Source organism: Panthera onca, chromosome X (genome assembly GCF_046562875.1).
Source record: "Panthera onca isolate mPanOnc1 chromosome X, mPanOnc1 haplotype 2, whole genome shotgun sequence".
Classification (NCBI taxonomy): Eukaryota; Metazoa; Chordata; class Mammalia; order Carnivora; family Felidae; genus Panthera; species Panthera onca.
The window spans coordinates 63,911,617-63,983,705 of record NC_138357.1 but is presented as its reverse complement, the minus strand read 5'-3'; the positions used below and the strand labels follow the sequence as shown (position 1 = coordinate 63,983,705).

At 37.9% G+C, this 72,089-nt stretch overlaps 1 protein-coding gene across 1 annotated transcript; it reads right to left on the bottom strand.

Annotated features, from left to right (window-relative positions):
• Positions 1 to 42,065: 42,065 nt before the first annotated feature.
• LOC145713616 (charged multivesicular body protein 1B2-like) lies at positions 42,066 to 71,279 on the bottom strand. Its single transcript, XM_081792498.1, has 5 exons — positions 71,131 to 71,279; positions 63,533 to 63,679; positions 63,096 to 63,164; positions 62,930 to 63,018; positions 42,066 to 42,615 (listed from the first exon to the last, which is right to left on the bottom strand). The coding sequence occupies exons 2-5, from the start codon at positions 63,590 to 63,592 to the stop codon at positions 42,579 to 42,581; spliced, it is 255 nt and encodes an 84-aa protein (XP_081648624.1). The 5' UTR covers positions 63,593 to 63,679; positions 71,131 to 71,279; the 3' UTR covers positions 42,066 to 42,578.
• Positions 71,280 to 72,089: the final 810 nt, after the last annotated feature.

The following is a 72,089-nucleotide window of genomic DNA, read 5'->3' as shown; positions in this document are numbered from 1 at the left end:
CCCTGACAAGAATCATTGTTTTCAATATCTTAAAGAAAGTGATAAGAACTCATAACCTCTTATAGCTATATGGTCTAGTTCAGCTTACAAATTGATACATATATATGTTTTTATCTTAGCAATAGCCTTCTGAGATAGGTAGAGTGTGTATGTTTATCTTCAGCAAACACATGAAATAACTGAGGCTCAGAGGTTTGCTAACACTTATTGGTCACTTACTCTTGTCAATGTGTTAAAAATCATGTTACATGGATCATTATCTTTAGTCCTCTATGACCTTTTGCAGAATTTTGTGGTAGGCAATACAATTATTAACATTTTACACATGAAGACACTGAGGCACAAAGACCTTCAATGACTTGCCCATGGTTGCTTAGGTAGCAAGTCTGGTTTCAGAGCCTTGCACTTAACAATTATATATTGCCTCTTTTGTAAGAGCACAAATGGAGTCTTATCTTTGGGAATAGGAGATAAGGAAAGGAGAAGAAACACCCAGAATTAGGGAAAGGGTGGGTGGGTTATAAACCTGCTTTAAGGCAGACAGAATCTTGGCAAAATTGTGAATACACTTTGCCTATGTAAACTCCTGACATCTCCCTCTCCCAGCACCAATAAAGGTTCATTTCCAGGGGCGCCTGGGTGGCTCAGTCAGTTGAACATCCTACTGTTGGTTTCAGTTCAGGTCATGATGTCATAGCTCGTGGGTTTGAGCCCCATGTCTGGGTCTGTGCTAGCAGAGCAGAGGTTGCTTGGGATTCTATCTGCCCCTCCCCTGCTTATGTTGTCTCTGTCTCTTTCAAAATAAATAAATAAACTTAATTTTTTTTCCTAAAAAAAAGACTCATTTCCATAGGCTCTATGGCCTAAAGCTCAAGGAGGTAGCAAAGCAGTTTCTACAACAGGGTTTCTCAATCCTCATTGGCTAGGTGGGACTCTTTCAGCAGCCTCACCTCGGATAATTAGATTCAATTGGTAAAATGTAGATTCAATTTTAAGCTTTCCAGGTGATTCTAATAACCAGTCATGGTTCAGAACAAATGTTCTCAATCTTGGCTGCACATTTAAATCATCTACAGAGCTTTAAAGTGCTACCAAAACTGGTGAGTCGGTGGCTCATTCAGTTAAGTGTCTGACTTCAGCTTGGATCATGATCTCACAGTTGATGAGTTCGAGCACCATGTTGAGCTCTGTGCTGACAGTTCAGAGCCTGGAGGCCACTTCAAATTCTGTGTCTCCCTCTCTCTCTGCCCACTCCCCACCCGTGCTGTGTCTCTCAAAAATGAATAAATGTCAAAAAAAAAGTAAAGTTATCCACCTCCAGAAATTCTGAAGTAATTGATATGAAATGTGACACTGATTTGGGGATTTTTATAAGCTAAGTGATATCAATTTTGAGACAGAGTAGAAAATCACACATGTAGAGTCAGAAGGCCTGAGGTCTGTTATAGACTCTATCACTTAATAGCTTGAGACAGTAACTTAATCTCACTGACAGTCATTTCATCTTGAAAATAGAGAAAATAATACTTTTATGTTTATTATGAGAATTAAATGAGATATGCCTAATTGGCCAAGATCTGGCATGTAGTAAGAGCTAAAACCAACTATAATGAGAAGATACTATGCAGGATAAAAAGGATCTGATAAACTAAATCCTACTAAAGCAACGGTCCTCAAACTTTAGCATGCATCAGAATCACCTGTAGGCTTGTTAAAACACAGATTATCTCTCTCTATCCATTTTTTAGGTCTGGGATGAGACCAACAATTTGCATTTGTAACAAGTTTCCAGGAGATGCTGCTGCTGGTGATTTTAGCATTACACTTTGAATAATACTGTTTGAGCTTTAGCACTTTAAGTTTCCCCCCTGAAAAATTATTGACATTTTAATACACCCCAAGGATATTATTAAGGTGGAACGTAAGATAGTTCATAGACAGTGGGAAGATATTCTGGGACAGGAAATATCTTTGTAGGAAGATGACTATTCCATTTATTTATTTTTTTTATTTTTATTTTTTAAGAGAGACTGTGAGTGGGGAAGGGACAGAGGGAGAGAGAATCTTAAGCAGGCTCCACTCTAAGCATGGAGTCAGATGGTGGGCTTAATCCCACCACCCTGGGATCATGACCTGAGCACAAATCAAGAGTCACTTAAATGACTGAGCCACCCAGGTGCCCCTATTCCATTTAATATTAAGGTGAGTTTTTGTCAGCTGCTCTGTGCTGTTTTCCAAAGCAGTGGACAGATCAGAGGCTGCTCTGAATGGAATTTTTGTAACAGAATAGAGGGAGCTTTGGGAGATTTTTTTTTCCTTTCCAGCACTATATTATGAACTGCCCTTTCCACTCCTTCCACTCCAATTTGGAAAAGATGTGATTAAAGTGGAATGTATTTATAGAAGGATTTAATTTATGTATAAACATATGTTGAGGCTTGTAAAACACATCAAGATGGCTGGGATCTGATTATTTCCTACTGAAAAGTGTTAGAGAAATGAAGATATTTTCCTGTGTGACTGGGGAGGTGATGACAAATAGACCGAGGCTGGAAATTTTGTGCTCCCCTCCAGACAGCTACTGAAGTCATCATTTCTGGAAGGAATGATACTCTGAGCCCAATGAGGAGGTTGGTAATGCTTGTCTACAGCACATTCTTACTAATTCTCCTTTTAATGCCTCTGCCAGGTACTCCACTCACATTGCCAGCTCTGGCTTCCCAATTCACCAACACTATTTCCGGGCAGTGAGCATTATTCATGTTAAACTTCACCCCAGTCAAAATCTATTTTGACTTGATTTCTATCTCTCTGATATCTGGCTAGGGATAGGCAGTTGACTTGCTGAATTTCGATACAGGAATTCATACTGGATGTGTGAATGGTTGATTCTGTTTAATGGGATATTTCAAATAATTTGCATGACAAGAAGCATGCAAACAAATGAGTCAAATCGTGGAAAACAGACATTTTGGCTAACAGCAGACAATTTTGTTTTTTAATTTGTTTTTGTTTTTAATATGTGTGTGACTTGGTAGGGATGGGGGACTTTGAACCATTTCACATATCATATCCTCTCCATCTTCAGGAGCTGATGATTTGCTCCCTAGATGGTATTTGGGCAATAAGTGCCAATATTGTCAAATAGAGAAAGTGGGGAGACTCCTAGAAGCTAGCCCACAAGTGGTTAGGTTTGACCTTGGAGATATCACTCAATATCTTCACCTCTAGATATTCATCTATAAAATGAGGTTAATAATATTCTGCCCTGTGTTGCTCTGTATGTAGGGTTGTGAAAATGAATCTTCAGGGCACATGTGAAAGCATCCTATAAATTAGTAGATGTTAGATAAATTCAAGTTTTTGAATAATTGAACAATTATGATGGTGAAAATAAATCCTTTCCATATGGGTTTCAACAAACAGCATATCAACATATTGGGGGGAACAGAGACACAAGTTGAATTTAGTAAATTTTTTCACTCCAAAAAAGTTGTACTATTAAAAAGTGCTCTTTTAGGGGCACCTGGGTGGCTCACTTGGTTAAGTGTCCAACCCTTGGTTTCAGCTCAGGTCATGATCTCATAGTTCATGAGTTCGATCCCCACGTCAGGCTCTGCACTGACAGCACGGAGCCTGGTTGGGATTATCTCTCCCTCTCTCTCTTCCCTGCTCTCTCTCTCTCTCTCAAAAATAAATAAATTAATTAATTAAAAAACTATTTTAAAAAAAGCTTTCTTTTGATACAAATTAATTTTAATGTTACCATTCCTCATATCTTAGAGCCAAGAAAACTCACTGATTTGATATGGATATAGCATATTTACTAGGCATGTCCTTCTCTGGGTCTCAATGTCCCTATCTGTTCCACGAGGGAATAGGAGGCCTGGACTTTCATGGATAGCATGGTTTTCTGGGTATTCATAGGGAGGAAAGAAGCAGAGGTGAAGCTGGATGGCCCCACATCCTCCTTTCTCCTCCAGAAGAGTAGCCCTAGGGCCAGAGAAGAAACAGCAACCCTTTGTAGGGGTCTGTACTCTGGAGGCAACTTTAAGAACCCCTAGTAGCCCCCTGCTGCTCCCTCCTGGTAAACCACTTTCAGTGAAAGATTTGCAAGTAGTAAAGACACTGTAGGTTAGTGAAATTCTGGTCCACAATGGCTCTTAGCTCTAGGCAATAAGTATGAAGTAACTGCTCATTTGAAATGATCCAGGATCACTTATTTTTAAATCATTCTACTAGGTAAAAGCAGCAGCTAACTTACTGGAGAGACTTACTGTATTTATCCTGGTATCTGCAATTCTCAGCCTCCAACTCCCAGTACTGAATTAAATGAGCAGGGACTATTCATGCAGAGAATGCTGAAGATGATGAAACTCTGTGTTCAACCCCATATCCTCAGAAAAGCAGTGACTCCTAGCTAGTCAGATTCAGCTTCCATGGTAATCCAGCACAACTTGCTCCAGGAGAAAAACAAACAACAACAACAACAACAACAACAAAAACCAAAGGGCTGCAAAGAGGGGGTGATCATCTCTGCATAAGGTAAGCATCAAGAGTTGTTTTATTGTTGGAGCACCAGGGTGGCTCAGTTGGTTAAGAATCTGACTCTTGATTTTGCCTCAGGTCATGATCTCATGGTTGAGGAGTTCCAGCCTCTCATCAGGATCTGCTCTGATATTGCAGAACCTGCTTGGAATTCTCTCTCTCCTAACCCCCTCTCTCTGCCCCTACCCTGCTCTCTCACTCTCGCTCGCTCTCTCTCAAGTAAATAAACTTAAAAATTTTTTTAAAAAGAGTTTTCTATTGTTGTACTGGTACTTAATTTAGGGGACAGGGTTGGGCAAGCAGGTAACAGAGGGCATGATTCTAAAATGTTGATCTCCACATAAGCAAGAAGAAGGATGCTCCAGACAAGGATAACCTTATAGATGTATTCTAATTTCCCACTTAAAAAGTAAATCTCTTGTAAGCCTTGCAATTATGCCTGAAATTCTACTTTTCAGTGCTTGTCTTAAGCATTGCCCTCTTCCTAAGGCCTTAAAATGGGAAGCAGTGTATCCAGTGATTAAGAGCCAACATTCTAGTTGGGACTCGGCCATTTACTAACACTTCTTCCTAGGCAAATTGCATTATTTCTCTAAGTTCAGTTTCCACATCTGTAAAATATGGTAAAGAATGGTACCTTCCTTGATAGGGCTGTTATGATGACTAAAAAGATAACATTAAGTGCTTAGCACAATGTTTGGCATGTAGGAAATGTTTTTTTTCTTTTTAAATGGTAGCTATGATTATTACCCAAAATCCAAATTCTCTTTCAGGATATTTCCCCAAATCTCCATGAGTGTTTGGCAGATGCATGCTTTTCAGAGACAGTTTGGCAGAATATAAACACCATGGACTTTGGATTCAAACAGACTGGGGATTAAATCCAGGTTCTCTCATCACAGCTCTGAGACTATGACTAAGCCACTTCAACTCTCTGAGCCTCAGGCCCAGCCTATTGAAAAATGGGGATAACATTTCACTTTATGGGACCATTGTGAGAATTACAAATGATGTTTTTGACATGCCTGGTACACAGTAAGCATTCAATGTATTGATTCCTTCTCAGAAAAGCAATGGGCTCTGACACATGATGAGAAGGAGGGTACTGAAAATAGGGCGATAGATGTAGAAAGGAAAGCTGGGACACTGGAGATGAATTTATGCCTTGTGGGCTTGATTTGGGATTTGAGTACTCTACTATCAAGATAATGAAAAGATGCAAGGACCTAGTGTCATAAAAATGTTAGTATACCATAATAAAAAAGAGGTTACATGGTGTAACCATATATGAGAATAGGTGTCAATGCACAGGACAGGGCATTTAAATTGTTTCCCATGCTCACTGCAACCTTCTGAGAACTTCCTTATTCTCAGATGACCATCCCACCCTGGCAGCATACAATGGGCTTTTCAGTTGGCTATAAGACAGTCTAGCATGAGAATTTTACTTAGGAGTGGGTCTAGTGGAATGATGAATGGCTGAGCCCATCAGATCCTCTCTTGAATTTGATGTTGAGGGAGGGAGATTAGGGCCATGAAAAATAGAAAAAAAGATTGGTTATAGCAATAATGGGTGCTGATTGGATCAGTAGAAGCAGAATAAGTTGATACTGGTGATCATTATATCACCACAATGCTGTAAGATTAGACGCAAGAGAAATAGCAATTTCTGAGGGGAACTTTTATTAGAGGTATTGATAATCTATATCTTTTGCCACACTGCTAGAGCTATTGCTCTATCCTGAATATGTAATTATTCCAGTTATCTGAGGCCTGGCTGTGTGGTTATCAAAACAGTGCCCTGATCTCTGTATTTCTCTATATATCTTTATAATAAATCTTCTCTAACAGACATGATCTGAGATTATCTGGGTTGCTTGCAAGTGGAAAGAACTTAGAACATTTTGTTGTGAATTTCAGCCTTGCCACTTATTTTTTCATCTGTAAATTGGAAGTTGTGAGGATAAAAATAGTTAATACAATTTGTTGAGGCTTGGTTTGTGACCTAACATGTGATCTATTCTGTAGAATATTCCATGTGCACTTAAAAAGAATGTGCATTCTGCCTTTCTAGGATGGAATGTTTTCAATGTATTTGTTATATCCATCTGGTTCACGTGTCAGTCAAAGCCATCGTTTCCTTGATTTTCTGTTTGGATGATCTATCCATTGATGTAAGTGGAGTGTTAAAGTCCCCTACTATTATCGTATTAGTATTGATGACTTTGTGTCTGTTATTAACTGCTTTATGTATTTGGGTTCTCCCATGTTAGGCAAATAAATATTTATAATTGTTATATCTTCTTGTTGGAATGTTTCCTCTATGATTATAAAATACTGTCCTTATTTGCCTCTTGTTATGGTCTTTGTTTTAAAGTCTATTTTCTAATATAAGTATTGCTACCCTGGTTTTCCTTTCATATCCTTTCATATCATTTGCATGATAAATGCTTTACCATCTTTTCACTTTCAATCTGCATGTGTCCTTAGGTCTGAAATGAGTTTCATGTAGATATCATAGGGTTGGATCTGTCTGTTTTCATCCACTGTGTCACCCCATCTCTTTTAATTAGATCATTTAGTCCATTTACATTCATAGTAATTATTGATAGGTATGTCCTTATTGCTCTTTTGTTACTTATTTTATGGTTGTTTTTGTAGTGCTTCTCTGTTCCTTTCTTTTCTTGCCTCGTTCTGTCCTGGTTTGCTGGTTTTCTTTAGTGATAAACTTGGATTTCTTCCTCTTAGTTTTTTACATATCTATTACTATTTTTTTTATTTGTGGTTACCACTCAGTTTATATATAACATGCATATAGCAGTCTATATTAAGTTCATGGTCACTTAAGTTTGAACACCTTACTTAGTTCCTCCCCTCACCCCACATTTTAGGTATATGGTGTCATACTTTACATTCCTTTATTTTGTTAATGCCTTGGCTGATTTTTGTAGGTATACTTAATTTTACTGGTTTGGTGCTTCCTAATTTTAATTCTACTTAGTCTTTCCTTTGCACCAAAAAGTTTCCTTTAAGGAGGTATTTAGGTAGCTTGGAAAGATGGCAGTGTAGGAGGACACTCAGATCTCTGATACCATGTTTACAAGTAGATACCATCCACATCCAAGTCAATAAACCAACTCATCATCATGTGCAGTGCTCAGCCTCACATCCCCAGCTGCCACAGTACTTCTGGGGATCCTGTACTGAATTAGTGACCCATTGCACATTTTTGTTATACTGCCACACCACTCCCAAGTTCCCCTTCAGGCATGCCCCTAAGAGCTGGCTTGCCTGGGTCCCACCAGCACCACAGAGAGCAAGAACACCCCACAATAGGCAGAAAGTCAGTGCACAATACTGCACTGAAAGTAAAAGTGACTCAAATACAACAGCAAGGCATAAACAACACATAGGATTCTCTCCTGAAGTGCCCAGTTCTAGTGAACAGGGAACACCAACTGCAGGGCTCTCTAGGCCATCTTCATAAAGTCGGTACATTCAAGAGCAGAAGACATAGCTGACTTTCTTAACAGAAAGATACAGAAAGATAAAATGAGAAACAGAGAAATTTATTCCAAAGGAAAGAAAAGGACAAGGTCACATCCAGAGATCTAAGCAAAACAGATGTAAGTATGCCTGAGAGAGAATTCAAAGCACTGATCATATGGATACTCACTGGACTTGAGAAAAGAGTGCAAGACATAAGTGAGAAACATAACACAGAGATAAGGAATAACATAGCAGAGAGAAAGGGCTCAATAAACAAAATGAGAAACACGCTTGATGGAATGGACAGAAAGCTGGGAGACACAGAGGAATGACTAAATGACCTAGAAGACATAGTAATGAAAGTAATCAAGCTGAACAAAAGAGAAGAAAATAATCATACAAAATGAGTACAGACTTAGTGAACTCAGTGACTCCATGAAACATAATAACATTTATATTATAGGAATCCTGGAAGAAGATAGTGAAAGGGGGCAGAAAATTGATTTGAAGATATAATAGCTGAAAACTTCCCTAATTGGGGGAAGGAAACAGATATCCAGGTCCAGGAGGCACAGAAAACTCCCATCAAAATAAACAAAAGCAAAGTGACACCCAGACATATTGAAATTAAATTGGCGAGTGCCTGGGTGGCTCAGTTGGTTAGGCATCCAATTCTTGATTTTGGCTCCGGTCATGATCTCACAGTTCATGGGTTCAAGCCCTATGGGATCCTTGGGATCCTCTCTCTGCCCCTTGTCTGCTTGTGCTCTTTCTCTCTCAAAATAAAAAAACTAAAAAAAAAAGAAATTAAGTTGGCAAAATATGATGGTAAAGAAAAAAAATATTAAAAGCAGCAAGACAAAAGAAGTCAGTAACTTACAAGGTAAAACCCATAAGGTTAGCAGGAGATTTTTCAAAAGAAACATTGCAAGCCAGAACAGAGTGGTATGATACATACAAAGTACTGCATGGGAAAAATCTGCAGCCCAAAATACTCTATCCAGCAAGGCTATCATTCAGAGTAGGAGATAAAGAGTTTCTCTGACAAACAAAAACTACAGGAGTTCATGACAACTACACCAGCCAGGCAAGAAATATTAAAGGGTACATTTTGAGCAGAAGGAAGAAACGAAAAGTGACAGTATAAAGGTGGAAACACAAAATCAGTAAAAATTAATATTTCTGTAAGAATTAGGGAACTCACTAAAAAACCTAATGTAAAATATAACAACATATACCTAAAGTGTGGTCAGAAGAAGAACAAAGAATGGGCTTAAATGTGAACAATCATCAACTTAATAGAGACTGCTCTATGTAGAAGAGGTTGTATACAAACCTAATAATAATCATATACTGAAAACCACTAATAAATATACAAATAAAGCAAAAGAAATCCAAATGTATCACTAAAGAAAATCAGCAAACCATGAAAGAAAGACAAGAAAGAATGAGAGAAAATCTTTACAAACAACCACAAACCAAGAAATAAAATAGCAATAAATACATATATAGCAATAATTGCTTTGAATGTAAGTGGAATAAACATTTCAAGCAAAAGACGCACGGTGTCAAAGGAAAGCCAGGATAACAATACATATATCAGAGAAAACAGACTTTAAAACAAAGAATGTAACAAGAGACAAAGAAGGACACCAGTTAATAAAGGGGACAATCCAACAAGAAGATATAACAATTGTAAATATATATGCAGCCAACAAAGAAGCACAAAAATACATAAAATAGTTAATAACAAACACAAAGAAACTGATAATAAGGCAATAACAGTAGGGGACTTAAATACCCCACTTACATCAAAGGGAAGATTATCTAAGAAAATCAATGATGAAACAATAGCTTTGAATGACACACTGTAACATATGTATTCAACAAATAGATGCAGAACATTCCATTCCAAAACAGAAGAATATACACTCTTTTCAAGTGCACATGGAACATTCTCCAGAATAGATCATATATATTAGTCCACAAAAGCAGCATCAACACATTCAAGAAGATAAAAGTCATACCATGAAAATTTTCTGACCACATTATGAAACTAGAAGTCAATCAAGAAAAAAATCAGGAAGGGACAAAAATAGGTGGAAATTAAACAACATGCTACTGAACAATGACTGGGTCAGCCAGGAAATAAAGGAAGAAATGAAAACTACATGGAAACAAATGAAATTGAAACACAACAGTCCAAAACCTCTGGAATGCAGAAAAAGCAGTTCTTACAGAAAAGTTTATAGTCATACAGGACTACCTCAAGTAGGAAGAAAAATCTCAAATAAACAACCTAACCTTAAACCTAAAGGAGCTAGAAAAACAACAACAAACCTAAAACTGGAAGAAAGAGGGAAAATAAAGATTACAGCAGACTAAATGATTTAGAATATAAAACAGATTAGATCAATGAAACCAGAATCAGTCTTTAAAAATAGTCAATAAAATTGATAAACCTCTAGCCAGACTTATCAGTAAAAAAGAGAAAGTATTCAAATAAATAAAATCACAAATCAGAGAGGAGAGATAACAAGTAAAACCACACAAATACCATTATGAGAATATTATTAAAAGCTATCTGCCAAAAAATTGTACAACATAGAAGAAATTTATAAATTCCTAGAAACATACAAAGTACCAAACTGAACAAGAAAAAATAGAAAATTTGAATACACTGATAACCAGCAAAGAAATTTAATCAGTAATCAAACAACTCCCAACAAACAAAAGTCCAGGATCAGTTGGTTCATAGGCAAATTCTACCAAACACTTAAAGAAGAGTTAATACCTATTCTTCTCAAACATTCCAAAAAACAGAAAAGGAAGGAAAATGTCAAGCTTATTCAATGAGGCCAGCATTATCCTCATACCAAAACTGGATAAAGATAGAACTTAAAAAAGAGAACTACAGGCCAATATCTGTGATGAACGTGGATGCAAATATCCTCAAAAAAAAAAAAAAAGCTACCAAAATGAATTTAAAAATACATTTAAAATCATTCACCATGACCTAGTGAGATTTGTTCCTAGGTTGCATGCATGGTTCAATATTTGCAAATCAATCAATGGGATACAGCACATCAATAAGGGAAAGGATAAGAACAATATAATTAAATAGATGCATAAAAAGCATCTGACAAAATACAGCATCCTTGATAAAAACCCTTAACAAAGTAAGTTTAGAAGAACATACCTCAACATAATGAAGGCCATATATGAATACCTCATAGCTAACATCATCTTTAATGGGTAAAACAGAAAGCTTTCCCCTAAGGTCACAAACAGTACAAGGATGTCCACTCTCACAACTTGTATTCAATATATGACTGGAAAGTCCTAGCCACAGATATCAGACAACAAAAAGAAATATAAGGCATCCCAACTGGCAAGAAAGAAGTAAAACTGTTATTTATTGAAGATGACGTGTTCATATATATAGAAAACCTGAAAGACTCCACCAAAAATCTACTATAACTAATAAACAAATTCAGTTAAGTCACAGGATACAAAATCAATTTATAGAAATCTTTTGCATTTCTATACATCAATAATGAAGAAGCAGAAACAGAAATTAAGAAAAATAGCACATGTTCAGTTGCACCAAAAGCAATAAGATACCTGGGAATGAACATAACCAAAGAAGCAAAAGACCTGTACTCTGAAAATTATACAGCACTGCTGAAAAAAAAAAAATGAAGATGACATTAAGCAGTGGAAAGACATTACATTCTCATGGAGGGAAGAAAAACATCATTAAAATATCTAAACCTTCCAAACCAATCTACACATTTAATGCAATCCTTATCAAAATACCAACAGCATTTTCCACAGGGTAGAACAAACAATCCTAAAATTTGAATGGAGCTACAAAAGACTTCAAATAGCCAAAGCAATCTTTGAAAAGCAAAGCTGGAGGTATTACACTATGGTCTTCAAGTTATATTAGAAAGCTGTGGTCAAGGCAGTATGATACTGGCACAAAAGTAGACACATAGATCAATGGGACAGAATAGAAAAGACAGAAATAAATCCACAAATATATGGTCAGTTAATCTTTCACAAAGCAGAGAAGAATATCCAACAGGATAAGGACAGTATCTTCAACAAACGGTATTGGGTAACCTGGACAGCAATACACAAAAGAACAAAAGCATAACACTTTCTTACACCATGCACTAAAATAAATTCAAAATTGAACAAATACCTAAATATGAGACCTGGAACCATAAAAACCCTTGAAGAGAATACACGGAGTAACCTCTATGATATCTGCCCTAGCAACTTGTTTCTAGATATGTCTCCTGAGGGAAGGGAAACAAAAGCAAAAATAAAATATTGGGATACATCAAAATAAAGCACTTCTGGACAGTAAACAAAACAATTAACAAAACTAAAAGGCAACCTACAGAATAGGAGAATATATTTGCAAATGGCATATCTGTTAAGGTGTTAGTATCTACAATATATAAAGAACGTATAAAACTCAACACCCAAAAAACAAATAATCTAATTTAAAATGGGCAGAAGACATGAACATTCCTCCAAAGAAGACACAGAGGTGGATAATAGACACATGAAAAGATATTCATGTTCACTTACAATCAGACAAATGCAAATCAAAACTACAATGAGGGCGCCTGGGTGGCTCAGTCAGTTAAGTGCCCAACTTTGGCTCAGGTAATGATCTCATGCACGGTTCATGGGTTCAAGCCCCACATTGGGCTCTGTGCTGACAGCTTGGAGCCTAAGCCTGCTTCAGATTCTGTGTCTCCCTGTCTCTCTGCCCCTCCCCTGCTCGTACTCTGTCTCTATCTCTCTCAAAAATAAACATTAAAATTTTTAAAAAACTACACCTCACACCTATAGAAAAGGCTAAAATCAACAACACAAGGAAAAAACAGGTATTGGTGAGGATATGAAGAAAAAGGAACCCTTGGGACACCTGGGTGGCTTGGTTAAGTTCCAACTCTTGATTTCAGCTCAGGTCATGATCTCACAGTTCCTGAGTTTGAGCCCACCATCGGGCTCTGCGTGGACAGTGTGGAGCCTGCTTGGTATTCTCTCTTGCCCTCTCTCTCTGCCCCTGCCCCCCCCTCCTCTCTCAAAAATAAATACATATTTTTTTAAAGGAACACTTGTGAACTGTTGGTGGGAATGCAATCTGGGTCAGTCACTCTGGAAAACAGTATGGAGGCTCCTCAGAATGTTAAAAATAGAATTACCCTATGATTCAGCAATTGCCCTACTGGGTATTTACCCAAAGAATACAACAACACTAAGTCAAAGGGATACATGCACCCCTATGTTTATAGCAGCATTATTTACAATAGCCAAATTATGGAAGCAGCCTAAGTGTCCAGCAATTGATGAATAAAGAAAAAAAATGGTTTATATATACAATGAAATATTATTGAACCACTGAAAAGAATGAAATCTTGCCATTTGCAACAACATGGGTGGAGCTAGAGAGTATTATGTTAAGCCAAATAGAGAAAGAAAGATACCATGTGATTTCACTTATATGTGGAATTTAAGCAAGAAAACTATCAATTAAGGGGAAAAGGAGAGAGAGAGAGAGAAAGAGAGAGAGAGAGAGAGAGAGAGAGAAAGAGAGAATGAGATATATATATAGAGAGAAGCCAAAAAACAGCTTTATGTATAGAGAACACACACTGATGGTTATCAGAAGGGAGGTGGGTGGGGGGGTGGGTTAAATAGGTGGTGGGAATTAAGGACTGCACTGATGTGCATTGGGTGATGTATGTGATTGTTGAATTACTATGTTGTATGCTTGATACAAACACAATACTGCATGTTAACTAACTGGAATTAAAATAAAAACTTAAAAGTTTCCTTTAACATTTCTTGACAGGCTGGTTTTGTGGCCATTAATTACTTTAACTTTTGTTTTCTGGGAAATTCTTTAATTCCTTGTATTCTAAATGATAGCTTGTTGTAGAGTCCCCCATCCCCAGTACTTTCTTTATATATCATGCCACTCCTTTCTGGTCTGCAAAGTTTCTCCTGAAAAATAAGCTTATAGATTTATGGGGTTTCCCTTGTTTGTAACTTATTTTTTCTTTTAAAATTCTCCCTTTATCACTACTTTTTTTTCCATCTTAATTAATATGTGTCTTGGTGTGGACCTCTTTGGGTTGGTGTCATTTGGGGCCTTCTGTGCATCATGGATCTGGCTATCTGTTTCCTTCCCCAGATGCAGAATTTTTCAGATATTATTATGTCAAATAAAATTTCTTCCCCATTTTCTTTCTCTTTTCCTTCTGGGATTCTTGTAATGCAAATAGTATTATACTTGATGGTGTCATATCAGACACAGCTGATAAAAAAGATATTACTGCCTATGTTTTCGTCTAGTAATTGTATGGCTTCAGGTCTCAGAATTATGTCTTTATTCTGTTTATGTTTGTGTATGATGTAAGAAAATGGCCCCAATTCATTCTTTTACATGTAGATAATTTATCCAACACTATTTATTGAAGAAACTGTCTTTTCCCCCACTGTATATTCTTGTGGCCTTTCTCATAGATTAAGTGACCATGTGAGCATGGGTTTTCTTCTAGACTCTATCTTTTCCATTGATCTATGTGTCTACTTTTATGCCAGTACCATACTGTTTTGATTACTAAACTTTATAATACATATTGAAAACAGGGACTCTGATACATCCAGCTTTGTTCTTTTTTCTTTCAAGATTGCTTTGGTTATTGGGGTATTTTGCAGTTCTATACAAATTTCAAGATTTTTTGTTATAATTCTGTAAAAATGTTGGTGTTTCGATAGATTACATTACATTTGCAGAATGTTTTGGTAGCATGGACAAAACATGCAAATTCATTAGTGTATAGCAATGCAACAGATTTCTGGATAATAATGTTGTATCCTGCATCTTTAGTTAATTCATTCATTGGTTCTAGATTTTGGGGGAGAATCCTTAGGCATTTCTAAAAAGAGTATCATCTCATCTGTAAATGGTGAAAGTTTTACCTCTTCCTCACCAACTAGGATCCTTTTCTTTTTCTTTTCTGATTGTTATGGCTAAGACTTCCAATATTATATTGAATAAAAGTGATGAGGAAACTAAAAAAGATCCAGAAGAAGATGGCGGCATAGGAGGGCGCTGGGCTCACCTCGTCCTGCTGATCACTTAGATTCCACCCACACCTGCCTAAATAAACCAGAAGACTGCCATAAGACTAGCAAAACAGAATCTCTGGAGCCAAGTGTAGACAAGAGGCCCAGGGAATAGGATCAACACCAGCTAATATGCCAGATCCCATCAAAACATCACCACAAGCCTGGCAGTGTGCAAGTAGCCCAGACAGGGGCCACACCAATCCACAGTGAGTCCTGCCCCTGGGAGAGGGGAAGATAAGATACACATTAGTCTGACTATGGCACCAGCGGTGGGCTGGGGACAGACATCTGGGCTGACTGTGGCCCCTCCCACCAACACAAGTGACTCCAGACAGCACAGGGGAAGTGCCCTGCAGTTCAGCGCCACCCCAGGGACTACCCAAAATGGCGACACAGAACTCTCTTCAAAAGAAACCCCAGGAAGTAGCAACAGCTAAAGGATTGACAAAAACGATTTAAGCAATATAATGGAACAAGAATTTAGAATAGTCATAAAATTAATTGTTGGGCTTGAAAAAAGTATAGAGGACAGCAGAGAATCTATTGCTACAGAGATCAAGGGACTAAGAAATAGTCATCAGGAGTAAAAAAATGCTATAAATGAAGTGCAAAACAAAATGGAGGCGACCACAGCTCAGATTGAAGAGACAGAGGAGAGAATAGGTGAATTACAAGATAAAATTATGGAAAAAGAGGAAGCTGAGAAAAAGAGAGAGAAAAAAACTAGGAAAATGAGGGGAGAATTAGAGAACCAAGTGATGCAATCAAGCGCAACAATATCTGTATAATAGGAATTCCAGAAGAGGAAGAGAGAGAGAGAAAGGGGCTGAAGGAGTACTTGAATAAATAATAGCTGAGAACTTTCCTGATCTGGGGAAGTAAAAAGGCATTGAAATCCAAGGGGAACAGAGAACTCCCTTCAGACTTAACTTGAATCAACCTTCTGCACGACATATCATAGTGAAAATGGCAAAATACAAGGATAAAGAGAAAATTCTGAAAGCAGCTAGGGATAAACGGGCTCCAACTTACAATGGGAGACCCATGAGTCTAGTGGCAGATCTATCTACTGAAACTTGGCAGGCCAGAAAGGAATGGCAGGAAATCTTCCATGTGATGAGCAGAAAAAATATGCAGCCAAGAATCCTTTATCCAGCAAGTCTGTCATTCAGAATAGAAGGAGAGATAAAGGTCTTCCCAAACAAACAAAAACTGAAGGAATTTATCACCACTAAACGAAGCCTACAAGAGATCCTAAGGGGGATTCTGTGAGTGAAATGTTGCAAGGAGCACAAAGTACCACAGACATCACTACAAGCAGGAAACCTACAGACATCACAATGACTCTAAACCCATATCTTTCTATAATAACACTGAATGTAAATAGACTAAATGCTCCAACCAAAAGACACAGGGTATCATAATGGATAAAAAAAAAAAAAAGACCCGTCTATTTGTTGTCTACAAGAGACTCATTTTAGACCTAAGGACACCTTCAGATTGAAAGTGAGGGGATGGAGAACTATCTATCATGCTACTGAAAGTCAAAAGAAAGCTGGACTAGCCATACTTATAGCAGACAAACTAGACTTTAAGTTAAAGGCTATATGTAACAAGAGATGAAAAAGGGTATTATATAATAATTACAGGGTCTATCCATCAGGAAGCGTTAACAATTATATATGTCTATGCGCCAAATATTGGAGCCCCCAAATATATAAAACAATTAATCACAAATATAAGCAACCTTATTGAGAAGAATGTGGTAAGTGCAGGGGACTTGAATAATCCACTTACAACAAGGGATAGATCATCTAGAAACAGGATCAATAAAGAACAAGGGCCCTGAATGACACATTGGATCAGATGGACTTGACATATATATTTAGAACTCTGCATCCCAAAGCAACAGAATATACTTTCTTCTCAAGTGCACATGGAATGTTCTACAAGATAGATCACACACTGGGTCACAAAACAACTCTTCATAAGTATAAAAGAATTGAGATCATACCATGCATACTTTCAAACCACAATGCAATTAAACTTGAAATCAAACACAGGAAAAAGTCTGGAAAAACTCCAAAAGCATGGAGGTTAAAGAACACCCTCCCTCAACCAGGCAATTAGAGGAGAAATTTAAAAATATATGAAAACAAATGAAGATGAAAATACAACAATCCAAACGTTTTGGGATGCAGCGAAGGCAGTCCTGAGAGGAAAATACATTGCAATCCAGGCCTATCTCAAGAAACAAGAAAAATCCCAAATACAAAATCTAACAGCACACCAAAAGGAAATAGAAGCAGAACAACAAAGACACACCAAACCCAGCAGAAGAAGAGAAATATTAAAGATCAGAGCAGAAATAAACAATATAGAATCTAAAAAATCTGTAGAGCAGATCAACGAAACCAGAGTTGTTTTTTTTCAAAAAATAAGCAAAATTGATAAACCTCTAGCCAGGCTTCTCAAAAAGAAAAGGGAGATGACCGAAATAGATAAAATCATGAATGAAAATGGAATTATGACAACCATCCCTCAGAAATACAAGCAATTATCAGGGAATACTATGAAAATTTATATGCCAACAAACTGGACAACCTGGAAGAAATGGACAAATTCCTAAACACCCACACACTTCCAAAAATCAAACAGGAAGAAACAGAAAAATTGAAAAGACCCATAACCAGTGAAGAAATTGAATCAGTTACCAAAAATCTCCCAACAAATAAGAGTCCAGGACCAGATGACTTCCCTGGGGAATTCTACCGACATTTAAAGCAGAGATCTGTTCCAAAAAATAGAAAGGGAAGTAACTTCCATATTCATACTATTAAGCCAGCATTACTTTGATTCCTAAACCATACAGAGACCCAGCAATAAAAGAGAACCACAGGCCACTATCCCTGATGAATATGGATGCAAAAATTCCCAACAAGATACTAGCAAATCGAATTCAACAGCATATAAAAACAATTATACACCATGAACAAGGGGGATTCATTCCTGGGATGCAGGGATGGTTCAACATTTGCAAATCAATGTGATACATCACATTAATAAAAGAAAAGGTAACCATATGATCCTGTCAATTGATGAGGAAAAGCATTTGACAAAATTCAGCATCCTTTCTTAATAAAAACCCTCGAGAAAGTCGGGATAGAAGGAACATACTTAAAGATCATAAAAGCCATTCATGAAAAGCCCACAGCTAACATCATCCTCAATGGGGAAAAACTGAGAGCTTTTTCCCTGAGATCAGGAACATGACAGGAATGTCCACTCTCACCACTGTTGTTTAACATAGTGTTGGAAGTGCTAGCATCAGCAATCAGACAACAAAAGAAAATCAAAGGCATCAAAATTTTCAATGATGATGTCAAGCTTTCACTTTTTGCAGATGACATGGTATTACACATGGAAAATCCGAAAGACTCCACCAAAAGTCTGCTAGATCTGATACATGAATTCAGCAAAGTCGCAGGATACAAAATCAATGTACAAAAATCAGTTGCATTCTTATACACTAATAATGAAGCAACAGAAAGACAAAGAAACTGATCCCATTCACAATTGCACCAAGAAGCATAAAATACCTAGGAATAACTAACCAAAGATATAAAAGATCTATATGCTGAAAAGTATAGAAAGCTTATGAAGGAAACTGAAGAAGATATAAAGAAATGGGAAAACATTCTGTGCTCATGGATTGGAAGAATAAATATTGTCAAAATGTCAATACTACCCAAAGCTATCTACACATTCAATGCAATCCCAATCAAAATTGCATCAGCATTCTTCTCAAAGCTAGAACAAGCAATCCTAACAGAAACCCATGGGGGAGGGGAAGGAAAAAAAAAAAAAAAAAAAAAAGAGGTTAGAGTGGGAGAGAGCCAAAGCATAAGAGACTGTTAAAAACTGAGAACAAACTGAGGGTTGATGGGGGGTGGGAGGGAGGGCAGGGTGGGAGGGAGGGGAGGGTGGGTGATGGGTATTGAGGAGGGCACCTTTTGGGATGAGCACTGGGTGTTGTATGGAAACCAATTCGACAGTAAATTTCATATATTAAAAAAGAAAAAAAAAAAGAAATGTGGTTTATATACACAATGGAATACTACGTGGCAATGAGAAAGAATGAAATATGGCCCTTTGTAGCAACGTGGATGGAACTGGAGAGTGTTATGATAAATGAAATAAGTCATACAGAGAAAGACAGATACCATATATTTTCACTCCTAAGTGGATCCTGAGAAACTTAACAGAAGACCTTGGCGGAAGGAAAGGAAAAAAAAAGGTTAGAGAGGGAGGGAGCCAAAACATAAGAGACTCTTCAAAACTGGGAACAAACTGAGGGCTGATGGGGGGTGGGAAGGAGAGGAGGATGGGTGATGGGTATTGAGGAGGGCACCTGCTAGGATGAGCACTGGGTGTTGTATGGAAACCAATTTGACAATAAATTTCATTTAAAAAAAAAGAAAAGTGATGAGAGTTGACATCCTTCTCTAGTTCCTGATCTTAACGCTTCCAGTTCTTCACCATTGAGTAGGCTGTGTGTTTTTCATATATGGGCTTTATTATATTGTTTCTTCTAAACATACTTTGTTGAGATGTTTTATCACGAATGGTAGTTATACTTTGTCAAATGGTTTTTCTGCATCTATTGAAATGATCATTTTTTTTAATCCTTTCGTTTGTTGATATATCACATTGACTTGTGAATATTGAACCATTTTTGCATCCAGGAATAAATTTCACTTGATCATGCTAAATGATTTTTAATGTACTATTGGATTTGGGTGTTGTTTGTTTTACATGTACGTTTATATTTACTGGCCTGTGGTTTCTTACACTGTAGTGTTATTATGTAGCTTTGGTATAAGATTAATGCTAGTTTCATAGAATGAATTTGGAAGCTCTCCTTCCTCTTCTATTTTTTTTGGAATTGGTATTAACTCTTCTTTAAATGTCTGGTAGAATTCACCTGTGAAGCATTCTAGCCCTGGACTTTTGTTTATGGGAGTTTTTGATTACTGATTCAATTTTGATTACTGATTCAATGATTACTTCTAGTAATCATTCTGTTCAAATTTTCAATTTCTTCCTGATTCAGTTTTGTAAGTTTATGTTTCTAGGAATTTGTTCATTTCTTCCTCTAGGTTCTCCAATTTGTTTATATATAATTTTCCATATTATCTGATAACCCTTTGAATTTGTGTTATCAGTTGTTATTTCTCCATTTCTGATTTTATTAGAGTCTTCATTTTTTTATGAATCTGGTTGAAGTTTTATCAATTTTGTCGTTTTTTTCAAGGAACTGGCTCCTGGTTTCATTGATCTCTTCTATTGTTTTTCAATCTCTATTTATTTCTGTTCTAATTTTTATTATTTCCTTTTAGTGCTGTCTCTGGGCTTTGTTCATGTTTGTTTTTTCTAGTTCTTTCTAGGTTCATGTTTGTGAGGTTAGTTTGAAATTTTTTTTTCCCTTTTTAGGGAGATCTGTGTTGTTGTAATCTTCCCTCTTAGAATAGCTTTTGCTGGATCCCAAAGATTTTGGACCATTGTATTTTCATTTTCAATTGTCTCCGTGTATTTTTTGATTTCCTCTTCAATTTCCTGGTTGACCCATTCATTTTTTTTTCTTTTAGTAACATATACTTAGCCTCCATGCATTTGTGTTTTTTCCAGATTTTTTCTTGTGGTTTATTTCTAGCGCCATACTGTTGTGATCAGAAAAGGCACATGATATGAATATTTTGAATTCATCGAGACTATTTTTGTGGCCTAACATGATCTATTCTGAATAATATTCCATGTGAACTTGAAAAGAATGTGTATTCCACTTCTGAATGGAATGTTATGAATATATGTGTTAGATCCATCTGGTGCAACTGTCAAAGTTGCTGTTTTCTTCTTGTTTGTTTGTATGATCTATCCATTCATATAAGTGGTGCTAGAATCCCCTACTATTATTGAAATACTGCGAATTTCTCCCCGTATATCTCTTAATAGTAGATTTATGTTTTTGGTGTCCCCATTATGGGAGCATAAATATTTAAAAAGCTTATATCCTCTTCTTGGATTATTCCTTTTATCATTATGCAGTGCCTTTGTTTTTCACTTGTTAGACTCTTCGTTTTAAAGTCTATTTTGTCTGATATAAGAATTGCTACCCCAGCATTATTTTCACTCGCATTTGCATGGTATATAGTTTTCAATTTCTTCACGTTCAATCTGCAGATGTTTTCAGGTCTGAGATAGGCAGCATTCATTTGGGTCTTGCTTTGTTATTCAGTCTCCCCGTGTCTTTTGATTGCCACATTTAATCCATTTATATTCAAAATTGATAGGTATATACTTACTGCCATCTTGTCACTTGTTTTACAGTTGGCTTTATAGTTCTTCACTATTCCTTTCTTCTCTTGCTGTCTTCCCCTGTGGTTTGATGGCTTAAGTGATATACTTGCATTCCGTTTCTCTTCATTTTTTGCACATGTATTACAGGTTTTGATTGAGGTTACCATTAGGTTTATATATAACATCTTATGCATATAGCAGTCTATATTAAGTTGATGTGACATAAGTCTAACTCATTTTAAAAGCTCTAATTTCTTAGTCCCCCTAAGGTTTTATGTATATAATGTCATACTTTATAACCTTTTATTTTGTGATTTCCTTGACTAATTTTTTATAAATACAATTGACTGTATTGCATTTGTACTTTATTTATTTATTTTTTCAATATATGAAAATTACTGTCAAATTGGTTTCCATACAACACCCAGTGCTCATCCCAAAAGGTGCCCTCCTCAATACCCATCACCCACCCTCCCCTACCTCCCACCCCCCATCAACCCTCAGTTTGTTCTCAGTTTTTAACAGTCTCTTATGCTTTGGCTCTCTCCCACTCTAACCTCTTTTTTTTTTTTTCTTCCTTCCCCTCCCCCATGGGTTTCTGTTACATTTCTCAGGATCCACATAAGAGTGAAACCAGATGGTATCTGTCTTTCTCTGTATGGCTTATTTCACTTAGCATCACACTCTCCAGTTCCATCCACGTTGCTACAAAAGGCCATATTTCATTTTTTCTCATTGCCACGTAGTATTCCATTGTGTATATAAACCACAATTTCTTTACCATTCATCAGTTGATGGACATTGAGGCTCTTTCCATAATTTGGCTATTGTTGAGAGTGCTGCTATAAACATTGGGGTACAAGTGCCCCTATGCATCAGTACTCCTGTATCCCTTGGATAAATTCCTAGCAGTGCTATTGCTGGGTCATAGGGTAGGTCTATTTTTAATTTTCTGAGGAACCTCCACACTGCTTTCCAGAGTGGCTGCACCAATTTGCATTCCCACCAACAGTGCAAGAGGGTTCCCGTTTCTCCACATCCTCTCCAGCATCTATAGTCTCCTGATTTGTTCATTTTGGCCACTCTGACTGGCGTGAGGTGGTATCTGAGTGTGGTTTTGATTTGTATTTCCCTGATAAGGAGCGACGTTGAACATCTTTTCATGTGCCTGTTGGCCATCCGGATGTCTTCTTTAGAGAAGTGTCTATTCATGTTTTCTGCCCATTTCTTCACTGGGTTATTTGTTTTTCGGGTGTGGAGTTTGATGAACTATTTATAGATTTTGGATACTAGCCCTTTGTCCGATGTGTCATTTGCAAATATCTTTTCCCATTCTGTTGGTTGCCTTTTAGTTTTGTTGGTTGTTTCCTTTGCTGTGCAGAAGCTTTTTATCTTCATAAGGTCCCAGTAATTCACTTTTGCTTTTAATTCCCTTGCCTTTGGGGATGTGCCGAGTAAGAGATTGCTACGGCTGAGGTCAGAGAGGTCTTTTCCTGCTTTCTCTTCTAAGGTTTTGATGGTTTCCTGTCTCACATTCAGGTCCTTTATCCATTTTGAGTTTATTTTTGTGAATGGTGTGAGAAAGTGGTCTAGTTTCAACCTTCTGCATGTTGCTGTCCAGTTCTCCCAGCACCATTTGTGAAAGAGACTGTCTTTTTTCCATTGGATGTTCTTTCCTGCTTTGTCAAAGATTAGTTGGCCATACGTTTGTGGGTCTAGTTCTGGGGTTTCTATTCTATTCCATTGGTCTATGTGTCTGTTTTTATGCCAATACCATGCTGTCTTGATGATGACAGCTTTGTAGTAGAGGCTAAAGTCTGGGATTGTGATGCCTCCTGCTTTGGTCTTCTTCTTCAAAATTACTTTGGCTATTCGGGGCCTTTTGTGGTTCCATATGAATTTTAGGATTGCTTGTTCTAGTTTCGAGAAGAATGCTGGTGCAATTTTGATTGGGATTGCATTGAATGTGTAGATAGCTTTGGGTAGTATTGACATTTTGACAATATTTATTCTTCCAATCCATGAGCACAGAATGTCTTTCCATTTCTTTATATCTTCTTCAATTACCTGCATAAGCTTTCTATAGTTTTCAGCATACAGATCTTTTACATCTTTGGTTAGGTTTATTCCTAGGTATTTTATGCTTCTTGGTGCAATTGTGAATGGGATCAGTTTCTTTATTTCTCTTTCTGTTGCTTCATTGTTAGTGTATAAGAATGCAACTGATTTCTGTACATTGATTTTGTATCCTGCAACGTTGCTGAATTCATGTATCAGTTCTAGCAGACTTTTGGTGGAGTCTATCGGATTTTCCATGTATAATATCATGTCATCTGCAAAAAGCGAAAGCTTGACTTCATCTTTGCCAATTTTGATGCCTTTGATTTCCTTTTGTTGTCTGATTGCTGATGCTAGAACTTCCAGCACTATATTAAACAACAGCGGTGAGAGTGGGCATGCCTGTCGTGTTCCTGATCTCAGGGAAAAAGCTGTCAGTTTTCCCCCGTTGAGGATGATGTTAGCTGTGGGCTTTTCATAAATGGCTTTTATGATCTTTAAGTATGTTCCTTCTATCCAGACTTTCTCAAGGGTTTTTATTAAGAAAGGGTGCTGGATTTTGTCAAAGGCCTTTTCTGCATCGATTGACAGGATCATATGGTTCTTCTCTTTTTTTTGGTTAATGTGATGTATCACGTTGATCGATTTGCGAATGTTGAACCAGCCCTGCATCCCAGGAATGAATCCCACTTGATCATGGTGAATAATTCTTTTTATATGGTGTTGAATTCAATTTGCTAGTATCTTATTGAGAATTTTTGCATCCATATTCAACAGAGATATTGGCCTGTAGTTCTCTTTTTTTACTGGGTCTCTGTCTGGTTTAGGAATCAAAGTAATACTGGCTTCATAGAATGAGTCTGGAAGTTTTCCTTCCCTTTCTATTTCTTGGAATAGCTTGAGAAGGATAGGTATTATCTCTGCTTTAAACGTCTGGTAGAACTCCCCTGGGAAGCCATCTGGTGCTGGACTCTTATTTGTTGGGAGATTTTTGATAACCGATTCAATTTCTTCACTGGTTATGGGTCTGTTCAAGCTTTCTATTTCCTCCTGATTGAGTTTTGGAAGAGTGTGGGTGTTTAGGAATTTGTCCATTTCTTCCAGGTTGTCCAATTTGTTGGCATATAATTTTTCATAGTATTCCCTGATAATTGTTTGTATCTCTGAGGGATTGGTTGTAATAATTCCATTTTCATTCATGATTTTATCTATTTGGGTCATCTCCCTTTTCTTTTTGAGAAGCCTGGCTAGAGGTTTGTCAATTTTGCTTATTTTTTCAAAAAACCAACTCTTGGTTTCGTTGATCTGCTCGACATTTTTTTTAGATTCTATAGTGTTTATTTCTACTCTGATCTTTATTATTTCTCTTCTTCTGCTGGGTTTAGGCTGCCTTTGCTGTTCTGCTTCTATTTCCTTTAGGTGTGCTGTTAGATTTTGTATTTGGGATTTTTCTTGTTTCTTGAGATAGGCCTGGATTGCAATGTATTTTCCTCTCAGGACTGCCTTCGCTGCGTCCCAAAGCGTTTGGATTGTTGTATTTTCATTTTCGTTTGTTTCCATATATTTTTTAATTTCTTCTCTAATTGCCTGGTTGACCCACTCATTCGTTAGTAGGGTGTTCTTTAACCTCCATGCTTTTGGAGGTTTTCCAGACTTTTTCCTGTGGTTGATTTCAAGCTTCATAGCATTGAGGTCTGAAAGTATGCATGGTATGATTTCAATTGTTGTATATTTATGAAGGGCTGTTTTGTGACCCAGCATGTGATCTATCTTGGAGAATGTTCCATGTGCACTCGAGAAGAAAGTATATTCTGTTGCTTTGGGATGTAGAGTTCTAAATATATCTGTCAAGTCCATCTGATCCAATGTATCATTCAGGGCCCTTGTTTCTTTATTGACTGTGTGTCTAGATGATCTATCCATTTCTGTAAGTGGGGTGTTAAATTCCCCTGCAATGACCACATTCTTATCAATAAGGTTGCTTATGTTTATGAGTAATTGTTTTATATATCTGGGGGCTCCGGAATTCGGCGCATAGACATTTATAATTGTTAGCTCTTCCTGATGGATAGACCCTGTAATTATTATATAATGCCCTTCTTCATTTCTTGTTACAGCCTTTAATTTAAAGTCTAGTTTGTCTGATATAAGTATGGCTACTCCAGCTTTCTTTTGGCTTCCAGTAGCATGATAAATAGTTCTCCATCCCCTCACTCTCAATCTAAAGGTGTCCTCAGGTCTAAAATGAGTTTCTCGTAGGCAGCAAATAGATGGGTCTTGTTTTTTTATCCATTCTGATACCCTATGTCTTTTGGTTGGCGCATTTAATCCATTTACCTTCAGTGTTATTATAGAAAGATACGGGTTTAGAGTCATTGTGATGTCTGTATGTTTTATGCTTGTAGCGATGTCTCTGGTACTTTGTCTCACAGGATCCCCCTTAGGATCTCTTGTAGGGCTGGTTTCGTGGTGACAAATTCCTTCAGTTTTTGTTTGGGAAGACCTTTATCTCTCCTTCTATTCTAAATGACAGACTTGCTGGATAAAGGATTCTCGGCTGCATATTTTTTCTGTTTAGCACACTGAAGATATCGTGCCAAGCCTTTCTGGCCTGCCAAGTTTCAAAGGAGAGATCAGTCACGAGTCTTATAGGTCTCCCTTTATATGTGAGGGCACGTTTATCCCTTGCTGCTTTCAGAATTTTCTCTTTATCCTTGTATTTTGCCAGTTTCACTATGATATGTCGTGCAGAAGATCGATTCAAGTTACGTCTGAAGGGAGTTCTCTGTGCCTCTTGGATTTCAATGCCTTTTTCCTTCCCCAGTTCAGGGAAGTTCTCAGCTATAATTTCTTCAAGTACCCCTTCAGCACCTTTCCCTCTCTCTTCCTCCTCTGGGATACCAGTTATGCGTATATTATTTCTTTTTAGTGTATCACTTAGTTCTCTAATTTTCCCCTCATACTCCTGGATTTTTTTATCTCTCTTTCTTTCAGCTTCCTCTTTCTCCATAACTTTATCTTCTAGTTCACCTATTCTCTCCTCTGCCTCTTCAATTCGAGCCGTCGTGGTTTCCATTTTGTTTTGCATTTCGTTTAAAGCGCTTTTCAGCTCCTCGTGACTGTTCCTTAGTCCCTTGATCTCTGTGGCAAGAGATTCTCTGCTGTCCTGTATACTGTTTTCAAGCCCAGCAATTAATTTTATGACTATCATTCTAAATTCACTTTCTGTTATATTACTTAAATCCTGTTTGATCAGTTCATTAGCTGTTGTTATTTCCTGGAGATTCTTCTCAGGGGAATTCTTCCATTTGGTCATTTAGGATAGTCCCTGGAGTGGTGAGGACCTGCAGGGCACTTCCCCCGTGCTGTGGTGTATAACTGGAGTTGGTGGGCGGGACCGCAGTCAGACCTGTTGTCTGCCCCCAGCCCACCGCTGGGGCCACAGTCAGACTGGTGTGTGCCTTCTCTTCCCCTCTCCTAGGGGCGGGATTCACTGTGGGGTGGCGTGGCCCGTCTGGGCTACTTGCACACTGCCAGGCTTGTGGTGCTGGGGATCTGGCGTATTAGCTGGGGTGGGTAGGCAAGGTGCACGGGGGCAGGAGGGGCAGGCTTAGCTCACTTCTCCTTAGGTGATCCATTTCAGGAGGGGCCCTGTGGCAGCGGGAGGGAGTCAGATCTGCTGCCGGAGGTTTGGCTCTGCAGAAGCACAGAGTTGGGTGTTTGCGCAGAGCGAGCAAGTTCCCTGGCAGGAACTGGTTCTCTTTGGGATTTTGGCTGGGGGATGGGCGGGGGAGATGGCGCTGGTGAGCGCCTTTGTTCCCCGCCAAGCTGAGCTCTGCCGTCCGGGGGCTCAGCAGCTCTTCCTCCCTTTCTCCTCCAGCCTTCCCGCTTTCTGAGCAGAGCTGTTAACTTATGACCTCCCAGACGCTAAGTCGCGCTTGCTGTCGGAACACAGTCCGTCCGGCCCCTCCGCTTTTGCCAGCCAGACTCGGGGGCTCTGCTTGGCTGGCGAGCCGCCCCTCCGCCCCAGCTCCCTCCCGCCAGTCCGTGGAGCGCACACCGCCTCACCGCCCTTCCTACCCTCTTCCGTGGGCCTCTCGTCTGCGCTTGGCTCTGGAGACTCCGTTCTGCTAATCCCCTGGCGGTTTTCTGGGTTCTTTAGGCAGGTGTAGGTGGAATCTAAGTGATCAGCAGGACGCGCAGTAAGCCCAGCGTCCTCCTACGCCGCCATCTTCCGGAACTCTGCATTTGTACTTTAACCTCCATACTGGTTTTATAAATGATGAGTTACCATTATTATGTTTTTATGTACCAGGGATATATTTGCCCTTCCTAATTTTCTTATTCCTCATTGTGTCCTTTTTTTTTTTCCATTCAAAGAATTCCCTTTAATGATTCATTTTTAGTATACGTGCTGCCGAAGCGAGTACTTAATGATTCATATAAGGCTGGTTTTGTAGTTATGGACTACTTTACCTTTTGTTTGGGAAACTCTTTATCTCTGCTTCTATTCTGAATAATAGTCCTACTGGGTAGAATATACTTTATTGCAGTTTTTTTTTTCCTTTCAGCACTTTAAATGTAACTCCCTTCTGGCCTACAAAGTTTCTGCTGATTGCTTTATGAAGTTCCCCTTATATGGAATGGTTTTCCCTTGCTGCTTTTAAATTGTTTATCATTACATTTTGCCATTTTAATTACTTTGTATCTTTTTTTTTTTTTTTTTTTGAGGCGCTCTGATTTCTGGATCTTGATGTCTGCTTCCTTCTCCAAATTAGGTAAATTTTAAGCTATTATTTCTTCAAATACATTTTCTTCCCCTCTTTTTTTCTCTCTTCTCCTTCTGGGATCCCTATAATGCAAATGTTATTACATTTGATATTGCTGAATTCCCTTAACCTTTTCTTATTTTTCTTTTTGCTGTTCAGCTTTATTGTTATCCATTACTGTCATCCAGCTCATTGATCCATTCTGCCTCCTCTAATCTTTTTATTCCATCTAGTGTATTTCATAGTTCAGTTATTAAGTTCTTCACTTCTGGTATTTATATTTTCTATATATTTGTTGATGGTGTCACTGAGATCCTCCACTCTATTCTCATGTCCCATAAATATCTTTATGAAGGTTAATTTAAAAAAATTTAACGTTTATTTATTTTTGAGACAGAGACAGAGCATGAATGGGGGAAGGTAAGAGAGAGAGGGAGGCACAGAATCTGAAACAGGCTCCAGGCTCTGAGCTGCCAGCACAGAGCCCAACACGGGGCTCACACTCACGGACGAGATCATGACCTGAGCCCAAGTCGGACGCCCAACTGACTGAGCTACCTGGGCGCCCCTAAAAAAAAAAAAAATTAATGTTTATTTTTGAGAGAGTGACAGACTGTGAGTGGAGGAGGGGCAGAAAGAGAGGGAGACACAGAATCTGAAGCAGGGTCCAGGCTCTGAGCTGTCACCACAGATCCTGACATGGGGCTTGAACTCACAAACTGCAAGATCATAACCTGAGCCAAAGGTGGATGCTCAACTGAGTCACCCAAGTGCCCCTATATGATTAATTTGAATTATTTATCAGGCATATATCTTATCTTGTTACATTTCATTCTTTTGCTATGGTTTTGCCCCATTCTTTTATCTGGGGCATATCCCAGTCTCATTTTGTGTAACTGTTTGTTTTTATGTATTAGTAAAGTCAGTCACAGCTCTTAATCTTAAAAGTAGTGACATTACAAAGAAGAGTTCCTGTGGTGTAAAGACCCCTCTTAACCAAAACTAGGTGCTTCAGGGGCATCTCCTATGTGAGTTGTATATGCACCACTATTGTGTGTGAGCTTTACTTGCCTTTAGTCTAGTTGGCTGCAGTGGCCCACTTTGCCTTTTGTGGGCTAGGTTTGCTCCCTGTGCTGTTATGGGGCCAGTTTGGGGCCACTATGGGCTTATAGTTGGTCAGTGTCAGCGTCATAACACATACCTGCCCTCAGTCTGTTTGCTGGGGATGCAAGTGGCACAGAACTGCAAGGCACTCTGTATTCCCTTCAGAGGCTTTCAATGGTGGATGGGGTCAGCACCCATATCTAGATGCCTGCCCCCAGATGATCTGCTGGGGCTGATGCACTGATTGGCAGGGCACTCTTTGCACTGCAATTATAAGGGTCACCTGTTGGGGCTGCAAACTGCTGTGTGTGGTTATCTTCCCCTCTCAACAGGACAGGAGTCACTTTGGAGTGGCACCAGTTGCTGCCATGACAGTTTTCAGAATAAGATGTGACAGGAGCTGCTCTAGAGGTATTCCTGAACAGTAGGATTGGTTGGATGGGGAAGATCTTCAGGAGAATGCAGGGACAGGGGGCATGGTGTCAGCAAGGTATGTGGAGAGTGTGCTGGTTCTCATAAGCATCAGACTATGTTAGTTAGGGTGGGGTGGGGTGGTAGAAATGGCACCTGTAAGCTCTTTTGTTCTTAGAGAAGTCCCTTCTCCCTCCAGCACACATTCTAAGATTAGTAGATAAACCTCCTTCCTGTGAACCCCAGATACTTTTTAAACTGCTGTGTATATGCTGTATCTTGGTGGGACTGTTTGTATCTTTAAGGGTGGAGGCTCAGTTTCCTATTGTATTCTGGCTCTTCCACAGTTAAGCCTACTGATTTTGAGTACCCAGAGTTAACCTCTTAGTTGTGAAAACTCACAAAGTTAAACACCTCTGTTTTTCAAAGCCCAATGTTATGGGGACTCATCATACCAGGGTAGGTCCCCCATTTCTGTGGTGCCTGGTATGGGGTCTGATCCTTTCCCTTCTTTGTGCTTGTGGTCTCCTTCCCATTTGTTATAAGTCTTCTCAGGAGTTTGGTTCCCAACCACATTTCTGTCTCTCCTACTCTTTTCCATGTGGTCTTCTCTCTACAATTAACTACAGAAAATCTATTGTGCCAGTCTTCAGGTCATTTTGAGTTGGTTGCAGAGATGTGGTTATCATCTAGGTGTGTCAGTGGGACAAGGTGATCTTAGGATCCTCCCCTCCTACTTTGACACCTTCTCCTAAAATCCTACATGTGTTACTTTTCAATTATCAAATCACTTATCAAATTAGAAATTTAATTTATTTTAACAAGAGATAAAAGTTCAAAGGTTGTGGAGCTACTATTCTAAGAATAAAGACATTTTTATTATAATAGATCCAAAAGTGAAACTTGAGGTATATCAAAGAAAAATTTTTATAAGATAAATATGTTATGGCTGTTAAATAAAAGTATGAGAAGCCATATTTATCACAATTACCTTTCTAGATTTAAGTAAGCTACATTCACAATTTCACAATTTTTATTAAGTCAATAAAACAAAATCTACAATTCCCACCAACAAAAAATAAGAAAACTGTACTTCATAGATTTTTTTAATCTGTAATAATCTCCCCTATGGCTTCTCAGGACATTCCAATATAATCAAATAATTTTACCCTTTAAGTAGAAAGAACAAAGCATCAATTATAAGCAAAATAGAAGATTACCACATTGAAGTCACACCATACAGTCAAATACTAAAAAAGTTAAATAGGTTTAACCCAATGTATGAATGCTGCAATACTGAATCCATCTATGGCCCTCCATCTTGTTCATATCCTTGTAACAACCTCCATTGGGTCTATGTGTTCTAGGCCCCTTGGAGGTCAAAGCTCTGACCAGAATGTGGGAAGATTTGTACTGATCTTCCTTAAAGTTGTTTAGTACTAGTCAGTACAGATAACAGTTTCTTCCCTTCCTTTCCCTCTGGGGCACAGATGGCACTAGGACATCTGTTAAATGTTAAACCCTTTGACCTCACTACAATGCCCTCTGCACACCCCCTCACTCTATAAAATCTGTGGATTAAGATCTAGACTTTTTGGAGAATAGCTCTGCAGTGCCTGGATCATCATTTGCCCAATACCCTGTCAGTAAGTTACCCTGAATAAAACTGTGTGAATGGTATGAACCGGTTTGCTTTATTTTTCAGTCTCAAAGTGCCTTCTTAGTTTAGAGGATACTTTAGTGACTTTCCTTCACCTTCAAACACCCAAACTTAGCAAAAGGGTAATTTCTCATTTCATTAAACAGTGAAAATAATCTTCATTTATACCCATTCTCATTTATGGTAGGAAACATCACATATGACTGGTGAATACTTAGCAAACAAAGAGTCTCCATAATTGCACTCTGAATGCCTTCATGACTTACAATGAAAATATCTTCTAAATGTATCTTGTCTTCAATAGAACTTCAAAAAATATGGGAATTCTTTAATGGATAAATCATGAAGTAAGAAAAAATACCTTATTTACTTTACCTAGATTACTTGCTAAAATATAACTTGGTTGCCTCTCCAATTTGGAGACTGTTATATCAGAAAATTGCAGGCACATGTTAATTTGTTTTAGTTGGGTATAAAATACAGACATTCTTGGGGAGATGGCTAGTAGTTCAGCTGGTCATCATATGCTTTTCCCTGAAGATGCTGGCCTTTCAGACGCTACTCTTCTTTATAATTTTATGATTTTTTTGTCCCTTCAATCCCCTATATTGGACTCCCAACTTCCATTGGACTAGAAGTTATTTTCAGGTTTTGGCAACACATTTTAATCTAACTTTTTAATTTTTACTTAATTTCTTCCAGTTACTGAAGAGCTGTTTAAGATAAAAGATGAATTCATTTAACCAGGATTTAATAGTGGTTTTAACTTGAGTTGGCTCAATTTTGTTTTCTATGTTGTTATTTTTTGCTGATTGGTTTCAAAACACTTTTTTCTTTTGAAAATCCTGGCCTCTCAACAATACTATGGAAAATATAAATGATATTAAGACCATGGAAGTTAGTATCCTTAAACTTTTTTTTAACATTTATTCATTTCTGAGCGAGAGAGATAGAGCATGTGTGGGAGGAGAAGACAGAGAAGGAGACAAAGAATCCAAAGCAGGCTCCAGACTCTGAGCTGTGAGCACAGAGCCCAACACAGAGCTTGAACTCACAGACCACAAGATCATGACCTGAGTTGAAGTCAAATGCTTACCAACTGAGCCACCCAGGTGCCCCAATCTCGTTTTCAAAATGCAGCCTAATAAGTTTGAGTAGAAATAAAGAGAATGATTAAATATGTGATTATATTTCATTTCAAGGTATGCAAGGTTAAATTTCTCTGAAAGTCTTAACAGTGATATTTAGCAAAGAGAAAATTTCAAAAATGAGCAAATTTAATTTCTTTGATTTAATGTTACAGATTTTTTCTAGTTATATAAGAAAATTATCAAAGAAATTTATTAATCTAAAAATTTTAAATAAAAGTCATTAGATTGCTAGGTAAAAATCACAATAATAATCTAAATTTAAAAGCTGCTATACGGATTAAAAGTCAACTACATTTCTGCTTGAATAAGCAAAGACAAACAAAAACTTAAAACACAAAAAATAGCACTCTCCATTATAGGACACTAAATAAGGTGTTTTTTGGTTACATATATACTAAGTAAACATGTTTTCCTTGCTTTTTTTTTAAGTTTGAGCTGATATTTTTCACCTGTAAAAATTTATTTACTTTTTACTTTTTTATTATATGAAATTTATTGTCAAATTAGTTTCCATACAACACCCAGTGCTCATCCCAAAAGATGCCCTCTTCAATGCCCATCACCTGCCCTCCCCTCCCTCCCACCCCCATCAACCCTCAGTTTCTTTTCAGTTTTTAAGAGTCTCTTATGCTTTGGCTCTCTCTCCCAATCTAAACTCTTTTTTTCTTTTTTTTTTCCTTCCCCTCCCCCATGGGTTTCTGTTAAGTTTCTCAGGATCCACATAAGAGTGAAAACATATGGTATCTGTCTTTCTCTGTATGGCTTATTTCACTTAGCATCACACTCTCCAGTTCCATCCACGTTGCTACAAAGGGCCATATTTCATTCTTTCTCATTGCCACATAGTACTCCATTGTGTATATGAACCACAATTTCTTTATCCATTCATCAGTTGATGGACATTTAGACTCTTTCCATAATTTGGTGCTGTTGAGATTGCTGCTATAAACATTGGGGTACAAGTGCCCCTATGCATCAGCACTCCTGTATCCCTTGGGTAAATTCCTAGCAGTGCTACTGGTAGGTCTATTTTTAATTTTTTGAGGAACCTCCACACTGTTTTCCAGACCGGCTGCAGCAGTTTGCATTCCCACCAACAGTCCAAGAGGATTCCCGTTTCTCCACATCCTCTCCAGCATCTATACTCTCCTGATTTGTTCATTTTGGCCACTCTGACTGGCATGAGGTGATATCTGAGTGTGGTTTTGACTTGTATTTCCCTGATGAGGAGCGAAGTTGAGCATCTTTTCATGTGCCTGTTGGCCGTCTGGATGTCTTCTTTAGAGAAGTGTCTATTCATGTTTTCTGCCCATTTCTTCACTGGATTATTTGTTTTTTGGGTGTGGAGTTTGGTGAGTTCTTTATAGATTTTGGATACTAGCCCTTTGTCCGATATGTCATTTGCAAATATCTTTTCCCATTCCATTGGTTGCCTTTTAGTTTTGTTGATTGTTTCCTTTGCTGTGCAGAAGCTTTTTATCTTCATGAGGTCCCAAGAGTTCATTTTTGCTTTTAATTCCCTTGCCTTTGGGGATGTGTCAAGTAAGAAATTCCTGCGGCTGAGGTCAGAGAGGTCTTTTCCTGCTTTCTCCTCTAGGGTTTTGATGGTTTCCTGTCTCACATTCATATCCTTTATCCACTTTGAGCTTATTTTTCTAAATGGTGTGAGAAAGTGGTCTAGTTTCAACCTTCTGCATGTTGCTGTCCAGTTCTCCCAGCACCATTTGTGAAAGAGACTGTCTTTTTTTCCATTGGATGTTCTTTCCTGCTTTGTCAAAGATGAGTTGGCCATACTTTTGTGGGTCTAATTCTGGGGTCTCTATTCTATTCCATTGGTCTATGTGTCTGTTTTTGTGTCAATACCATGCTGTCTTGATGATTACAGCTTTGTAGTAGAGGCTAAAGTCTGGGATTGTGATGCCTCCTGCTTTGGTCTTCTTCTTCAAAATTACTTTGGATATTCGGGGTCTTTTGTGGTTCCATACGAATTTTAGGATTGCTTGTTCTAGCTTTGAGAAGAATGCTGGTGCAATTTTGATTGGGATTGCATTGAACGTGTAGATAGCATTGGGTATTATTGACATTTTAACAATATTTATTCTTCCAATCCATGAGCACGGAATGTTTTTCCATTTCTTTATGTCTTCTTCAATTTCCTTCATAAGCTTTCTATAGTTTTCAGCATACAGATGTTTTACATCTTTGGTTAGGTTTATTCCTAGGTATTTTATGCTTCTTGGTGCAATTGTGAAAGGGATCAGTTTCTTTATTTGTCTTTCTGTTGCTTCATTATTAGTGTATAAGAATGCAACTGATTTCTGTACATTGATTTTGTGTCCTGCAACTTTGCTGAATTCATGTATCAGTTCTAGCAGACTTTTGGTGGAATCTATCGGGTTTTCCATGCATAATATCATGTCTTCTGCAAAAAGTGAAAGCTTGACATCATCATTGAAAATTTTGATGCCTTTGATTTTCTTTTGTTTGATTGCTGATGCTAGCACTTCCAACACTATGTTAAACAACGGCGGTGAGGGTGGACATTCCTGTCATGTTCCTGATCTCAGGGGGAAAGCTCTCAGTTTTTCCCCACCGAGGATGATATTAGCTGTGGGATTTTGATAAACGGCTTTGATGATGTTTAAGTATGTTCCTTCTATCCCGACTTTCTCGAGGGTTTTTATTAAGAAAGGATGATGAATTTTATCAAATGCTTTTTCTGCATCGATTGACAGGATTATATGGTTCTCATTTTCCTTTTATTAATGTGATGTATCACATTGATTGATTTGCGAATGTTGAACCAGCCTTGCAGCCCAGGAATGAATCCCTCTTGATCATGGTGCATAATTCTTTTTATATGCTGTTGAATTCAATTTGCTAGTATCTTGTTGGGAATTTTTACATCCATATTCATGAGGGATATTGACCTGTGTTTCTCTTTTTTTTTTGCTGGGTTTCTGTCTGGTTTAGGAATCAAAGTAATGCTGGTTTCGTAGAATGAGTCTGGAAGTTTTCTTCCCTTTCTAGTATTTGGAACAGCTTGAAAAGAATAGGTATTATCTCTGCTTTAATGTCTGGTAGAATTCCCCAGGGAAGCCATCTGGTCCTGGACTTTTATTTGTTGGCAGATTTTTGATAATTGATTCCATTTGGTCGCTGGTTATGGGTCTGTTCAAGTTTTGTATTTCTTCCTGTTTGTGTTTTGGAAATGCATGGGTACTTAGGAATATGTCCATTTCTTCCAGGTTGTCCAGTTTGTTGGCATATAAATTTTCATAGTATTCCCTGATAATTGCTTGTATTTCTGAGGGATTGGTTATCATAATTCCATTTTCATTCATGATTTTATCTATTTGGGTCATCTCCATTTTCTTTTTGAGAAGCCTGGCTAAAGGTTTATCAATTTTGTTTATTTTTTCAAAAAACCAACTCTGGGTTTCATTGATCTGCTCTACAGTTATTTAGATTCTATCTTGTTTATTTCTGTTCTGATCTTTAATATTTTCTTCTCCTGGCTGGGTTTGGCCTGTCTTTGGTGTTCTGCTTCTATTTCCTTTTGGTGTGCTGCTAGATTTTGAATTTGGGATTTTTCTTGTTTCTTGAGATAGGCCTGGAATGCAATGTATTTTCCTCTCAGGACTGCCTTCACTGCATCCCAAAGGATTTGGATTGTTGTCTTTTCATTTTCATTTGTTTCCATGTATTTTTTAATTTCTACTCTAAATGCCTGGTTGCCCCATTCATTCATTAGTAGGGTGTTCTTTCACCTCCATGGTTTTGGAGGTTTTCCAGACTTTTTCCTGTAGTTGATTTCAATCTTCATAGCATTGTGGTCTGAAAGCATTCATGGTATGATCTCAATCCTTTTATACATATGAAGGGCTGTTTTGTGACCCAGTATGTGATCTATCTTGTAGAATGTTCCATGTGCCCTTGAGAAGAAAGTATATTCTGTTGCTTTGGGATGCAGAGTTCTAAATATATATGTCAAGTCCATCTGATCCAATGTGTCATTCAGGGCCCTTGTTTCTTTATTGATCCTGTTTCTAGATGATCTATCCCTTGTTGTAAGTGGAGTATTCAAGTCCCCTGCAATTACCACATTCTTATCAGTAAGGTTGCTTATGTTTGTGTTAATTGTTTTATATATTTGTGGGCTTCCGTATTTGGTGCATAGTCATTTATAATTGTTAGCTCTTCCTGATGAATAGATCCTATAATTATTATATAATGCCCTTTTTCATCTCTTGTTACATACTGCCTTTAAGTTAAAGTCTAGTTTGTCTGCTATAAGTATGGCTACTACAGCTTTCTTTTGACTTTCATTAGCATGATAGATAGTTCTCCATCCCCTCACTTTCAATCTGAAGGTGTCCTCAGGTCTAAAATGAGTCTCTTGTAGACAGCAAATAGATGGGTCTTGTTTTTTTATCCATTCTGATACCCTGTGTCTTTTGGTTGGAGCATTTAGTCTATTTACATTCAGTGTTATTATAGAAAGATATGGGTTTATAGTCATTATGATGTCTATTGGTTTCCTCCTTGTAGTAATGTCTCTGGTACTTTATGGTCCTTGCAACATTTCACTCATATTATCCCCCTTAGGATCTCTTGTAGGGCTGGTTTAGTGGTGATAAATTCCTTCAGTTTTTGTTTGGGAAAACCTTTATCTCTCCTTCTATTCTGAATGACAGACTTGCTGGATAAAGGATTCTCGGCTGCATTTTTTTTTTCTATTCATCACATTGAAGATTGCTTGCCATTCCTTTCTAGCCTGCCAAGTTTCAGTAGATAGAAACATCACTAGTCTTATTGGTCTCCCTTTATATGTAAGAGCCTGTTTATCCCTAGCTGCTTTCAGAATTTTCTCTTTACCCTTGTATTTTGCCAGTTTCTCTATGCTATATAATGCAGAAGGTCTATTCAAATTACATCTGAAAGGAGTTCTCTGTTCCTCTTGGATTTCAATGCCTTTTTCCTTCCCCAGATCAGGGAAGTTCTCAGCTATGATTTTTCAAGTATGCCTTCAGCCCCTTTCTCTCTCTCTTCCTCTTCTGGAATTCCTATTATACAGATATTGTTGCGCTTGATTTCATCACTTAGTTCTCTAATTCTCCCCTCATTTTCCTAGATTTTTTCTTTCTCTTTTTCTCAGCTTCCTCTTTTTCCATAATTTTATCTTCTAACTCACCTATTCTCTCCTCTGCCTCTTCAATCCGAGCTGTGGTTGCCTCCATTTTGTTTTGCACCTCATTTATAACATGTTTTAGCTTCTCATGACTGTTTCTTAGTCCCTTGATCTCTGTAGCAAGAGATTCTCTGCTGTCCTGTATACTTTTTTCAAGCCCAGCAATTAATTTTATGACTATTATTCTAAATTCTTGTTCTGTTATATTGCTTAAATCATTTTTGATCAATTCTTTAGCTGTCACTATCTCCTGGAGTAGCTTTTGAGGAGAATTCTTCTGTTTTGTCATTTTGGATAGTCCCTGGAGTGGTGCAGAACTGCAGGACACTTCCCCTGTGCTGTCTGGAGTAACTTGTTTTGGTGGGCGAGGCTGCAGTCAGCCCCGATGTCTGTCCCCAGCCCACCGCTGGGGCCACAGTCAGACTAGTGTGTACTTTATCTTCCCCTCTCCCAGGGACAGGACTCACTGTGGAGTGGTGTGGCCCCTGTCTGGGCTACTTGCACAGTGCCAGGCTTGTGGTGCTGCTTTGATGGGATCTGGCGTATTAGCGGGAGTGGATCCGCAAGGTGCAGAGGAGTAGGAAGGGCATGCTTAGATTGCTTTGCTGTTGGTGGTCTCCTGTGGGAGGGGAGGGAGGCAGGCAGACCTGTCGTAGGGATGGATCCACAGAAGCACAGCGCTGGGTGTTTGCGAGGTGCAAGCAAGTTTGGTAACGGGGGCTGGTTCCCTTTGGGATTTTGGCTGGGGGATGGGCGAGGGAGATGGCGCTGGCGAGGGCCTTTGTTCCCTACCAAACTGAGCTCTGTCCTCCGGGGCTCAACAACTCTCCCTCCCGTTGTCCTCTAGCCCTCCCGCTCTGGGAGCAGAGCTGTTGACTTATAACATTCCAGATGTTAAGTCCCGCCTGCTGTCAGAACTCAAGGAGTCTGGGCCCTCCGTTTTGCAAAGCCAGACTAGGGGGCTCTGCTTTGCTTTGCTGATGGGCTGCCCCTCTGCCCCAGCTCCCTCCCACCAGTCCGTGTAGCGCACACCACCTCTCCACCCTTCCTACCCTTTTCCATAGGCCTCTTGTCTATGCTTGGCTCCGGAGAGTCCGTTCTGCTAGTCTTCTGGCAGTTTTCTGGGTTATTTAGGCAGATGTGAGTGGAATCTAAGTGATCAGCAGGGACAGTGGGCCCAGCGTCCTCCTACACCATCTTCTCCCCTCAGATTTAAGTCACTAATATTTTAAATAGCTCACATTTTAAATAAGATTTAAAATCTTGCCTCAAATCTTCACACAAAAACCAACATTGCGACTTAACTTTTTTAAACATTCTGGAATAAATGGAGAACATAACAGAGCAGAAGCTACAAAGGGAAGTGAATTCAATCTCTAAATGAAACATGCATGCAAACAGAAACGTCCATCATTACAGAGTTAAGAGTTATTACTCAGCCATCAAAAATAACAAAATCTTGCCATTTACAATTATGTGAATGGAGCTACAATGTACTTATGCTTAGTGAAATAAGTTAATCATAGAAAGACAAATACCATATGATTTCATTCATATGTGCAGTTTAAGAAACAAAACAGATGAACACATGGGAAGGGAAAAAAAGAGAAGAGATGGAAATAAATTGTAAGAGACTCTTAATGACAGAGAACAAAGTGAGAGTTGACAGAAAGTGTAGGGTGGGAGTTGGGCTGGATGGGTGATGGGTATTAGGGAGGGCACTTGCGGTGATGAGCACTGGTTGTTGTATGTAAGTGATGAATCACTGACTTCTACTCCTGAAGCCAGTATTGCACTGTATGTTGACTAAATAAAATTTAAATTAAAAAGTTAACCACATTTTGCTAATTTATGATGTCATATTATAGTAGGAAAATACTATTCATAAAATAAAAATGTGTATATATTTATATATAAATAAATATATTTAATTCATACACCTATTCATACCAATCAAGATAAAATCCAACTTCTTTACTTGTTCCATGGAAGCAACACCTGTACCAACAGAACCTGTTTGACCCTGTGGTAGTTCCATATTGAGATCAAGGCCACAATTTAAAAGTTATTAGCATAAATTAATGTTAATATAGGCATTTTCTTCTTTATCTTATTATGATAAGCAATAAAATAGGCTCATTGCAAATTTGAATATTCCACCTAACATTGTACCTTAACTTAAATAAAAAAAGAAAACTGATTCAATTTTATAAAGGTAAACAGCACTCAAACATCTTCTGAATGTCCACCTTAGGATAAATGAATTTATAAATTATAAAGCATTTTTCTTTTTTTTTTTTTTTTTTTTTTTAAATTTTTTTTTTCAACGTTTTTTATTTATTTTTGGGACAGAGAGAGACAGAGCATGAACGGGGGAGGGGCAGAGAGAGAGGGAGACACAGAATCGGAAACAGGCTCCAGGCTCGGAGCCATCAACCCAGAGCCTGACGCGGGGCTCGTACTCACGGACCGCGAGATCGTGACCTGGTTGAAGTCGGACGCTCAACCAACTGCGCCACCCAGGCGCCCCTAAAGCATTTTTCTTAAGCCCTAATGGTATCCCATGTGGATGATAATCTTACGATAAAAAAGCCAACAAAGAGGATAATGATCTGGTCATTTGAATAAAAGACAAACACAATAGTCATTCAATGTATTTAATTTACTGGAGATTACTATATATCTCCTACTGTGAAGGAAAATTAATATACCTAAAAAAGATAAAACAGGCTAGACAAATATAGCTTCAGGTTTCATACCTAACATCTGAACTATCTTCAAGTTAGTTGGAATCATTAATTGCATCTACCTATAGAACTGAGGTTTAGACAAGTTAAGTACACTTGTCCAAGATTGCTCTAATGATAGATAGAATCTGAACCCAGGTTTGTCTGCCTCCAAGGCCCATGATTTTAATCTCTATTATACTCCTCCTCCAGGATATAAACTAGCCTTTCTGTCTGTATCTGGACCACTGTATGCAAAACAATTTGAAAACACTACTGAAAATAGAGTAACTTTAGCAGTCATTAGGAGATTATTATTTAAAAGATAAAGATATGCTATGCTAAATTTTGTTGAGGGAATCACAAAGAAACAAAATTTGGATACTTAAACATCTTTAAGGATGGGCATTAGTATTTTGACCTCAGTGGTCTACCTGTTTCTACTGTTCCAGTCACCACCCATTATGGATATATCTCATCTCTCTTAATTTTGACCTCCCATCCCTAAGGAACATTTGACAATGTCTGGAGACATTTTATACTGCCAATACTGCTACTTTTATCTTGTGGGTAGAGAACAGTGATGCTGCCAAACATCCTACAAATTCACAGAACATTTAGCCCAAAATGTCAATAGTGTTGAGGTTGAGAAATCCTTCTCTAAATCTTATCAAAAAGTTGTCTGTTAAACTTGGTTTTCCACTGAAGGTCAGGAAAGCTATAATGTGGCAATGTCCCTTTTACAATACCTCTCTTGCTGTATTTTCAAGCCCAATCTTCTTATTTAGTCTTTGGTAGGAACAGAAACAAGTCCTTAGCTTCATACTACTAACATGGAGTCTTCTGATACTCAATACCTTGGTATCTTTTATAATACTTAACAAAAGTCACCATTACTGCTACTTGCCTGTCAGTATGTGGGCTACATCAGAATACTAACAAAGCCAAATACTGTACTACCTAACCCCCAGCTCTGTTCTCAAATACTGAAAACCTGATTTACTAACCTGTGTTTTAATTTTACTAAAGATTCATTAGTGATATAAGGAGCTGATGAACTTAATTGTTCATATTAATCAGGCATTAGACACTAGAATAATATTCATCAATTAAATTTTCTACCTGTCTTCAAATCTTCTCTTCCCAGGAGAAAATAATAGGGTATATAAACTATATTTCAATCTATTACACTATCTTTGATGATAAAGTATAAAATTTAGTATCACCCAGTTTTACTCTATGTGTTTGAAAAATGTATTTTTGTTATTTAATACAATGTTTTCTTGAAGTAAATAACATACCAGAGAATAATGATATAACATGACTTCTATAGCATAGATATTATGATCAACTTATTCCCCTCAAACATGAAGGACCTGAAATAAACATCCTGTTAACACAAACTCTATTTCTAATAGCAGTACCAGAAAGGGTGTCATTTACATTTTTAAAAAAGACCATCTGCAATGATGTAATGTTGACATCTTTTGAACCCCTTGAATATTTTGCACATATTTCTCAGATTTCAGGACTCAAACTGGGCTTAAAACTTAATGGCCCAATCACAGCAAAATTGTTTTGGAAGATCTAGTTTAAAAAATCAAAACATTTGATACATGTTGAACACAGAAGATACTGAAGGTATTGAGGAAATGTTTAAAAACTCCTGCCCTCCTCAGTCACCTTCCTCCATTTCTTATCAACAACTAAATGAATGCATCTCCAGAGATTGTTAAGAAGATATTAGGATGATCTAAGCAGAGCCACATTTTATGAGCATGGCAAAATGTTGGATGACTGCTTCAAAGGATGTTCCAACAATAAATTATAGGGTAAAAAATCTAACTCTATTTCTCATAAAGACAAATATCTTTATCTGCATTATATAATTTTAGACCCAAAGATATTAAATCAACATTATCCAAAAGCACTCGAATAATTTCTTACCCAGCTTCATCTGCCATTTTTGAAGCAGCATAGCCACTTGGTTCTGGAATAAGAAAATTAGAACTTGTATTTTAATGGTATCACATTTTACATGGTTTTTATGATTTTGCTTTAAAAAAAGAACTGCAAATGACAAAAATTCATTTTTACCACTGAGTAGTATTCCATTATACACACACACACACACACACACACACATGCATGCACGCACACACATCTTCTTTATCCATTCATCAGTTGATGGACACTTGGACTCTTTCCATAATTTGGCTTTTGTTGATAGCACTGCTTTGCAACAATGTAGATGGAACTAGAGGGTATTTGAATAAGCAAAAGAAATCAGAGAAAGACAGATTACATATGATTTCACTCATATGTGGAATCTGAGAAATTCAACAAATGAACAGGGGAAGGGAAGGAAAAATAAGATAAAAACAGAGAGGGAATCAAATTATAAGAGACTCTTAAATGCAGAGAACTGAGGATTGTGGGGGTGGGGGTGGGTTAAATGGATGATGGGCTTTAAGGAGGGCACTTTTAGGGATGAGCACTGGGTATCACATATAAAAGATGAATCACTGGGTTCTACTCCTGAAGCCAAGACTATACTGTATGCCAACTAAGTTGAAAAGGAAGGGACCGGGAGAGGAGCAGGAGGCGGAGCAGAAGCAGCAGCAGCAGAAGAAGCAGCAGTAGCAGAAGAAACAGCAGCAGAAGCAGAAGAAACACCAGAAACAGAAGCAGCAGCAGCAGCAGAAGAAGGAGCAGAAGGAGCATGAGAAGCAGCAGAAGCAGAACAAGCAGCAGCAACAGCAAGAGCAGAACCAGCAGAAGAAACATCAGAAGCAGCAGCAGCAGAAGGAGCAGGATAAGGAGCATGAGAAGCAGCAGCAACAGCAGAAGCAGCAGAAGCAGCAGCAGCAGGAGGATCAGGAGGGGCAGGAGCAGGAGAATCAGCAGCAGCAACAGTAAAAGCAGCAGGAGTGGAAGAAGCAACAGAAGCAGAAATGGAAGAAGCACTAGAAGCTGAAGCTGAGCAGCAGAAGAAGCAGAAGCAGCAGCAGCAGCCGCAGAACTAGTCTACAATTTTTTTAATGTTTGTTTATTTCTGAGAAGAGAGACAGAGCCTGAGTGAGGGAGGGGCAGAGAGAGAGGGGCAGAGAGACAAAGAATCTGAAGCAGGTTCCAGGCTCTGACCTGTCAGCACAGAGCCCAAAGAGGGGCTTGAACCCACAAACCGTGAGATCATGATTTGAGCCAAAGTCAGACGCTTAACCAACTGAGCCACTCAGTGACCTGGTCTACAATTTTTAAAAGAATGTTTTAAAAAAAATATTTTTTTACCACCAGAGGGAGCTAAATTACTTCAGAAAATAATTTAGTTCTCTCAATAATGTTAAAATTATAAAGCCTTCAACTATGAGGTTATGTGAAAAATATCAGCAATGATGTTCACTTATAATTTTAATCTGAGTAATGTAGCTCTCTTTAATGCATGGAATCAGTTTCTTAAGCTCTGTTCTAGCCCAGTTTACCTTTTTTTCTTTTTTCAAGTTTTTATTTAAATTCAAGTTAGTTAACATAGTATATTACCTTCAAGTGAAGAATTTAGCTATTCAGCACCTACATAAAACAGCCAGCATTCATCACAACAAATGCCCTCCCCCGTACTAACCAGCACCGATTTAGAGCATGAAACTGCCCACCTCTACTCCAGTAACCCTCAGTTTGTTCTCAATAGTTGAGAATCCACTTTCTGGTCTGTCACTCTTATTTTTATTTCCCCCTATGTTCATCTGTTTTGTTTCTAAATACTACAAATGAGTGAAATCATACAGTATTTGTCTATGTCTGACATTTCACTTAGCATGACACTCCCTAGCTACATCCACAATATTGCAAACCACAAGATTTTATCGGTTTTTTTTTTTTATGGTTGAGTAATATTCCATTGTATATATACCACATCTTTATCCATTCATCAGTTGATGGGCATTTGGACTCCTTCCATAATTTGGCTAGGGTTGATAATGCTGCTCTAAATATCTGGGTGCATGTATCACTTTGAATCAGTACTTTTGTATCTCCTGGGTAAATACCTAGTAGTGCAATTGCTAGGTTGTAGGGTAGTTCTAACTTTTTGAGGAAACTTCATACTGTTTTTCAGAGTGGCTTCACTATTTTGCATCCCAGGAACAGTGTAAGAGGGTTCCCTTTTCTCTGCATCCTTGCCAACCTCTGTTGTTTCCTGGTTGTTAATTTTAGCCATTCTGACAGGTGTGAGGTGATATCTCATTGTAGCTTTGATTTGCATTTTCCTAATGATGAGTGATGTTGAGTATCTTTTCATGTGTCTGTTAGCCATCTGTGACATTCCTTTGAAGAAATGTCTATACATGTCTTCAGCCTATTTATTAACTATATTATTTGTTTTCTGGGTGTTGGGTTTTACAAGTTTTTGTATCAGATATGTCAATGTCAAATATCTTCTCACATTCCAAAGACTGCCTTATAGTTTTGTTCATTGTTTCCTTTGATATGCTGAAGCTGTTCATCTTGATGAAGTTCAAATAGTTTATTTTTTCTTTTGGTTCCTTTGCCTCAGGAGATCTATCTAGTAAGAACTTGCTACAGCCAATGTCATAGAGGTTACTGGCTGTGTTCTCCTCTAGGGTTTTGATGATTTCCCTGCCTCATATTTAAGTAATTCATCCATTTTGAATTTATTTTTGCATATGGTGTGAGAAAGTGGTCCAGTTTCATTCTTTTCCATGTTATTGTCCAGTTTTCCCAAGACCATTTGTTAAAGAAACTCTTTTCCCGGGGCACCTGGGTGGCTCAGTCAGTTGAGCATCTGACTTTGGCTCAGGTCATGATCTTGCAGTTCATGAGTTCAAGTCCCATGTTGGGCTCTGTTGCTGACAGCTCAGAGCCTGGAGCCTGCTTTGGATTCTGTGTCCCCCTCTCTCTCTGCCCCACCCCTGAGTGTGCTCTATTTAAAAATGAATAAACAAAGGAGGCCGGGGAAGATGGCAGCATAGGAGGACGCTGGGCTCACCTCGCATCCTGCTGATCACTTACATTCCACCTACACCTGCCTAAATAACCCAGAAAACCGCCAGAGGATTAGCAGAACGGAGTCTCCAGAGCCAAGTGCAGACGAGAGGCCCACGGAAGAGGGTAGGAAGGGTGGCGAGGCGGGGTGCGCTCCACGGACTGGTGGGAGGGAGCCGGGGTGGAGGGGCAGCCTTCCGGCCAAGCGGCCATCCCCCAGCCAAAATCCCAAAGGGAACCAGTTCCTGCCAGGGAACTTGCTCGCTCCGCGCAAACACCCAACTCTGTGCTCCTGCGGAGCCAAACCTCCGGCAGCGGATCTGACTCCCTCCCGCTGCCACAGGGCCCCTCCTGAAGTGGATCACCTAAGGAGAAGTGAGCTAAGCCTGCCCCTCCTGCCCCCGTGCACCTTGCCTACCCACCCCAGCTAATACGCCAGATCCCCAGCACCACAAGCCTGGCAGTGTGCAAGTAGCCCAGATGGGCCACGCCAACCCACAGGGAATCCCGCCCCTAGGAGAGGGGAAGAGAAGGCACACACCAGTCTGACTGTGGCCCCAGCGGTGGGCTGGGGGCAGACAACAGGTCTGACTGCGGCCCCGCCCACCAACTCCAGTTATACACCACTGCACAGGGGAAGTGGCCTGCAGGCCCCCACCACTCCAGGGACTATCCAAAATGACCAAACTGAAGAATTCCCCTCAGAAGAATCTCCAGGAAATAACAACAGCTAATGAACTGATCAAACAGGATTTAAATAATATAATAGAAAGTGAATTTAGAATAATAGTCATAAAATTAATCGCTGGGCTTGAAAACAGTATACAGGACAGCAGAGAATCTCTTGCTACAAAGATCAAGGGACTAAGGAACAGTCACGAGGAGCTGAAAAACGCTTTAAACGAAATGCAAAACAAAATGGAAACGACGACAGCTCGGAATGAAGAGGCAGAGGAGAGAATAGGTGAACTAGAAGATAAAGTTATGGAAAAAGAGGAAGCTGAGAAAAAGAGAGATAAAAAAATCCAGGAGTATGAGGGGAAAATTAGAGAACTAAGTGATACACTAAAAAGAAATAATATACGCATAATTGGTATCCCAGAGGAGGAAGAGAGAGGGAAAGGTGCTGAAGGGGTACTTGAAGAAATTATAGCTGAGAACTTCCCTGAACTGGGGAAGGAAAAAGGCATTGAAATCCAAGAGGAACAGAGAACTCCCTTCAGACGTAACTTGAATCGATCTTCTGCACGACATATCATAGTAAAACTGGCAAAATACAAGGATAAAGAGAAAATTCTAAAAGGAGCAAGGGGTAAACGTGCCCTAACATATAAAGGGAGACCTATAAGACTCGTGACTGATCTCTCCTTTGAAACTTGGCAGGCCAGAAAGGCTTGGCACGATATCTTCAGTGTGCTAAACAGAAAAAATATGCAGCCGAGAATCCTTTATCCAGCAAGTCTGTCATTTAGAATAGAAGGAGAGATAAAGGTCTTCCCAAACAAACAAAAACTGAAGGAATTTGTCACCACGAAACCAGCCCTACAAGAGATCCTAAGGGGGATCCTGTGAGACAAAGTACCAGAGACATCGCTACAAGCATAAAACATACAGACATCACAATGACTCTAAACCTGTATCTTTCTATAATAACACTGAATGTAAATGGATTAAATGCGCCAACCAAAAGACATAGGGTATCAGAATGGATAAAAAAACAAGACCCATCTATTTGCTGTCTACAAGAGACTCATTTTAGACCTGAGGACACCTTTAGATTGAGAGTGAGGGGATGGAGAACTATTTATCATGCTACTGGAAGCCAAAAGAAAGCTGGAGTAGCCATACTTATATAAGACAAACTAGACTTTAAATTAAAGGCTTTAACAAGAGATGAAGAAGGGCATTATATAATAATTACAGGGTCTATCCATCAGGAAGAGCTAACAATTATAAATGTCTATGCGCCGAATACCGGAGCCCCCAAATATATAAAACAATTACTCATAAACATAAGCAACCTTATCGATAAGAATGTGGTAATTGCCAGGGACTTTAACACCCCACTTACAGAAATGGATAGATCATCTAGACACACGGTCAATAAAGAAACAAGGGCCCTGAATGATACATTGGATCCGATGGACTTGACAGATATATTTAGAACTCTGCATCCCAAAGCAACAGAATATACTTTCTTCTCGAGTGCACATGGAACATTCTCCAAGATAGATCACATGCTGGGTCACAAAACAGCCCTTCATAAATATACAACAATTGAAATCATACCATGCATACTTTCAGACCACAATGCTATGAAGCTTGAAATCAACCACAGGAAAAAGTCTGGAAAACCTCCAAAAGCATGGAGGTTAAAGAACACCCTACTAACGAATGAGTGGGTCAACCAGGCAATTAGAGAAGAAATTAAAAAATATATGGAAACAAACGAAAATGAAAATACAACAATCCAAACGCTTTGGGACGCAGCGAAGGCAGTCCTGAGAGGAAAATACATTGCAATTCAGGCCTATCTCAAGAAACAAGAAAAATCCCAAATACAAAATCTAACAGCACACCTAAAGGAAATAGAAGCAGAACAGCAAAGGCAGCCTAAACCCAGCAGAAGAAGAGAAATCATAAAGATCAGAGCAGAAATAAACAATATAGAATCTAAAAAAATGGTAGAGCAGATCAACGAAACCAAGAGTTCGTTTTTTGAAAAAATAAACAAAATTGACAAACCTCTAGCCAGGCTTCTCAAAAGGAAAAGGGAGATGACCCAAATAGATAAAATCATGAATGAAAATGGAATTATTACAACCAATCCCTCAGAGGTGCAAACAATTATCAGGGAACACTATGAAAAATTATATGCCAACAAATTGGACAACCTGGAAGGGACAAATTCCTAAACACCCACACTCTTCCAAAACTCAATCAGGAGGAAATAGAAAGCTTGAACAGACCCATAACCAGCGAAGAAATTGAATCGGTTATCAAAAATCTCCCAACAAATAAGAGTCCAGGACCAGATGGCTTCCCAGGGGAGTTCTACCAGACGTTTAAAGCAGAGATAATACCTATCCTTCTCAAGCTATTCCAAGAAATAGAAAGGGAAGGAAAACTTCCAGACTCATACTATGAAGCCAGTATTACTTTGATTCCTAAACCAGACAGAGACCCAGTAAAAAAAGAGAACTACAGGCCAATATCCCTGATGAATATGGATGCAAAAACTCTCAATAAGATACTAGCAAATCGAATTCAACGGCATATAAAAAGAATTATACATCATGATCAAGTGGGATTCATTCCTGGGATGCAGGGCTGGTTCAACATTCGCAAATCAATCAACGTGATACATCACATTAACAAAAAAAAAGAAAAGAACCATATGATCCTGTCAATCAATGCAGAAAAGGCCTTTGACAAAATCCAGCACCCTTTCTTAATAAAAACCCTTGAGAAAGTCGGGATAGAAGGAACATACTTAAACATCATAAAAGCCATTTATGAAAAGCCCACAGCTAACATCATCCTCAATGGGGAAAAACTGAGAGCTTTTTCCCTGAGATCAGGAACACGACAGGGATGCCCACTCTGACCGCTGTTGTTTAACATAGTGCTGGAAGTTCTAGCATCAGCAATCAGACAACAAAAGGAAATCAAAGTCATCAAAATTGGCAAAGATGAAGTCAAGCTTTCGCTTTTTGCAGATGACATGATATTATACATGGAAAATCCGATAGATTCCACCAAAAGTCTGCTAGAACTGATACATGAATTCAGCAAAGTTGCAGGATACAAAATCAATGTACAGAAATCAGTTGCATTCTTATACACTAACAATAAAGCAACAGAAAGACAAATAAAGAAACTGATCCCATTCACAATTGCACCAAGAAGCATAAAATACCTAGGAATAAATCTAACCAAAGATGTAAAAGATCTATATGCTGAAAACTATAGAAAGCTTATGAAGGTAATTGAAGAAGATATAAAGAAATGGAAAGACATTCCCCGCTCACGGATTGGAAGAATAAATATTGTCAAAATGTCAATACTACCCAAAGCTATCTACACATTCAATGCAATCCCAATCAAAATTGCACCAGCATTCTTCTTGAAACTAGAACAAGCCATCCTAAAATTCATATGGAACCACAAAAGGCCCCGAATAGCCAAAGCAATTTTGAAGAAGACCAAAGCAGGAGGCATCACAATCCCAGAATTTAGCCTCTACTACAAAGCTGTCATCATCAAGACAGCATGGTATTGGCACAAAAACAGACACATAGACCAATGGAATAGAATAGAAACCCCAGAACTAGACCCACAAACGTATGGCCAACTCATCTTTGACAAAGCAGGAAAGAACATCCAATGGAAAAAAGACAGTCTCTTTCACAAATGGTGCTGGGAGAACTGGACAGCAACATGCAGAAGGTTGAAACTAGACCACTTTCTCACACCATTCACAAAAATAAACTCAAAATGGATAAAGGACCTGAATGTGAGACAGGAAACCATCAAAACCTTAGAGGAGAAAGCAGGAAAAGACCTCTCTGACCTCAGCCGTAGCAATCTCTTACTCCACACATCCCCAAAGGCAAGGGAATTAAAAGCAAAAGTGTATTTACTGGGACCTTATGAAGATAAAAAGCTTCTGCACAGCAAAGGAAACAATCAACAAAACTAAAAACTAGCCCGGACAAAGGGCTAGTATCCAAAATCTATAAAGAGCTCACCAAACTCCACACCCGAAAAACAAATAACCCAGTGAAGAATTGGGCAGAAAACATGAATAGACACTTCTCTAAAGAAGACATCCAGATGGCCAACAGGCACATGAAAAGATGTTCAACGTCGCTCCTTATCAGGGAAATACAAATCAAAACCACACTTAGATATCACCTCACGCCAGTCAGAGTGGCCAAAATGAACAAATCAGGAGACTATAGATGCTGGAGAGGATGTGGAAAAATGGGAATCCTCTTGCAGTGTTGGTGCAAATGCAAATTGGTGCAGCCGCTCTGGAAAGCAGTGTGGAGGTTCCTCAGAAAATTAAAAATAGACCTACCCTATGACCCAGCAATAGCACTGCTGGGAATTTATCCAAGGGATACAGGAGTACTGATGCATAGGGGCACTTGTACCCCAATGTTTATAGCAGCACTCTCAACAATAGCCAAATTATGGAAAGAGCCTCAATGTTCATCAACTGATGAATGGATAAAGAAATTGTGGTTTATATACACAATGGAATACTACGTGGCAATGAGAAAAAATGAAATATGGCCTTTTGTAGCAACGTGGATGGAACCGGAGAGTGTGATGCTAAGTGAAATAAGCCATACAGTGAAAGACAGATACCATATGGTTTCACTCTTATGTGGATCCTGAGAAACTTAACAGAAACCCATGGCGGAGGGGAAGGAAAAAAAAAAAAAAAAAAGAGGTTAGAGTGGGAGAGAGCCAAAGCATAAGAGACTGTTAAAAACTGAGAACAAACTGAGGGTTGATGGGGGGTGGGAGGGAGGGGAGGGTGGGTGATGGGTATTGAGGAGGGCACCTTTTGGGATGAGCACTGGGTGTTGTATGGAAACCAATTTGACAATAAATTTCATCTATTAAAAAAATAAAAAAAATAAAAATGAATAAACATAAAAAAAATTAAAAAAAAGAAACTCTTTTCCCCATTGGATATTTTTTCCTTTGCTGAAGATTAGTTCACCATAAATTTGTGGGTCCATTTCTAGGTTTTCTATTCGTTTCCATTGATCTATGTCTGGTTTTTTTTCCAGTACCATACTGTCTTGATCACTACAGCTTTGTAATATAACTTGATGTCCACATTTGAGATGCCTCCAGCTTCTCTTTTCTTTTTCAAAAATGTGTTGGCTGTTTGGCATCTTTTGTGGTTCCATACAAATGTCAATATTGTTTGTTCTAGCTCTGTGAAAACTGCCGGTGGTATTTTCATAGGGATTGCAATAAATGTGTTGACTGCTTTGGATAGTATAAACATTTTAACAATATTTTTCCAATCCATGGGCATGGAATGTCTTTCCATTTCTTTGTTTCCTCTTCAATTTGTATCATCAGTGTTTTAGTTTCCACAGTAGAGATCTTTTACCTCTTTGGATGATTCCTCAGCATCTTATGGTTTTTAGTGCAATTGTAGATGGTATTGATTCCTTGATTTCTCTTTTTGCTGCTTCATTATTGGCATAGAGAAATGCAACAGATTTCTGTACATTGACTTTATATCCTGATACTTTACTGAATTCATGTATCAGTTTGAGCAACTTTTTGGTGGTCTTTTGGGTTTTCTATATAGATGATTTCATGTCATATGCAATAAGTAAAAGTTTGATTTCTTCCTTTATTTGGATACCTTTTTGTTGTCTGATTGCTGAGGCTAGGACTTCTAATACTGTCATACATAATTGTGGTGAGAGTGGACATCCCTGTGTTGTTCCTGACCATAGAGGAAAAGGTCTGAGTTTTTCCTCATTGAGGATATTAGCTCTGAGCTTTTCGTATATGGCCTTTATGACACTGAGGTATGTCTCATCTTTCCCAACTTTTTTGAGTTTTTATCAAGAATGAGTGTTGTACTTTGTCAAATGCATTTTTTGCATCTATTGTATAGTTCATATCCTTTCTTTTATTAATGTGGTACATCTCACGGATTGATTTGTGAATATTGAAACACCTTGCAGCCAAAGAATAATTCCACTTGATCATGGTGAATGATTCTTTTAATGTACTGCTGGATTTGATTTGCTAGTATCTTATTGAGAATTTGCATCCATGTTCATCAGGGATATTGTCCCATAATGCTTTTATAGTGGAGTCTTTGGTTTTGGAATAAGGGTAATACTGGCTTCATAGAACGAGTTTTGAAGTTTTCCTTCTATTTCTTTTCTTTCTTCTTTTTTTTTTTTTTTTTTTTTTGGAGTAATTTGAGAAGAATATGTATTAACTCTTCCTTAAATGTTTGGTAGAATTCCCCTGTGTAGCCATCTGGCCCTGGGCTTTTGTTTGTTGGGCAATTTTTGATTACTGATTTAATTTCTTTGTAGGCTATTGGTCTCTTCAAATTTTCTATTTCTTCCTGTTTCAGTTTTGGTAGCTTATATGTTTCTAGGAATTTATCCATTTCTTCTAGGTTGTCTGTTCTGGTTGCATATAATTTTTCATAACATTCTCTTATAATTGTATTTCTGTGGTTTTGGTTATTTCTCCCATCTCATTTGTAACTTTACTTACTTGGGTCCTTTCTGTTTCTTTTTGATAAATGTGGCTGTGGGTTTGTCATTAATATTTTAAAAGAACCAACTGTTGGTTTCATTGATCTCTTCTGTTTTTTAGCGTCTATGTCATTTATTTCTGCTCTAATTTTATTATTTCACTTCTGCTGTCTTTAGGCCTCATTTGTCATTCTTTTTCTAGCTCCTTTAGGTGTGAGGTTGAGAATTTTCTTGCTACTTGACATAGGCCTGTATTACTATATACTTTCCTCTTATTACCATTTTATTACATCCCAAAGGTTTGGACCATTGTGTTTTCATTTCCATTTGCTTCCATTTTTATAAATCTTCTTTAATTTACTGATTAGTCCATTCTTTAGTAGCATGTTGTTTATCTTCCATGTATTTGTGGTCTTTCCAAAATTTTTTAATGGTTTACTTCAAATTTCATAGAGTTGTGAGCAGAAAATATGTATGGTATTACCTCAAACTTTTGTATTTGTTGAGGCCTGATTTGTGAGCTAGTATGTGATATATTCTGGAGAATGTCCCATGTGCACTTGAAAAGAATGTGTATTCTGCTGCTTTAGGATGAAATATTCTGAATATATTTGTTAAGTCCATCTGGTCCAGAGTATCACTGAAAGCTTTTGTTTTCTTGATTTTATCCTTAGATGATCTATGTAAGTGGGGTGTTAAAGTCCCCTACTATTATTGTATTTTTATCAATGAGTACCTTTATGTTTGTTATTGTTTTATATATTTGGGTGTTTCGTGCTGGGGGCATAAACATTTACAATTGTTAGATCTTCTTGCTAGATAGTCCCCTTTATTATGATACAGTACCCTTCATCTCTTCTTACAGTGTTTGGTTTAAAATCTCATTTGTCTGATAAAAGTATACCTACTCTATTTGCATGGTAAATAGTTCTCCATCCCCTCACTTTCAATATGCAGATATCTTTAGGTCTAAAGTGAGTCTCTTGTAGGCAGCAAATAGATGGGTCTTGTTTTTCTATCCATTCTGACACCCAAAGTCTTTCTATTGGAGCATTTAGTCCATTTACATTCAGAGTTATTATGGATAGGAATGTATTTATTGCCATTTTATTACTTGTTTTGTCATTGTTTCTGAAAATTCTCTCTGTTCCTTTCTAGTCTTTTGTCATTTTTGATCTTTCCTTCCCATTCAAAGAGGACCCTTTAATATTTCTTGCAGGGCTGGTTTAGTGTTCATGAACTTCTTTAGTATTTGTTTATCTGGGAAATGCTTCATCTCTCCTTCTATTCTGAATGATGGCCTAGCTGGATAAAGTAACATTGGCTGCAGATTTTCCCCCATTCAACACATTGGATATATCATGCCACTCACTCCTAGCTTGTCAAGTTTCTGTAGGAGATTTGCTGTTAACCTAAGGGGTCTTCCCCTGTATGTTAGGGACTTCCTCTATCTTGCTGTTAGGAATTTTTTATCACTATATATTGCAAACTTAATTGCAATATGTGTTTGTGTTGGTCTGCATTTGTTGATTTTTATGGGAGTTCTTTGTGCCTCCTGGATTTGGATGTCTGTTTCCTTTCCCATATTAGGTAAGTTGTAAGCTATTATTTTAACAACTAAACCTTTTTCCCCCTTAGTTCTCTTTTCTTCTTCTGAGACTCCTATGATATGAATGTTATTACATTTTATGGAGTCACTGAGTTTTCTAAGTTTACTCTCATGATCCATCACTCTTTTTTCTCCCTTTTGTTCATCCTCATTATTTTCTATAATTCTATATTCTATATCACTTTTTCAAAATATTTTTGAGAGAGAGAGAATGAATGAATGAATGAATGAGAATGACTAGTGGAGGGGCACAGAGAGAGGGAGACACAGAATCTGAAGCACGCTTCAGGCTCCAAGCTGTCAGCACAGAGCCTGATATGGGGCTTGAACTCATGAACCACGAGATCATGACATGAGCTGAAGTCGGACGCTTAACTAACCGAGCCACCCAGGCACCCTTCTTTCTTGTATACCACTTATTCATTTTTTCTGCTTCTTCCATCCTTGTGGTCATTAGATTCACACGGTTTTGAATCTCAGATTGAACATTTTGCATTTCTGCCTGTTTTTTTTTTTTTTTTTTTTTTTTTTTTTTTTTACTTCTTTCATCTCTACAGTTAGGGTCTTTCTGATGTCTTCCATTCTTTTCTCAAGCCCAGAAAGTATCTTTATGATTGTTGCTTTAAATTATACATGAACCATATTACTTGCCTGTTTTGATTAAATCTCTGGCTGTGACCTTTTCTTGTTTTTGGGGGGGATGAATTCTTCCACCTCAGCATTTTGTCTATGTCTCTGACTTCTTCTGTGTTAGAAAAGCCTGTTATGTTTCCTGCTCCTGTGAGGAAGGTATTTAGAAGAAGAGATCACTGGGGCACCTGGGTGGCTCAGTTGGTTAAGCGGCCGACTTCGGCTCAGGTCATGATTTCACAGTCCGTGAGTTCGAGCCCCGCGTCGGGCTCTGTGCTGACAGCTCGGAGCCCGGAGCCTGTTTCCGATTCTGTGTCTCCCTCTCTCTGCCCCTCCCCCATTCATGCTCTATCTCTCTCTGTCTCAAAAATAAATAAACGTTAAAAAAAAAAATTTAGAAGAGGTCAGGTCATATAATGTCCAGGGCCTGGCATTTCAGCATGTGTCTGTGGTATGTGCTGTGTGCAAACTGATGCTGTGTTTCAGGTGTCCTATCCCTCAAGCCAGTTGTCTGTAGAGGCTCTTCTTGCCTACAGTGGACAGCATTTACACCTTGGCCAGAGTGTGATGAGTTTTAACTAGGTGTGCTCTGGTCAGCTTGATAAATGAGACTTGATGTTATTTCCACTAGAACTGAAGCACTGCAGAAATGTACATTAAGTAGGCTGTATTGTATGAGAGTGAGGGGATTGTGCTGGTCTTCTGGGGAAGATGCCTGTTCTGTTCATCCTTAGGAACATCTGCCTAAGAAAAGCAGTATCAGCAGACTGCAGGTGGCAGGACTTGGTGTAAGCAGGTTAGGCTGCGATTTTACAGTGCTTTGCTGTTTACTGAAATTGGTTTGTGCTGAGGAAGTGGGAAAGGGAAATGGCATCAGCCAGCTACTTTACCTGCAGAGATGGGAATCTGTGCTCGCTGCTCTCAGGGAAGCCCTCCCAGAAGAGTGAATAATTTTCCTTTGTGTATCCTGTGTTTTTCAATTGCTGTTTTCACACTGTCTCCAGGTTGCTTGCCTACCTAGTGCAGCATAGTGCGCTAGGGCTTTGGGCTCTATCATAGCCAAGCTTGCTGACTTTCAAAATGGCAAACTTAAGGGACCTGGTGTTCCAGAAACCTGTGCTGATCTTCTTGGAGAGGGTCTAGCCATGCTGGGAGTGATACAGGTTAGATCCAGAAGGGCAGACATGCCAGAGGAGAGAGGCATGGGATTTGAAGCAAAGCAGGATAAACAGCCTGTGTCTAGGTTAACGGCACTTACCAAGTGTCTGTGAGCCTATGCTGAGGGGCAGGGAAGTGAAATGGCACCCACTGACTCCCTTGTCCCTAGAGGCAATGACACTTCTCATAGATGTACTGCAAGAAGAGGGAATATTCTCCTTTCCAGTTCCCCAAGCAATCTGCAGGTTGTGCTATTTGCCCTGGAGATGCTTGACTGTCTTCTCCCCAGGAGCAGGGCTGCACCCTCACAACTGTATCGCAGATGGGCCCTCAGACCTCCCAAATTCCAGTCTTTGAGCCCCACTGGTGGGAAAAACTCATGAAAATGCTGATTTTCTCTTATTTTTCCAGCCAATGGCTTTGAGGAAGTGTTAAAGAGGTTAAAGAGGGAGGTTAGAGAACATCCTACTAACGAATGAATGGGTCAAAATAGGATATTAAGGAAGAAGTTTAAAAAAATATATGGAAGGAAATGAAAATGAAAACACAACAGTCCAAACCTTTGGGATGCAGAAAAAAGCAGTCCTAAGAGAAAAATACATTGCAGTTCAGGCCTATCTCAAGAAGCAAGAAAGGAACCAAATATATAACCTAAACTCACACCTAAAGGAACTAGAAAGGCAGCAGCAAAGACAGCCCAAAGCCAGCAGAAGAAGGGAAATAATAAAGAGTAGAGCAGAAATAAACAATATAGAATCCATAAAAAAAGAACAGATTAACAAATCCAAGAGCTGGTTTTTTGAAATAATAAGTAAAACTGATAAACCCTTAGCCAGATTTCTCAAAAAGAAAAGAGGACCCAAACAGATAAATCAATCAAACCAGGAATCAAAGAGGAGAAATCACAACCAATAACACAGAAATACAATTAGAGAATAGTATTAAAAATTTCATGCCACCAAGCTGGACAATTTGGAAGAAATGGACAAAGTCCTAGATACTCACATACTATCAAAACTCAAATGGGGACACCGAGATGACTCGGTTAGGTATCTGACTTTGGCTCAGGTCATGCTCTCGTGGTCTGTGGGCTCAAGCCCTCCATCAGGCTCTGTACTGACAGCTCAGAGCCTGGAGTTGGCTTCGGATTCTGTATCTCCTTCTCTCTGTGCCCTCCTTTGCTCATGCTCTGTCTCTCTTTCTCTTTCTCAAAAATAAACATTAAAAGAAAAAGTCAAATGGGAAGAAGTAAAATTTGAACAAACCCATAATGAGCCAACAAATTGAATCGATTATCCAAAACCTCCAAACAAATAAGAGTCCTGGACCACCAGATAGCTTCCCAGGAGAATTCTATAAGATATTTAAAGCAGAGTTAATACCTATTCTTCTGAAGCTGTTCTAAAAAACAGAAATGGAAGGAAAGCTGACAAGTTCATTCTATGAATCCAGCATTACTTTGATTCTAAAACCACACAAAGACCCCACTAAAAAGGACAATCACAAGCCAATCTCCCTGATGAACATGGATGCAAAAATTCTCAACAAGATACTAGCAAATCTAATTCAACACCATATTAAAAGAATTATTCACTATGGTCAAATGGGATTCATTCCCAGGCTGCAGGGCTAGTCCCATATTTGCAAATAAAACATGATACATCACATTAATAGAAGAAAGGATAAGAACCATGTGATCCTGTCAATAGATGCAGAAAAAGCATTTGACAAAATACAGCATCCTTTCTTTTTTTTTTTTAATGTTTATTTATTTTTGAGACAGAGAGAGACAGAGCATGAGCAGGGAAGGGTCAGAGAGGGAGACACAGAATGTGAAGCAGGCTCCAGGCTCTGAGCTGTCAGTACAGAGCCCGATGTGGGGCTCGAACTCATGAACTGTGAGATCATGACCTGAGCCGAAGTCGGACGCTTAACCGACTGAGCCACCCAGGTGCCCCATACAGCATCCTTTCTTAATAAAAACCCTCAAGAAAGTCAGGATATAAGGAACATACCTTCACATCATAAAAGCCACATATGAAAAGCCCACACCTAATATCATCCTCAATGAGGAGAAACTGAGAGCTTTCCCCCTGAGATCAGGAACACGATAGAGATGTCCACTCTCACCACTGCTGTTTAACATAGTGTTTGAAGTCCTGGCCTCAGCAATCAGACAACAAAATGAAATAAAAGGCATCTAAATTGGCAAAGAAGAAGTCAAACTTTAACTTTTTGCACATGACATGATACTCTATGTGGAAAACCTGGAAGACTCCACCAAAAAGCTGCTAGAACTGATACATGAATTTAGCAAAGTTGCAGGATATAGAATCAATGTACAGAAATCTGTTGCATTTTAAACACCAATAATGAAGCAACAGAAAGAGATCATGGGATCAATCCCATTTACAACTGTACCAAAAACCATAAAATACCTAGGAATAAAGCTAACCAAATAGGTAAAAGATCTGTATGCTCAAAACTATAGAAAGCTTATAAAAGAAATTGAAGAAGATACAAAGAAATGGAAAAACATTCCATGTTCATGGATGAGAAGAACAAACATCATTAAAATGTTGATACTATCCAAAGCAATCTATACATTCAGTGCAATCCTAATCAAAATAGCACCAGTATTTTTCACAGAAATAGAACAAACAATCCTAAAATTTGCATGGAACCACAAAAGACACTGAAAAGCCAAAGTAATGTGGAAAACGAAAACCCAAGCTGGAGGAATCATAATCTTGGACTTTAACCTGTATTACAAAGCTGTAATCATCAAGATAGTATGGTACTGGCACAAAAACAGACATATAAGACCAATGGAATATAATATAGAATCTAGAACTGGACCCACAAATATATGGCCAACTAATCTTCAATCAAGAAGGAAATAGTATCCAATGGAAAAAAAAAAAAGACAATCTCTTCTGCAAATGGTGCTGGGAGACCTAGACAGCAACATGCAGAAGAATGAAACTGTACCACTTTCTCACACCATACACAAAAATAAATTCAAAATAGATGAAAAACCTAAATGTGAGACAGGAAACCACCAAAATCCTATAAGAAAAAACAGGCAACAAACTCTTTGACCTAAGTGGCAGCAACTTCTTACTAGACAAATCTCCAGAGGCAAGGGAAATAAAAGCAAAAATGAACTATTGGGACCTCATCAAGATAAAAAGCTCTGTACAGTGAAGGAAACAATCAACAAAACCAACGGCATGGGAGAAGATATTTACAAATGACATATCGGATAAAGCGTTAGTATCAAAAATCTATAAAGAATTTACCAAACTCAACACACAAAAAGCAAATAACCCTGTGAAAAAATGGGTAGAAGACATGAATAGACACTTTCCCAAAGAATACATCCAGATGGCAAACAAAAAATGAAAAGATGCTCAACATTGCTTATCATTGGGGAAATATAAATCAAAACCACATTGAGATACCACCTCACACCTGTCAGAATGTCCACAATAACAACTCAGGAAACATCAGATGTTGGTGAGGATGTGGAGAAAGGGGAGCCCTCTTGCACTATTGGTGGAAATGAAAACTGGTGCAGCTATTCTAGAAAACAGTGTGGCTGTTCCTCAAAAAATTAAAAATAGAATTACCTTATGACCCAGCAACAGCACTACTAAGAATTTATCCAAAGGATTCAGGAGTGCTGATTTGAAGGGGCACATATACTCCAATGTTTATAGCAGCACTATCAACAATAGCCAAATCATGGAAAGTGCCCAAATGTCCATCTATGATGAATGGATAAAGAAGATGTGGTATATATACACAATGGAATACTACTCAGCGATGAAAAAGAATGAAATCTCGCCATTTGCAACAACGTGGATGGAACTGAAGGGCATTATGGTAAGAGAAGGCAGTCAGAGAAAGACAGATATAATATGATTTCACTCATATGTGGAATTTGAGAAATGTAACAGATGACTGTAGGGGAAGGGAAGGAAAAATAAGATAAACACAGAGAGGGAGGTAAATCATAAGAGACTCTTAAATACAGGGAATTGACGGTTGATGGGGATGGGGGGTTGGGGTGGGGAAAATGGGTGATGGGCATTGAGGAACTTGTTGGGTGAGCACTGGGTGTTGTATGTAAGTGATGAATCACACGAATCTACTGAAGCCAAGACTACAATGTATGTCAGCTAACTTAACAATAAATTTAAGAAATAAAAATAAAAATAAAATAATAAAAAAGAATTTTACAAGTGAAAAATTTAATTTTTGTTTCAAATAAATAATCTTTACCATTTAAAAAAAAGAAATACTAATTGAGCACCTATATTTTATGCCAGTTGCTGATTTTTAATGCATCAATATGGTATATTAGAAAGGTGATATGTACTATGGTGAAAAATAAAGCAGAGATGGCAGATAGGGAGTACAGAGCACGTGGGTACGCTGTTGATGCACTTTTAAGTAGGATGATCAGGAAAGACATCAAAAAAAAAAATGACATCAGAATAAAGAACTGAAAGGAGAGTGGGCAATGAGGATATCTGCAAGATGGAGGAAAAACATTCAGACTGGCACATGTAATGTATTTTAGACAAAAATGTACTTGGTGTGTTTGGGAAATAACAAGGAAGCCAAGTCCTTAAGCAGAGTAATAAGCAGTAATAGAAGATAAGTTCAGAAAAAGGGGGTGAGGCAGATCCAGTAGAAGTTAAGGTCAGAAAAAGGGGGTGAGGCAGATCCCATAGGGTATTATAGGCCATTGCAAGGAATTTGGCTTTTAATTTGAATCAGATGTGGAGCAACGGGAAGGTTTTGAGCATAAGAATGACATGATCTGACCTGTTTTAATAGGATCACTCTGCTATGTCAAGAGCAGACTGTAGATATTACTAAATTGCTTTCCAAAGTGGTTATGCCAATTTAAATTGTAACTACTCATTAGCATGGTATGAGAATTTGGGCAACTAAGTGTGTTCCATCATACCTCTATTTCTTTTGTAAGTTTTGGTTGAGTTTTTATGAAGAATGTTTTGTATATATTTGAATGTCCCCAGTACCTAGCACAGTACCTGAAGCAGGTGAAGGTGCTTAGCAAATGTTGGGTGAATGAATCTCAAGATTTTTTAGAGCTAAAAGGCATTTATATATCATCATATCCAACCCCTACATTTTATAGCTAAGGAAACTGAAGCCCAAGGTACTGAGTATCTATCTTAAGGTCCCAAAGTTAATTAGTGGTAGAATAGGGATCAGAAATCCAAGGGTCCTGACTTCCAAGTCATTTTTCCAACTCACTTGTGTTTCCTAAACTTGACTGATCATAAAATCATCTGCAGATCAACTCAAGGAACTTGAATAAGAATCAGAAACTCTAGGACAGTGCTTCCAAAACTTGGTGCATAAAAATCACTGAGAATCTTGTTAAACTAATTCTGATTCAATACATCTGTGGATAGGGTCTGAATTTCTACATTCCTAAAGAGGTCCCAGATGATACAGATGTTCCTAATTCTTGAACCACACTTGGGGGAACAAGGCTTTAGAGGAGATATAAAATGTCTAAATATATACTCCCTATAACATATACACATGAATTCTTTCTTTTTCTTAACTCTACAACCTAAATATAGGCATGTTCTCTTATTATTTACCTCTGTGAAAAGAGTTATATAGAATAAAATTTTGATGGATGGTTGGTTGTTTTCTTCCTAATCTGTCTTGTAAATTTACAAGATTTAAAAAAATTTTTTTTTATGTTTACTTATTTTTGACAGACAGAACATGAGCGTGGGAGGGGCAGAGAGAGAGGGAGATACAAATCTGAAGCAGGCTCCAGGCTCCGAGCTGTATGCACAGAGCCCGATGTGGGACTTGAACTCATGGACCTCGAGATCATGCCCTGAGCCGAAGTCGAATGCTTAACCGACTGAGCCACCCAGGTGCCCCTAAATTTACTAGATTTTTAATATTGTTTCCATGTTAGCAAACGAAGTAATGGTAACAAGTTCTTTGTTCGTTTGATTGACTATGTGATAGACTCTGGGATCAAAAAATAAGGGATAATGAAAGAAATTTTCTATATGGATATTTAAATTTCACAAAACTTTGTTGCTTGCTCATGTCACATGGAAACTAGTTTCAAATTTTAATTTTTTTGTAGCAGATCTCTAAGTTGCAGGTTTTGAAAATATCTTGGCTTTATGACAAATAATTGATCTTGCAATTTATTATTTGGTCACCTGTGACTTGTGCATAAATAACACTCCAAAAAAGTACATAAGGAAGCAGAAGAGTATTTGCAATGAGATTAATTAGCTGAGGATTAGGATAATACCTAATACCCACTAACCTCAATGAGCCTCTAATGCAATGCCTTCACCAAAAAATACCACTGGAAGCAAGGTAGAACCAAGTCCTATACTTTTGAGACATCTGATCTAGTATAATTCTTAGAATTTCAAAACAGGATAAGGGATGTCATCTTCCAACATGTCCTCAGGAATCTGGAGCAGAGCGTACTTTTCTTACTTACATTTTGGGGAGACACTATGTTTAGCGCACATTCTGGAGATGATTTAGGCTCAAAAGCCTTTATATTTTTATGTTGGGTTATTTTAAAAAGTTATCCGAAGTAGAGAAAGTCTTCTTACCTGTTGCTACTCATTGTGTCTTCCATTTGTTGTGTTTGAACATAAAGTGTTTCAAACTGGTGTTCAAATTTGTCCATCAGGGCAGAAATCTGTAAATAGAAATATGGTCATAAGAAAAACTTACACTGAAAAGATGCTATCTTAACATCAAATGATTTTTTTTTACCTTTTCAAGATTCATACTCCTCAATGTAGCATCAGTAGACTTGATTACACCTGCCATAGACTTAGTTACCTATTGGGAGTGTAAAAAAAGATTGAGCATCCTATAAGTGGTCTCAAAATTTATTCAGTCTTTTAAATATATTACTTACAGGTCAACTTATGAAATTTGTCTACCCTTTCCTTAACAGTAAAAATACAATATGTATTTCTTGTCTGGCACTGACCATCTTTTATTGACTCTTCATTGGAAGACAATTAATTAGACCTTAGTTTTTAAAAGCCACTTTCAAAATCATTTTCTGCACTAACCACTTTGACTATGTCTCTCCTGACCATGAAGGCCTTTATCAGCACTAATAGATGTAGCTATCTGACAATTCAAAATACACATTGAACGTAAATCAATAGTTCCTATTATTTACAAATATTAAGCCTTACCTTGCCCATTGTTACTGCAATTTGAACTCTGGCTGCCACAGCATCAACTCTAGCACTCATTCTCAAAAAATTAATTGCTTGGTTCCTCTGGAGGATTGCATCTTCAGCATGTATTCTTGCAACTTCTATATTGCCTCTCTGAATGGCCTGTTTTAAACAGAGCAAAATTAAATAGTGGCAAAGGCAAAGAGCAAGAGTAAATATTGGCAAAGAAAGGGAGAAAGTACAGCCATTTTAAAAAGTTTCCCCAATTAACCTATTTTTAACAGTATTTAAGAACTTTTATAATTATTTTTTAAGAAATAAAATAATTTATACTTTATTTTTTAAATTATAATTAGAAAACATGATTAATATGTTAGGAAATTAGAATGAAGTTTAAAAATTTGCCCATAATTACATAATTGAGCCACCATTATTATAGCATATAGTATTCCAAGTAAATAATATATTACAATATAAGTTTACTACAAAAGTACATGTGTATACTGTGTTTTCACCCAGTATTTTGAAAAATAAAAACAGCTTAATTCATTAAATACATAACTGCATCATCATTTCTGAATGCTGTGTTGTATGTACCATTAACCAGGGCTTTCCTATGCTCCTCATAGTACATAAAATGATTTTAGATGTAACACACACATAAGTATCTTCATTTTACTTATGGATTCACACTTTTCTTGCTATAATAGCTTTGGCCAGGGATAAAGTTAAATGTAAATTTATAGAAAAATATGAAATAGTTCACGTGGTCTTCCAATAGAGCAAAACAGAGAAGATACAGAAGTGACCGAAGTTTGAGAACACGGATCAGTTAATATCCATGATTGCTGGGTATTTAGTTTGTTTCTAATTCTTCAATAATATAAACACCAATGTGATAAATATACTATTATATGCAATCTCACACACTTTCCAAGTTTTTTTTTTTACTAGTTAACATCCATAACCACACAGCTACACATTTTTTTCTTGCAATGAGAACATGTAAGATCTACTCTCTTAAGAACTTTCAAATATACAATACAGTATTATTAACTATAGGCACCATGGTGTGCATTACATCCCTAGGACTTATTTTATAACCAAAATTTTGTACCTTTTCACCACCTTCCCCATTTTGCCTACCTCCCTCCCAACATCCCACCTCTGGCAATCACCAATCTGTTCTCTGTATCTATGAGCATTTTTTTTTTTAAGATTCCACATAAACATAAGTGAGATTATATAGTATTTGCTTTTCTCTGACTTATTTCACTGCTAAGTTTTAATGACCTCAAAGTACATCCATGTTGTGGAAAATGGCAGGACTTCCTTCTTTCTTTGTGGCTGAATAAGATTCCATTGTACATGCATTCTACATTTTCTTTTCCCATTCATCCATCAATGGGCACAGGTTGTTTTCATGTCTTGGCTATTGTAAATAATGCTGCAATGAACATTAGGGTAAAGATATCTTTTTGACTTAGTGGTTTTATTTCCTTTGGATAAATACCCAGAAGTAGAATTCCTGGGTCATATGGCAGGGGTTTTTTTTTTAATTACTTAAGGAAACTCCATTTTGTTTTCAACAGTGGCTGCACCAATTTACATTTCTACCAACATTGTACAGGTTTCACTTTTCTCCACATCCTTTCCTACACCTGTTTTCTTCTTGTCTTTTTGATAATAGTCATTCTAATAGGTGTGACTTGATAATTTACTGTGGTTTTTATTTGTATTTCCATGATGATGAGTGATGCTGAGAACCTTTTCATGTGTCTCTTGGACATCTGTATATGTTCTTTGGAAAAAAAATTTCTATTTGGATCCTGTGCCCATTTTTTAATTTTTTTAATTTTTAATTTTTTAATTTTTTTAAATTTTTTAAAAATTTTTTTTTAAGTTTATTTATTTTTGAGACAGAGACAGAGCATGAACGGGGGAGGGTCAGAGAGAGAGGGAGACACAGAATCAGAAGCAGGCTCCAGGCTCTGAGCCATCAGCCCAGAGCCTGACGCGGGGCTCGAACTCACGGACTGCGAGATCGTGACCTGAGCTGAAGTCGGACGCTCAACCGACTGAGCCACCCAGGCGCCCCTTAATTTTTTTTAGACAGAGAGTACAAGCAGGGGAGAGGGACAAAGGGGGAGAGAGAGAGAGGGAGAGGGAGAGAGAGAGAGAGAGAGAGAGACAGAGAGAGACACAGAGAGAGAGAGAGAATCTCAAGCAGGCACCATGCTCCTTGCAGAGCCCAACACAGGGCTTGATCCCACAGTCCTGGGATCATGGTGTACTTTGAGGGCATTATGCCAAGTGAAATAAGTCAAGAAAGGTGCCCATAAACAATACATTATAAGGATAATACACTATGATCAAATGGGATTTAGTCCAGGGATGCAACAATGGTTCAACACACAAATCAAATAATATGACACAACATATTAACCAAATGAAGTCTAAAAATCATAATATCTCAATAGACATGAAATTGGAATTTGACAGAATTCAGCATCCATTTATAACAATTCTCAACAAAGTAGATACAGAAACACTATACCTCAATGTAATGAATGCCACATATGAAAAACCCACAGCTAACATCACCCTCAATGGTGAAAAGTTGAAAGCTTTTCCTCTAAGTTCAGGAACAAGACAAGGATGCCCACTATCATCACTTCTATTCAACATACTGTGGCAAGTCCTACCCAGATCAATGAGGCAAGACAAAGAAATGAAAGGCATTGAAATCAGAAAGGAAGAAATAAAACTGTCTCTATTTGTAGGTGGCATGATGTTACATAGAGAAAACCTTAAAGATGCCACCAAAAACCTGTTAGAATAAATGAATTCAGTAAATTTGTAGGATAAAAACCAACATACAAAAATTGTGTTTTCACATACTTCTAATGAACTATTAGGAAAAGAAATGAAGAAAACATTCCCATTTACAGTTGCATCAAAAATAATAAAATACCTAAGAATACATTTAACCAAGGAAGTTCAAGACCTGTATACTGACAGCTATAAGACATTGTTAAATTGAAAGAGACACAAATTAAGGGAAAGATATTCCACGCTTATGGATTGGAATAATATTTTTAAACGGACATATGACCCAAAGCAATTTATATATTTGGTGCAATCCCTATCATAATTCCATTGGCATTTTAACCAGAACAAACAATCCTGAAATTCATATGAAAACACAAAAGACCCCAAATAGCCAGAGCAAACTTGAAAAAGAAGAACTAAGATAGAGACATCATGCTTCTTGATTTCAAACTATACTACCAAGCTGTAGTAATCAGAAATTTGGTACTGGTATACAAACAGACATATAAATCAATGGAACAGAATAAGGAGATCCAGAAATAAATCCATGCACATATAGTAAATTAATTTATGACAAAGGACCCAAAAATATACAATGAGGAAAGGACAATCTCTTTAATAAATAGTACTGGAAAAACTGGACATTCACATGCAAAAGAATGAGATTGGATTGCTGCCACACCATACACAACAAATGTCAAAATGGATTGAAGACTTGAACATAAGAAAGCATAGGCAATACGCTCCTTGACATTGGTCTTGGTATTAATTTTTTGGATTTGACACTAAAGCCAAAGGCAAGAAAAGCAAAAATAAATGAGTGTAACTACATCAAACTAAAAAGTTTTTCACAGCAAAGGAAACATTAACAAAATGAAAAGGCAACCTATAGAATGGGAGAAAATATTTGCAAATTGTGTATCTGGTAAGGTTTTAATATCCAAATTTATAAAGAACTCATGCAACTGAATAAGAAACAGAAAAAATCTCATTTAAAAATGGGCACAGGATCCTTGGGGCACCTGGGTGGCTCAGTCAGTTGACCATTTTACTCTTGATTTCAGCTCAGGTCATGATCCAAGGGTTGTGGGATCAAGCCTCGTGTTGGGCTCTGCGTGGAGTGTGGAGCCTGCTTAAGGTTCTCTCTCACTCTCCCTCTGACCCTCTCCCTTGTTTATGCTCTCTAAAATTAAAAAAAAAATGTTTCATGTATTATGAAATGTGGTGTTTTAATATTTTGTTGAGGATTTTTGCATCTATGTTCATCAGGGAGATTGGCCTGTAATTTTCTTTTCTTATAGTTTCCTTGTCTGGTTTTGGTATCACGGTAATGCTGGCTTTGTAAAATGAGTCTGAAGTGTTCCCGCTTCTTTTATTCTTTGGAAGAATTTGAGACGGATTGGGATTGTTTCTTAAATGTTTGGTATAATTCAGCAGTGAAAACAGTTGGTCCTGGACTTTGTTGTGAATTTGCATATCTTAATACTGCTGTGTTTGTGTGAGATCTGGAACTTCAAAACTCATTTTTGTTCTCAATATACAAAAATATCAAACTAAATTTATTTTCATGCTTTCATTTTTTAAATTAATTATTTATTCATTTAAGTTCAAGTTAGTTAACATACAGTATAGTATTGGCTTCAGGAGTAGAATTTAGTGATTCATCACTTACATATAACACCCAGTGGTTATCCCAACAAGTGGCCTCCTTAATGCCCATCACCCATTTAGCCCATTACCCCAACCACCTCCCCTCCAGCAACCCTCAGTTTGTTCTCTGTACTTAAGAGTCTCTTGGGACACCTGGGTGGCTCAGTTAAGCATCTGACTCTTGATTTCGGCTCAGGTCATGAACTCACAGTTCGTGAGTTCAAGTCCCATGTCAGGTTCTGAACTGAAAGCTCAGATCCCGCTTGGTTTCTGTCTCCCTGTCTGACCCTCCCCCACATGTGCTCTCTTGCTCTTTCTCTAAAAATAAACAAACACTTAAAAACAAAGAGTCTTTTATGGTTTTCCTCCCTCGGTGTTTATCTTATTTTTTCTTCCCTTCCCCTATATACATCTGTTTTGTTTCTTAAATTCCACACACAAGTGAAATCATAGGATATTTATTTTTCTCTGACTTATTTCACTTAGCATAATAATACCCTTTAGTTCCATCCATATTGTTGCAAATGGCAAGATTTCATTCTTTTTCATCACCGAGTAATATTCCATTGTATATATACATATCACATCTTCTTTATCCATTCATCAGTCGATGGACATTTGGGCTCTTTCCATACTGTGGCTATTGTCAATAGTGCAGCTATAAACATTGGGGTGCATGTGCCCCTTCAAATCAGCACTCCTGTATCCTTTAGATAAATTCCTAGTGCAATTGCTGGGTCATGGGGTAGCTTTTTAAATTTTTTTGAGGAACCTCCATACTGTTTTCCAGGGTGGCTGCACCAGTTTACATTCCCACCAACAGTGTAAAAGTGTTCCCCTTTCTCCACATCCTCGCCAGTATATCTTGTTTCCTGAGTTAATTTTAGCCATTCTGACAGGTGTGAGGTGGTACCTCCTTCTGATTTTGATTTGTATTTCTCTGATGATGAGTGATATTGATAATCTTTTCATGTGTTTGTTAGCCATCTGGATGTCTTCTTTGGAAAAGCATCTATTCATATCTCCTGCCCATTTCTTCACTGGATTATTTATTTTTTGGGTTATTGAGCTTCATAAGTTCTTTGTAGATTTTGGATACTAACCCTTTATCAGATATGTCATTTTCAAATATCTTCTCCCCTTCCGTTGGTTACCTTTCAGTTTTGTTGATTATTTCCTTTGCTGTGCAGAAGCTTTTTATCTTAATGAGGTCCCAAAAGTTCATTTTTGCTTTTATTTCCCTTGCCTCCAGAGACATGCTTTCTTTTTCCTGTAGTTGTTGGGCTTATGTTTTTAGAAAAGGATAATACTAATATGTCAATTTTAAATTTACTTTTTCTTCTAACTCAGCTTAACTACTTCCATCTTCTTTTCTGACAGTTTTCTTCCCTTAAAAGTTGTCTCTATTAATAGTATAAATAGGTACCCGGATAGCTCAGTCGGTTAAGTGTCTGACTTCAGCTCAGGTCATGATCTCACACTCGGTGGGTTCAAGTCTTGCATTAGGCTCTCTGCTGACATTTTGTAGCCTAGAGTCTACTTCAGATTCTGTGTCTCCCTCTCTCTCTGCTCCTGCCTGCCTCTCTCTCTCTCTCTCTCTAAGATAATAAACATTTTTTAAAAAGAGTATAAAAAATACATAAAGTGACTCAATTTATGGCTTGAATATATGCTATTACTAAAGATCTAAATATCTAAAACAATGGGGTGCCTGGGTGGCTGAGTCAGTTAAGCATCTGACTCTTGGTTTTGGCTAAGGTCATGATCTCAGAGTTCATGAGTTCGAGCCCCACATTGGGATCCACTCTGTCAAAGCGGAGCCTGCTTAGGATTCTCTCTCTTGCCCTCCTCTGCTTATATTCTCTCACTCTCCCTCTTAAAATAAAATAAAAAAATAAAGTTAAAAAAATTAAAAATAAATGTCTAAGGCATTTAAATATTTTAAAATATATAAATACACATGTGCATAAAAGAGTTAACATAGAAAACCTGAAAATGCTATCCTTGGACAGGTCTAATTGCAAGTTTGGCACTTGGCTGGCACCTAAGAACTTGGATTTGAGGTGGGTTCACATCATTCCCAGAACGGTTAAGAGTGGCTTGCTCTATCTAAACTGTACATACAGTGTGGTTTATGTCAAACACTGGATATCCTTTTGGGAAACTAAAATTTTGGTGTGTGCTAGGCAGAGAATGCCTCCATGACTACTAATAAAAGTGTTAGACTTCTAGGGGTGCCTGGGTGGCTCAGTCGGTTAAGCGTCCAACTTTGGCTTAGGTCATGATCTCGCGGTTTGTGCGGTGGTTTGTGAGTTCAAGCCCCATGACGGGCTCTGTGCTGGCAGCTCAGAGCCTGGAGCCTGCTTCAGATTCTGTGTCTCCCTCTCTCTCTGCCCCTCCCCTGCTCATTCGCTGTCTCTCAATAATAAATAAACGTTAAAAATTTAAAAAAAAAGTGTTAGACTTCTAGGCACAGGAAAACTCTCCTTCCTGGCAGAGAAAATTACACACATGTTGTCACACTTTGTTGATAGAAGAATTAAACTTGTCCTGTGTGACTCCACTAGAGAGAATTCTTGAAAGCTTGAGCCCAGATTCCTCCAGACTTTGCCCCATATGCTTTTTCCCTTTATTGATTTTGGCTTGTATCCTTTTAGGGTAATACATCACAGCCATGAGTACGACTATATGCTGAGTACTATAAATTTTCCTAGCAAATACACAATACATAAACCAAAATATACATTAATGCTATGTAAAGATTATTCTTGCTATATAAATTAATGCTATTTTAGCTATTTAGCATTAATGCTATATAAAGATTATTCTTGCATATAGGCTTTATACTTCTCAGTAAGAGTAGTTTTGGCTACAAACCAAAGGATAGTCTTCAGCTATAGGTAACTGAACAGTTACACTCTGTCTTGTGAGGCATACTTGCACATATAAATAATAATGGTTCCTTTTTATTTCTTACTGTTGGATAGTAAATAATCACGTAAATAGAATTTGGTTTAGAATGCTAAGGCTGGTAATCTTTCCTCAATATAAAATAAAATGATTCAAGTACTCTCACATGACTGTGACCACTTCATGAGTTTAAAAAAAGGAAAAATATAAAAATGACTTGCCTTTTTAATCTTGGTCTTTTCAGTCTTTCCTTCTTTATCACATTTCTTGGCATTCCTATTAAGTTCTTTTGCAGCAAACTTCAAGTTAAATAGATGTTTTGATAATACATATTAAGGCTATTCAAAAAAGTTGATTTCCCAGCCTAACTACCTGCAAACAAGATATTAAAATCATAAAAATTATCAGATAAAATTATGTTATTTAAACCAACTAATTACAAAGTGCAGAAACTGAATAATTTTTATGTCTTTCACATTTGTTTTCTATTAAAAAACTTAATGAAATGGCAAGAAAGATATAATAGCAACTTTATGGTAGAGAAACCTGTCAGACACCACCTTTCCAAGGATAACATCACTAGTAATAAGATATTTCAACATTATTTATCTTCTGAAATGATAAACTGAGAAGGTACACCATCACCTCTATGGTGGCATTATTATGTTGTTGCTGAAACATACTCTCAATGTACTCAAGAGAAAACATCAGGTAATTCTGAACTGAGAAACATTCCATGATGTAAGTGACCAGTGTACTCTTCAAATGTCACATTCATAAAATGCTGAAGAAATGTCATAGGGTAGAGAAGACTAAGGAGACATACTGACTAAATATAATATGGAATCCTGGATTGGATCCTAAAACAGAAAAAAGAACATTAGTGGAAAAATTGGTGAAATCCAAGTAAGATCTATAGTTTAGTTAATAATATTGAGTGAGTTTTTCCTCTTGTTTATACTATGGTTATATAAGATGTTAACATTAGGAGAAGCTTGGTAACTGGTATATAGGAACTCTGCTATTTTTGCAATTTTCTTTTGAAAAATAGCCTAAAACTATTTTAAGATTAAAAACTCTAAATTAAAAAAGAAAAAAACACGACAGAAAGAAAAGTACTCTGTTCAACAAGATCCCAATGAGCAATACTATAAATCTTTTATTTTCATGACACACCCAA

Coding starts and splice junctions, on each gene's coding strand:
- LOC145713616 (XM_081792498.1), bottom strand. CDS start 63,592: ATGAGTGCTAGAGTTGATGCTGTGGCAGCCAGAGTTCAAATTGCAGTA. Junction 63,165..63,532: donor TTGCAGTAACAATGGGCAAG/GTAAGGCTTAAT, acceptor CACTCCCAATAG/GTAACTAAGTCTATGGCAGG. Junction 42,616..62,929: donor GACACAATGAGTAGCAACAG/GTAAGAAGACTT, acceptor TTCTTATTCCAG/AACCAAGTGGCTATGCTGCT.